A 72,089-nucleotide genomic window follows, 5' to 3' on the forward strand; every position below is an offset into this window, starting at 1 on the left:
ATTGATTTAAAGATACAAAAGAACAAACTATCAGTCCATCTATACGTAACAACTAGCAAACCAATATTCATTAATTGATTTGAGGGTGAGACAAAAAAAGAGGCGCTACTATGAAGTAAATTTGCTACCAACTGTAATTCCACTCTTATTAGGTAGAAGCTTCTTCATGTAATACTTAGACTTGCGGGATAGATTAATTGTTTTCCTTTTCTTCTCAGGAATAGAATCAATTGAACATTTGGAAAATCCACGCCTCACAAACCTGTCAATAAATTGGGAATCCATGTCTTTAGAAAAGCATTCATAGAGTTAACAAACCATATGAAACATCCAAGAATATATAGAGAGTATGCAGTAAGTAACAATCCACTGAAAGCACAAAATGCCATTGATTCTGGATAAATATATTGACATATGTTTGATTTGCAAAGAGGAAGGTACTTACCAATCTGCCGTACGAGTTGTGAGCAAGAAAAGCATTTCAAATCCAAGAGATGAAGCCTTCTTCTCTATGTAATCTGTTACATTTGATCATAAAATTAAATAGATATCAGCCAACATGCGAAAAGCACCACCGTAGAGCAACAGTACCAAAGATTATAATCAAACAGCTCCTCAAAAATGTGTTTTCACCATGCATGACCTCACACTACACTATAAAACTAGTTTCTGGATGAAATTAGAAACAATTCACCATTAAAATTATTCATGCTTTGATTTGCAATATTTGCAAACAGTTTCTAGTACAATCAGAACTGCTCAAAGAACTAGTCAAGAACAGTAGGAATAGTATAATACTTAAAAAAAATGCCTAGTAGGATTCCTACTTTTCAAAGCCAACAAGCAAAAAAAAAAGAAGGAAAGAAAGAAAGAGACGTCATTGGTTTTAAGCCTTCAAATTAAATACCCTTGTAAGGCATTATCAAGAAAATGAATGTAATATGATTATAAGTTGACATTTTCTATTCTTACAAATGAACTTCCCAAAACTTACCTACTTAACCCTAAACAATGTTTTCAAAATTGGATTGGAAAAGTGAGAAATTTAAGGCTACACCAGGGTTTCATTTGCGTACATATATTATATGACATGTATATAGCAATATGTTAGAAAAATATATCACACATAAGTGTATAAATAAAATAAAGAAACTGTATTATATTACATAAATTAACCATGTACTATATAATTTGTTATAAAATGAAAGTATTAATAACTTGAGATAAATTCATAATACGTAACTACTAATTTGAATCCACGGTAAGCATGAATCCAAGCCAATTTGTTTTATAGTTTTAACTCAAAAACTATACATAAATGTGCATCAAAAGAAAATGCCAAACTTGAGATAGTGTTGGAGAGGATTTGAAGTTTAAATCCTCATTCCTCTCTAATAGCTTAACACAATATTAGACTTGGACAGGTTGAAACTGTTTACCCGTGAACAGCTTGGACAGTTCAATACCAATTCATGTGGTCAGTAGCCCGTTATCAGAAAGATGGTTTCAGGGACCCTAACTAATGACAGGTCTGAAGTTTGAATCTTCATTTCCTTTCTTTTGGTTTCAGCACAATAATATTAACCTTGGACTGGATGAACCTGTTAAACCATGTGCAGTCTCATGGTCTTGACAGTTCAGTACAGGTTCATCTGATCTATAGGGCTCAATATGAATTTAGAATAAACTATGAAAAATCAGTTTCAAAATATTCCACAAATTATTAATCACTGATTCACCATCAATTAAGCAGAAGAATTGTCAACTCACAAAAGCAAAAATATAGCATTACCATACCAAGTAATTTGTCCCCCTGTCCTTGACCTCTACAATCGGGAGATACTGCAATTGCAGCAACCTCTCCACACTTCTCCTCAAAGAAAGGAAAAAGTGCAGCGCAAGCAATTATTTGACCTTCTCTTTCCACAACAACGAAGGAGCTTAACGATTGGAGAAGCTATAAACAAAGAACGGTCAAATGTATGAGACTACTTGAGAAAATCACCAGTTAAGGAAACAATATGGCCTCTACAATAGCTATGAAGATATCAAGCAAAGTTAAGCAAACCTCTTCATTAGTCCGCTTAACTAATATGCCAGACTCCTCCAATGGCTGGATAAGTTGTTTTATTCCAGAAATATCTGTTACTTGAGCCATCCGGGTGCCTTCATAAAGGTCACTGCAAAATTAATTGAAGGCAAGCATATAAAGATTAAAGGTTTTCAGAAATGGAAAATCAAAACTAGATAAAAAATAGAAAAAGACATCAATAATGTATAACACCAACAACAATTTGCCACACATAGTTTATTGTTAGTAGGCAGAAGCATTGCAAACCCTATGAACATCATTTTGGTTCTAATTTTTGGGTTTTGAAAATAAAAGCACGCAAAAAATTTCTTCATGGATATGACAATTGTGGCATGTTAGAATTCAATAAGCTTGTGCTCTTTAACACTCGGCTAGTTATTTTAACTAAATCCTCTATCGTTATATAATCATCTATCTTTATATAATCAATGGTTTCATTAAAAAGCATAAAATAAAAATAAAAAAGGAATGCTCACAAATGGTATTGAGATCCAAATCATATATTTACAACCTTCAAAATTATCAAACTTCCATGCAACCATCAGCTTATCATAGTAATAGAACCCCCAAATAACTAGAATCTATGAAAGAAGGAAAATGAAGGGCGTGCAAGGATAAAAATTTGGAGAGAGAAATAGGAGTATCTCTGGGAGAAATATTAAGGGAATGAGTAGGTAGAGAAGTGATAGGCAGGAGATTAGTTGGAACTTTGGGAGGGACTAGACCTCTGGAATTTCCCATTGTAATTCTGATATCCACTATCCAGGTTGTCGTATCATTTTAATACAAGCCTGGGAATTCCATTTCAGTTCAATAAAATAAGTATTGTTCAGTATTTCTTTTCTCTAGCACCTAAAATTACAAACGGGTGAATCTCACTGGTATAACCAATATGATGACTCCAAAAGGAAATCCACAGGTATAACAACTAAAATTATGGTTTATTAACATTATGAACTGAAATAAAATAAAAAAACAGAACAATTGGATGAACAGATGAAGGATACAACTTACGCCACATATTGCTCTTACTCTCCCCAATTAGTTACCAATGAGTACACAATATTTCATAGTAATAAGAAAAAAAAATTCCAGATATAGAGCACAAAGTTTGCATACCTAGCTACCATTGTTCCCATCCCATCTCTCTTAAACAATTCCAACAATAGAACTCCACTAATAGTTCCATCCAACAAATGAACTCTTTGAACACCACCCTGTCAAACGATAGAGTTATATTATTAGCAACATATAACTGGAATTTCAAGCAATGTCATCTTATTTCAAAAAGCAATTTCTCAAGGAATTTCAGTTTAAGCATGCAGTGATATAGGACAAATGATTAGCAAAAGCAGATAATTTCTCAAAAAAATCTTACATTGATGCCATTATATTTATAGAAATCAATCACTTGACAAATCTTTAAGGACTATTATTTATTTTTTTTAATTTAATATAATGATATGGTCCATATGGACTTGTCTGTCATGATTGAACATAACAAAAGATAACAAAAATAAAACTCAGACTTTTAGTGACTTGAGGTGCTAAGGCAATATACACCTAAATAACCAATGACATTAAGGAAAAGTTGAATCATCAACTCACTCTACAAACGAAGGCTGCAGCAGCCAGTTCTGACAGGTAACCATTCATTCGACTTAGCCACTCCTGACCTCCAATAGCAAAACCTTGCTCCCCAGACCACAGGCCATTACCATTGTCAAAACCAACACCATTATGAAAGGTAGCCTGATGAGATTCTGAAAATGGTTTTCCATTCTGTGTTGAATGGACTGCCCCATTAAAATTGTTAAGAGAGTTGAAACTTTCTTCATCAACAGCTTTCACATAGTTAGCAGCTGTTTCACTTTGCTCAACCCGTTTACGAATTAGCATGTCTGCCTCTTGAAGGGTCAAGAAACGAATAAGGTGGCCACTCTCATCAAGTATCGGACCATCTATAACACATATAAGCTTGTCTGCTCCTATAGCCAAGGCACAAGCTGTTGCAACTTCATAAGTACTGTAGAAAACAAAATTCATCAATATCCATTGATAAGCTATTTTTCCTCTGTTGGATCACATTCAATTACTATATACCAACATGCAAGAGAAAAATAAATTAAACACATTGACACAGGTGTATATCTGATTCACATAAGTAAATGGTTATTTAAAAACTTATATCAGTATTTTGTATTCCACAAGATATCAAGTTCTAGAATAAACTATTTTATGAGCTAAAATTACAGCGTAAAACCTTATAAAAACTCTCTTTTTATTGTTTCGCTGGGAACCAACTTTCTATGCTTTTATTATATAAACACAAATTCTCCATGGAGCTGCTTCTTTCGATCTATGCCTGACTCCAATCCTTAAAAGCTAGCCTTGAAAAAAATATTACTTTTCCCCAAGATATCGATATATATATATATATATATATAAAAACATAATTGATATTGAAGATAGATAGTAGGCTTCTACCATTACAGGGTTTGAGGACGGTCAAATGTAGACAGCCATACTCCCTTGGGAGGAGAGGCTGAACCATGACTACAACATGTGACCTAGTTACAATGCAATGACCTTATCGTTGGGCCATACCTGACCACCCCCCCCCCCCCCTCCCAAATAAAAGATATGAAAGGCATAAAATATTGAGGCTTTCTATGATAGACAATAATAGAGCATTAAACTAGCAGATTAAAAAATCAAAAAGTACAAACATGTTATAACAACAGAATATATGTTAGAAAGGACACAAGAAGTATTAAGTTGTAAAAAGTAATCATCAGGGATTCTAAAACATACTTGCAATTTAATACTTCTCCAGAGCTGGAGTAGCCCAAGTTGCTTAAAATAACAATACAATCGCCATCAAGCCTCTCTCGCATGCGAGAAACATCTACTTTTTTAACCTCCCCAGTTGATCCATAATCAATTCCTTTGACAACTCCTCTTCTCTGCCAAACAAAAAATTTCAAAAGACTTGCTCTAACACAATAACAGAAGCAGAAAACAGAAAAAAAACAGAGGGAAACCATCAGAATGTCATCATTACTGCAACAAGAGAACAAGGGAAATGAAAGAAACCAAGTTCTCCATATTGTATGAAAAAACAGAATCACAAAATTCAAACCTTGGCTGCAAGAAAGTTCCCACTGGCAACACTAACACTAACTTCATGCAAACGGCTATTATCACCATGTCGTCGGACATTGCAAATGGAGGGCCCAGGAGAAAGTTTTGCTTCAATCATCAACCTTATTCTCCCAGCTGCTTCCATTGCAGCTGCTAGAGACTCATCATCAGTTATCCTATATGTACCATTATACTTAGGCTGGCACCCTACAAAATAACATCACTAGTCAATGCCCATGCACACTAGCTTAAATTTCATTTCTCTCTAGCAGGTTTGGCAAGTAACAGCACAAGATCACAAAAATCTGTCACTTTCACTACATTGAGTAAATTAGCCACTAGCACCCATACAAATTCAAACCATGATGATTTCATTTCCTTGTGATGCAAGTACGACTCACCTCTCTCACGCAAAAGGTTGTCAATTTGCACATGGGTCCCCGGAACAATAACAAACCGGATTCCCAAGTGATGAAGGAAGGCTATATCCTGCACGCACATTACATATCTAAATATGGGATTAATCCAACAATGCCAGTAAATAGAAAATATTTATTTTTCTCTATTGAAAAAATAAATAATAATTTTATATATGATTAAATTATTGAAAAAAGAATTTTGTCGCCCACAATAGTCATGTCCAGTCTGAGTAAGATTGTTTCCTCGGAGAAATTATTATATGATCTGAGACTATGATGATACTAACTAATCTCTCCATCACATATAATCGAACTTTATTAATTCATTATCTCAAATCCTTTCGTGCAGGCTAGATACCTCGTACTAAAACAAATAATAATTTTTTTTTATATATATTTATTCATGTCTGAAAGAGGCAATTAGAAGAAGCTGAAAATTTCGGAGGTGCCTTTAAAATGGGATCCAGGAATGGACTAGCGACAATTTCACCGGAAACGATGACGACGAAGGTGGCGCCACGGTGGGCCCACAGGTAAGGCCAGGTCTCACGAAACCAACGGACGAAGAGCTTATCGTCCATGGAGCTGTAACCCTCGTCCTCCGCCACGCCTCCGATGAACTCTTCGCTGAACACGTTGCAGCGTTTGCAGGTTGAGGTTAATGATGATAAGGGATTGTTTGGCATTGATTTAGGGGTTACATTGATTTGGTGTGGATGGGAATGGAATCGGCGGTAGGAGAATTTGGGAAGGCTCGGAAGGGATGCGCGAGAGCTCCATGAGAAAGCCGCCATGGGACTGCTCTGCTTCACCACAGCTCAAAGAAGCCGCCAATACTGTTAGTGTGCCTCTTTCTTTATTTTTTTTTCTTTCGATTTTGTGGGATTCATGATTCATTGGTTAACATCAACACATTCACTTGCAGTGTACTACCTCCTTGTATTAAAGCTTTATATACTCAAGTAAAACTTATGATATGAGAATAATACTTAAAGCACCTAAGAAAATGAACTATTTTCTCTCCACACATTGATTAATTAAGTAAAAATAATTAAATAAAAAAAGTAAAATGATGGATCCAATGATTATACCCCTTAGTCCCTTACTTAGTGAGTTGTGTGGGTTGTTTTTTTTTTAAGTGCCCTTGCAAGGCGAGTTGAAAAAAAAAAAAAAAAAACGAGGCTAATTTACTGTGATTAAAATAAATTGGAACTAGCTTAGGATTAAATTGACATCTTTAGTTTTACTTATTTGTTTTGATGGATATAGAGCCAAAAAAATTGGGAATAGAAAACTATAACAGAAATACTAATTTTTCACCATTTATTTGAGAGAGAAATTGGAATAAATGAAGTTATTTCAATGAGATTCACTATAAAATTGGAATGAAATCAATAGAGAAATTATTTCTCTTCCTTCTTAATTTTGTCAATCCAAACAACATATATTTTATTTTTTATTTTTCCCCTTTATTTTATCATTTATATTTCTTTCTTTATATTTTATTTTTAACGCAAACAAAGCCCAAGGAAGGTAAATATATTTTCTCTAATATTTTACTAAAATATTTTCTTAAAAAAACTAAGCGTATGTTTGTCTAATTTTTTTTCAAAAATAGTTTTCTAATTTTAGAAACAAATTTTATTTATTTATAGGTTTTTTACAATCATTTTTTATAAACAAAATAAATAAAACATTTGTATTCACAACTCATTATAAACATTTGTATTCACATGCATATGAAGTATCACGAACAACTTTGAATATTACTTGAGATGATCATGTAACTATTTAATGAACACATAATAGTAAGAACACAAACAATAATTTCAAATTTTAGAAGAAAAAAAACAAAAAAAAATTATAAGAAGCAAAATCAAAACATGCTCATTTTACTGAAACTAAAATCATATTCTAGCCTTAGCAACTATATTTGTGCATGTGCCACTTTAAATTTAACATTTACTTAAATTTTATAACATAATAAAAAAGAGGAGAAATCTATTTACTCTAGGTGTAAGTCTACACAAACCGACTCTATTTAATAACTCATATTCTACATCAAATTTCAATAATCCAACCATTGAATTTAAAGTTCTTAATGTATAGATCATGTCTGTAAATATTTAAAATATTTAAAAATCATTTGATACTTTGTTTCATTAATTTAAATCAACGTATAAAGTGATTTTATGATTATCCATCCATTGAATTAATGAAATAAAATATTAAATAATTTTAATTTTTAAAAAAAATTACAGATTTGATTTATGCATTAAGAACTTTAAATTCAACGGTTGCATCATTGAGATTTGATGTAGAATGTGAATTATTGAACGGAATAAGACTAAATATGTTTACTCCTGAAATAAACGAATCCCTCCTTAATAAAAAAAAAATATATTGTAAAAACAAACTCATCTCGATTTTTTGGGTCGTCCCTGGAGTATCTACTGCCGATAGCAATGACTAATCTCTTCGCTAGGTTGGAGGCACCTCAAAGGGTGGGATAGCTTATCCCGATTTAAAAGTTAAAGTAATATAAAAACAATTAATAATTATATAAAAATCTAATTTTTACCCTTTTCCTATTTCTCAAACACAACATTCAAGACATGTTTGGTAAAACTTTAGCTTATAAGCTTATTAAAACTTTATAAACTAGTTAAATTTTTTTATTAAATTATAAGTTACGAGTTGAAAAATATTTTTTTTTATGAATTAATTGATTAAATTGAACATGTTTAATAAAATTAATTGATAAACTAATTAATTAATATAAAATAACATATTTATCAATAATGAGAGTAAAAAATGATATGTAAGTAAATGAATTTATAAATTATAAGTTATTTAATTATCTCATGAAAATAAAATATAAACGTTTAAAATAAATTTAAATCCCAAACAAATTTATTTTGAGCAAGTTAATAAACCGGTTAAATAAACTTATAAACTCACCATATACTATGAAAGAGACACTTTTAATCGGAAATTATGTCCTAGAGGCTAGAGATTGGCTTGTAGCCACCAGAAATGCATATAGAATGACGCAAAATCCTTGTTCCCAACACCCTTAAAAAATATCTCTCCGGAATACAAGGAATGTAACGCTGCAAAAAGCTCCTTCACGAGCAAGTTGGATTTTGGATACCAATATTCAAAGTTCAAACTTTAACTTTTGCAATTATTTTGATTCTGAACTCAACACGTCGAATCAAATTTACAGGACCAAACAATTCGGAGGTAGGCATCAATTTACTAATGTAATCAATGCATTAGGCTTTTCACATTTAAAAAAGTAAATATAAATTGATTTTGATCTCTATTAATTAAGTCAGGGCCTGTTTGGTCGGGTGAGTGAGTGAATAAAACACAAGAAAATAGGAAGAAAAAAAAAAAGTTTTCTGCTGACTACTAATTGACTAATTCTAATAATTAATTAAGAATTAATAATGAATTTAACCCTTAAATTTTGGCATGCACATCATTGAATTGAGGGGGGAGAAGTGTACCTCGAGAATGACATCCAAACAAGGACTAGCAACAATTTCTGCAGACAGAAGAACAAGAAAAACACTGTTGTTATGCACAGACATGTAAGGTTGGACTTGCCGCATAACCTTCACAAACTCTTCATCTGATTCCACCTCCCCGCACGCCCACCAGCATTTGGCCGCAAACTCTTTCTTTTTTCTGATCTTCAGCAACTTGGACCCAGAAACGCAACCAAACCTCACACTATGATGAGAACATAGTGTGGAAAGGCAATCTTCTCCACGGCTTTTGAGAGACATCAAAGGTGGCTTCCAATAACAGCGCGCACCCATGTGGTTGTCTTGTACACGGGCCAAGATTTTTTGTTTCAGCAAAGAGTGCAGATGCATTTCCGGGAGATGATCAGGAGGGGAAACTATACTAGTATTACCTCAGCAGCTGGTGACGCCACTCAAATCAATGCCTTTGGGGAACTGAAGAAAGAAGGACAAAAATAAGAGTTAATTATTTGGTCCAGAGTTGTAAGGTATAAATATATCACAATAGAAATAAACATAATATCCTGAGCCCAGTTTCTATGTCAATAGACATATGATGTTCTTAACAGTGATTATTGTAAGAGTTAATCGTGCATACATATTTATACCGACAACTAATTATATTTTTAAATTATTTTATTTTATTTTTATTTGATTAAATGAGCAAATGACATAACACTTTTAAAATATATGATTGGTTGTCAGTGTAAAAAAATTTTATATTGATAATGTATAGGTAATTAACACTTATTATAATTTATAATTAATATATATATATATATATATATATATATATATTAGTCAAATTTAATATACATATTCTTTAGATAATTATTTTTATAAATGTAAGATTCAAACTCGGATAAAATATAATTAATTAATCTAACAAATATTATCAATTTAAAAAAAAATTATTGAATAAAATATAAAAACATAAAGTATCTCGATTTTATTAATATTAAAATAATATTTTTACTATCATGTTTTTCTAAATTGTAACCATTCAAATTTTTAATTTCAAATCTTAAAAATATTGTTCAGATGTAAAAAAATATATTTGTTTTTAAAATATCATATAAAATTAAAATGTTTATATTTATTTTAAAAATTTATTTTCTCTTTTAAGATTAAGATGTTAAGTTGATAAATAAAATATTATCTTCTATTTCTATAAACTAGATCACATTTATAAAATTTTATACACAAAACTAATTGATACTTGGTTGTATTATTTTAATTTTGGCAAGGTTGATATGTTATTTAAAGTATAAGTATATGTGTATAAAGATAATATTCTAACAAATATTTAATTTATGTGCATAATAATAAAATAAATAATATCAAATAATTTGATGGTTATATTGACTAATTTCACATATTTTGTAATAAATAAAAAAAAGTTGTTACAGTTAAATGATTTATCCAGTTACATGATATAGTTATATTCTACGATTAAACATTGAATTTGGTCTAAAAATGATAATAGAGGTAGTTGATAGGTCTTGAAAGATCTTTTGTAGCATCTAGATTTCTAAATATTAATTTCGTTATATAAGTTGGTCATTTTGTTATATTAAATTACTAACTTTGTTAGTCTCTTAAATAATGAATAGTTAAGTGTTATGTTAGTACCTACTCTCACTCTTAATTGGCATGCAACAATTACAAATTAAGTAAATTTAGACATATGATAAAGTAAAATTTAATTTTTAATTTAATTTTAAAAAATTAGAGTGACTTTTGAATGACTTATTTCTTCCTATCCATTACCATTCTTGTATTTCATTTCACTTGCAAAATTAATCTATGTGAGACAAGTGAAAACTCAATGAAAAAAAAAACAACCCAAATGTCAAACCATTAAGAGGAAAGAAAACCTAAAACAAAAACATCAATAACATAACTATCATACTCAGTGTTTTAAAACCCGGACCGGCCGGTCCGAATCTGAAGTTGGATCGGTTATGCAGTCGACCCGTTTCAAACCGGATTGAACCGGTCAATTTTCCGGTTCAACCGGTGAACCGGTGGGTCAAACCGGTTCAACCACTTTTTTTTCTTTTTTTTTTAAAATTTTTTTTAAGGGACCATAAATCACAAAAATAATAATGAAAAAAATTGAATCTCTTAATGAAAAAGCAAGGAGTCTTATTAAATATAACAATGACTACTTGTTCTAATATATTTGTTTGCAATATATACAACTTAAATAACTTTTATAGTATATTATTAATTTTAAATTATATATTTAATAATGCAATATCTATGTAAATATTACATATATTATTTTGTGATATTAATTGCAAGTATATTATATATGTACATATTATTTATATTTTTAATTTGTATTAATATACCGTTTAACATGTAATTTTTTTATGTATTTTTTTACAAAATAAAAATAAAAATAATTTTAAATAAGATAGAAAAATTGAAATTTAAAATAAGATATGAATTTATTAAAATTTATAAGTATAAAATATATTTAATATGAATATTTTTTTAATAAAAATAAATAAAAATCGAGTCATGTGGTTCAACTAGTGACCCACCGGTTCAACCTTTGACCCACTGACCCAGTACCTTAACCGGTTCGATGACCGGTCCGGTTTTTAAAACTATGATCATACTCTTAGAAAAGGACAAATTAAAAAAAATTCCCTGGATTTTTGGTTGTTCGTGAAACTCTCAATAGAGCTCTATTTTTGCACTGATAATAAAGAGGACCATTACCACTAAGCTCTTCACCACTATCGTAGGAGTTTTACAATTTATTAAACATTTATAGTAAAAACATTCATATTCAATTAACATATTCTTGCTTGAGATCTTTTAGAAAGGTCACTTATTTCGCTAAACTCCAAATTTAATAATTTATTTTTTGCAATCTTAAATCGGTAACCAAAACATACATAGAAATTAAGGATTGTGGAGACAAAAAAAAATATAACAATAGGAAACTCTACGAAACTCAACTACAACCTTTCATTTTAATTAGAATATTCATGGCTAGAATATTTAAACATGATAAAATGTCAATTTTTGATTGAAAAGTATCAAAACCTTGTATTATAGTCTATAATAGGTGATTATGAGAGAGAATATGTATCAACTTTGCACTTAACTATTGACTGATTAAGAAATTAATAGATTTATTAAATGAATATAATAGGAGGATTAACTTGCATAATAAAATTAAAATTTAGGGATCCATATACCAAAAAAATCTTTCATAGACCAATCAACCAACTTTACCATCTTTCAAGGATCAAATTAGATATTATTCTATATTTTGTATTATCTTTAGGCCCAACCTATAGACTTGATGCAAATTATGTGAACAATGTGATGACCTTGAATGGAAGTTATTTTCTCCCAAGCTAGAAAATAGTTTGTGTGGTATATAATATTGAAGGAACACCATTTATTTTAAGTTAAATTATATTTTTAGTCTCTCTATTTATTTTTAAGATTTATTTTAATCTCATTATTTTTAAAAAGTTCAATTCGATTCTTTAATTTTTAAAAAATATTTAATATTATGCTTTATACTAAATATTATGTAAAAATATAACATTAAGTATTTTTTTTAAAATTAAAGAGTCAAGTTAAACTATTTAAAAATTGTAAAATTTAATTAAAATTTAAAAATAAATAAAGTAATAAAAGTACAATTTAAACTTTATTTTATCTCTTATACCTATGGAGACAAGCATGAGAGCTATAAGGGAAGACAAAGGACGTCCCATCAGTCTCTCCTACCTAATCCATTTCACTCCTCACCAACATAATGAAAGTCTCTCTACATAGTTTCACATCTGATAAATTTACCACTCATTACAGTTTCAGCATATTAGTAGTGCTTGCTTACATCACTAGATTCACTACTATGCATCCACAGTCGGAAACCATCAACCAACGTGGAATATTCCAACTCACTTCTCCCGATTCACAATAAACAAGTTTTATTAATTAGTCATAATAATATTTTATATATATATATATATATATATATATATATGATGAATTATAATTACACGTTCAATAATTTTATAATATTAATTGTAAATTTTATAAATCTAATTTTTATTTCTTTTCTTCGTTAACACTCTTTGGTATGATAGATTATTGAAGGAATGATGGAGAAAGGAAAAAAAAAAGCAATTACTTCCATTGTTTGGAGTCTCTAATAAGAGGGGAAGATAAAAGTTTTCATTCCCATTTGAACAAAAGAGAAAAGAGAGAAACACTCTTATTTAATATATAAATAAAAATTGTCATATAATAATAAATATCTTATAAGAATATAATATTTATTATTAAAAATTATTTTTATTTATATTATAGATATAATGATATATTATTAAAGGGTATAAATATATATTATATTGACACGTAATATATATTATTGAATTTTATTTAAAATTAACACTAAAATTATATATACTTATATATTAATTATATTTATATATATTGTACTTATAATGATACTTATTGTATATTATTGTATATAACATTTCTTGTAATATAAAAAAAATAATGAAATTTTTCATTGTTTAACTTCTTCCATTCATTTGTATTGCATGTTGTTACGGTATGTTTATGAAAGAAAGTAGAAATGAAAAAGGAAAGAAAACAAAAGGAAAGGAACACAAGTACAAGAAAGTGAGATATTTTTATGTTGTTTCACAAAAGAGAAAAAAAAAGGGAAAAAAAAGTTAAAACAAATGACATAAATATCATTAATAAAAAAAATAAAGATTATACGGTCATTGTATAATAAAGTTGTTTCTTCTTCATTTTGTATCCATATTAGAAAGATTATTCTTTTAAGATGAACTCCGGTCAAATTTACTTCTTTCCCCGGTGGTTTACATGTTTCACACAAAGGAAGAAATGTAAGTTTCGAAGTTTGGCTTAAATTATATTTTTGTTATTTATCTTATTTTTAAAGATATATTTAAATTTTTTAATTTTTTAAAATATTTATTTTGGTCATTTATCTCCTAAATTTATGTTGATTTTATCATTTTCGGTTTAAGACTTGAAATTCGTTTCAATACATTCATTTATATAAAAACTATTGAATATAATTAAAATTTAAGCTAAAAGTATTATATACATTGTAAAAATAAAATTTTTTAACAAATTTTATTTTCTATTATTTTTTAATTATTCATGAGATATATATTTTACATGATTTTTACTATGTTTATAATCTTTTGAATTCAAACGTCAATTGATTTTCATATGGATGAATTTAATATTACAAGTTTTACATCTTGAATCAGTTAAAAATTGATTCAAAATTATGTTGAAAAATTGAAAATGATCATTATTTTAAAACAACTAAATTAATCAAAATATATATATAAAAAGAACCAAAATAACTATTTTAATAGATAAAAGACCAAAATAAATATAAAAAATAAGATAAAGGAAAAAAATAATTTAATCTAATTTTTTTTCCACAACTAACTATTCCTTCTTAAATTTGTCATTCTAAATGTGCTATTATGTCTTCATTTGCAAATGTTTATTGTTATTTTGTTATATATTTTATGAGAAAATTCGTAAAAATAACTTCCGTATAGAAAAAAAAAAGTATTTGAAATGAAATAGGTGAAAAACTGAGATGTGAGAATGAAAATTGAGGATAGATTTGAAAAATTGGAGTTGTTCAGTTGAAATAAATGAGTTAGGAAAGAATCTTAAAAAAGTGACGAGTCTTGTTACAAAATAAACTTATATGGTGCGTTAAATTTTGGGGCCATTTATCTCACCATTTGAGGTGCCTCTAATATAGCGAGGAGATTAGTCACTACTATTAGCGGTGGATACTTTAGGGACGAAAAAAAAAAATTTATATACTGAAATAGTGAGAAATAGTTAGGAAATATTGAACCATTAAATATTAGTTATTGGTTATTTAAAATAACTATGCCTTTCTTTATATATTTTTTTCTTCTAATAATCGATTATTCCCTTAGACACAGTTGATTGTTCTTTGTTTTTTATGTCCCCACTATAGTGCTTGACAATAAATGGTTTTGCAACACAATTGATTGTCCATTTTTTTCATCACCAACAAAATTGTTTGTCACCATTGGTAATCAATTGTTGTTTATTCGTCCATTGCCTAGCAACCATCACTTGTTTGGATTGTTAATACATGTGTTAAAGGTATTATAGGGATAAAAATATTTTTTCTTTTGAATTATTGCTCTCATCTCCTTCCATCCAAAACCAATCAAGCTCACAAATAATATTTCTTTTCAATTTTACTTTTATTTAACAACGCAAAAACTTACTATGTTTTGTCCTCCTTATTTCTACTTATTATATACTCAAAAACTCACTGTATTTTCTCCTCCATATTTCTACTTTTCACATACTAAAAAACTCACTATATATATATATATATATATTTTTTTTTTTTTCTCTTCCTTATTTCTACTTATTATATCTTATTTTTTGTTGTCAAAATTATTAGATTTTTTACTTCCTTCCTATGTGGAGAATAAGTCTAAATATGTGAGTTCATTACATCTTACTTAATCAAGTGGAGTGAGGTCAGGTTAGGATAGAGGGAATGACTTAATTTAAGAGAAAACAATAATGAAATACAAAGAAAAGATAAGAGAAAAAGTTTTGTTGTTCAATTCATATATCCACTAGACAACATTTGTTAAATTGTAACGGGAGATTTGTTTACTGTTGAATTAGGCTGATTTTTGGACAACAAGTTTGTATGACATAATATTTCATGTTCAATGGTTGGATCATTGAAAGAAAGTTTGAAATGAGAAAAAAGTGTCTCACGGTAACAATTATGTTTTTGAGAATTTTCTTTTTATTTATCATTTGTAAGTAATTGTACTTGATTTGCTTTGACTGATTGTAAACACTATTTGGTATGTTTATTAGAGATTCTCTTGTACCTTTTGTTGATCATAATGAATTTTTTTTTAGTCTAGACAACTTGTGATTTTTATCCTTACATTGAGAAATTTTTTATGTTAAAAATATTTGTGTCTCTTGAGTGTTTGATTTATTTGTTTTTACTCTATTTTATTAGTGTTCCTCCCTGATTCTTGCAATTAGGAAAATTTAATTTCCATTGGGTTATTTTTTTTTCATTGAGTTGTTATTGTGTTGGACTTTCCAATCAGAGTGACATTAGAGCTCTTTGGTTAAGGGGCTATTTGACTTGCGTGATGATGGAGACACATACCAAGATGATTTCTTTGAATGAAACAAATTATCACTTGCGAGAGGATAAGATGAAGGACTTGCTAATTGTGAAAAATTTGCATATTCCTGTCTTTGCTTCTAATAAACCAAAATCAAAGTTTGATGAAGAATGAGATTTTGACCATCAAAAAAAGTGTGTAGATTTATTAAACAATTTGTTGATGATAATGTGCACAATTTTATTGCCAATGAGGCATATGCAAGAACTCCAATGAGATTAGCTTAGGTCCTAATATGCCTCTAAATCAAAGACTAATAAATTGTACTTGCTAAAGAAATTCAAAATTTAAGTAGATCAACTATAACATAATGAAAAATATATTAAAATTGATTTTAATGTTGTTGCCAATTGATCCAATTGTTATGAATGAATACTCTTCATTTCAAATATTTTATAACTTTTCAAAGTCACATTCCTAGAAAGTATGAATAATATTATTAAAAATGATGATAAAAAATAATAAATAAATAATATATTAACACTTACTTATAGTCAAAATACATGTTCAAATATTTTCTCTTAATCTTTTTATATACTTCGAACATTTTCTTTAATCTTAATTTGACCGTAAAAAAAAAATATATGAAATAAATTTTAATTTTTATATATAATTAAATAAAAAGGTTACAAAAAAATAAACTTCAATTTGAGATAACAAAATTTCTTTGAAAATAATGAGGAAAAAAATTAAGCTAAAAATATGCCAACAATTGAAAAAAAATAATGAAGCTGAAAATTAAGAGAAAAGAGCCACAGATTAGTGACTAGATAACATTAATTCCTTTTGAATTTACCTCAAATGTGTCGAGAAGATTGATATAAAACTAAGTGTTGTTCTATCAATAGCCAAATACTTGAATTTTTTTTAAAAAAATATTAAACTATACTTGAAATGCAACAAATTAAGTAAAATAGGTGAAAAAATACTTTTTATAATCGAATATGATAACAAACATACATAATCCACTTATAATTAAAGAGGATAAGCAAGTTAAGAAAGTTCTAATTAGTCATAATCACTCACTTTACATTTAAATACAGTTGATTGGGTTGAAAAGATTATATATTACAAGCAAATACGTCGAATCCTATATTACATGTTTGAGTTAATAATTTATTAGTACCAGAGACTTGTTTTAAGTAATTATCTTCTCAATTTCTTTTTTTAAAAATCTATATTATCTTTAGATTTCTATTATATATATATATATATATATATATTTTTTTTTTTTTTTATTTTTTTTTTTTGCACAAGTAAACACCCAATTTGCCACGTAAGTTTCCTATAATTTTTTCTTATGAAGATCAGAAAGGTTTACATAAGCCATTGAATATTTTACCCAATCTAATTAGTAGGCTGATCCAATAGTTCTGGTCACAATTAATTTAGAACATAAGAAAATCACAGAGAGTAAAATTGTAATTAAACAAAAACTTAACATAGAATGATGAAATTTCAGAAAAGAAATAAAAATGCAAGCCTGTCATTCACTACTGGCATCCCCCGGACTTCCCAGTCATTATAAACTTTATACACAATGATTCATCGGATTAACATGTTAATTCAACCTCAGTCACCAATGTCTTTCATCCATGTTTATGTTGTTGGCAGTTCAACTATATATAAATATAACTTTCAACTAAAACTTTAGTAATTAATAATTACAATATAATTCGGTATCAAGCAAAAACTTATCATTTAACTTCAAAATTAAAATTTAAAACCCAATTCATGAATTAACAAGTTTAAACACAGAATTCATAGACACTCCACGAATTTTTACTAAGTCATTTTTCACATCCTCGCAGAGGACATATCTAAATAAAAACCTAAACAAATGTTAATATTCAAGAATTGAATTAACAGAACAGATAGACAAGACAAGACCCTAATGGTTCCTCCTATAATGGCTCTGATTCAGTCACCGCAGACCACGTTTCTTCAGAACTTAAAAGCAAGCATCGAGTAGGCAACAGCAGCATAGTGCAGCCAAACTACAAAACAAGACAATAAGATCAGCTTCTGTCAGTTTTTTTTGCAAATCACGGGTAGTATCAACATTAAACAAAACAAAACATTAACGAAAGATCGAAACTAACAGACTCATAATAATTTATTAGATCAGTTGATTCCTATATCTTAATTTAAAAAAAACTGATGCAAAACGATTTCAGAAATTGGTAGCTAAAATTCAAGGAAAAGAAATTCTCTATTCTTCATATTTGGTGTTCTTTTTTCATTTTAATTTCTTTTTTCTATCAGTCAATTAGATCATTAACATTAAAAACAAATCATTAGAGCTATTTGTATAATTTATACAAAGTTATAAGTCAAAATTTCATTGTTGATGTGGTAAGCAAACAAAACAAAGCAAAAACATTTCAAAAATTAAATTGATTTCAGTCCAACTAACCTGGCTAAAAACTGAAACTAATTTCAGTCCAACATTAAATCCTCTGATTAAAAAAAAAAAAAAAAAAAAAAAGCTAGAAAGAGAAAAGAGAAACATACCATCCTTCAAGAAAACCAGTCTCTTGTCTAGGAGGAGGCTGTTGTTGAACGTACTGAGGAGCATAGCCTTGCGGAGCATAGCCCTGCGGAGGGTACCCTTGTGGAGGGTAACCTTGTGCAGGGTACCCTGGTGGAGGATAAGGGTCCTTTGATGGATACCCTGTTTAGTTAAATAATTCAAAATCAGATCGCATACCCATAAAATAAAAAATGAAAGCTTTAAAATAACAAGCATTAAAATAGATACCTTGTGGAGGAGGAACACCAACCGGAGGCTGTTGCTGATGATCGTAGTAGCTCATGGTGATGATGCTTCCACAACGACCAAAGGAAAAGAAAATGTGATGCGGAGAGAAGCAGTGGTTTGTATACAAAGAGAAAGAGAGTTCGAGAGAAAGAGGAACTTTCCTGTTTTCTTCCGTTAACTGAACCGACTAAATATAAACAACGATTCTCATAAATTTTGAATATTGAACAAGATGCTTTCTTTTAATATAATAATAATGATAATAATAATAATAACCACATTCTCCGTGCCCTGATTTTCCACTGGCTCTCCCACCTTTTTCAAAGGGACTTTCAAAATTTTCTTCTTTCACTTTTTTGAACTTTTTCTTCTCTCGTTACCGCTTTACGCGTGACAATTATTCAAATCGAGCACGACTATAGGCTATAACTATTATTTCAAAACATTTCTTTATTTTTTAATGTTTATTAATATTTAATGAAAATATATGTATAATTATGAATTTGCATGCGTCGTTGTCAATGACTATAAATATTTTAACTCGTTTATTCAAAATATTTGTTAAATATATAAAGTTTGTGCAACTAGATTATAAAGGCGTGATCATTGGTCAAGATATGAATATAGATTTTATCTTATTTTAATCTATATTTTATAACAAGATCAATTTATATTATTGACATAATTTAATAGATCAAATTTTATCTTATAAGAAATTTTCATTATTAAATTAAAATGATTTAATTTCTTTTATCCATTAAAATATTATAAGAATGTAAAAAAAAATCAAATTTAAGTCTTCCCGTTTTGACTTTAATTTTATCGTTCAACCATAATGATTCAAATAAAGTACAACTATATAACTATCATGTTAATAAAAAAAATATAACTATTATAAATGTATTTCTAAATATCTTTTTTATTTTCAAAACTTTATAGATATTTACTCAAATACATGTATAATTATGACGTTTACATGCGTAATTGATCGTGAACAAGATTATAAATAATCTATCTTATTTATTCAAAATATTTATTGAATATATAAAATATAAATTAATGTAACTATATTATAAGGGTGTGGTCAAGATAAAACTATAGGTAAATAATTTATTTTATTTTAATTTATATAGATAAATTAATTTATAATTTATGCTTTAATAGGATAAATTTACAAAGTTAACTTAATTTCATAGTTTAAATTTTATCTTATCTTATAAAGATTTTGATTAAAAAGAAGATAAGAAAAATAAATTTTTCTTATCATTTTCCATAGATATTATGTTTTTATTTTTTTTTATATTAGCTTAATTGTATATTTTACCATCTATATATTTAAGAATTTTTAAAGCATTAGGTTTCACTATAAATCTTTTTACTTATAAGTTAATGGTTACATTTTTATTTAATATTAATTCAATACAAATATTAACTCGGTGTGAAAAAGTATTTATATACATATATATAATATTTAATCATTTAGATAAAAGATTATAAAAAATTATAATTTTATTTAATCTTTATTTTTTAATAATTAATTTTTTTCTTAAATACTAAGCAAAATTTAATAAGGAAACAGGTAACTCATGACTTGATAGGGTTAGCCTGTCCTAAACCCACTTATTACATGATGTTTATTGAACATGGCCAAAAAGTCCTGTATTTAATCCAAACTAGAAATTTAAAATCCAAACTCTATAATCCAAGCACACTTATAGAGTTTAAGCACAACTATATCAACTCCTTTTAGCATGGCTATATTGAGGGTGTGCTTCCTACCATCATTTGACAACATGTGTTTAGCATGGTCATGCTTCTTTCTCAAATGTGAAAGTTACCTTTTTAGGCAAAAGAGTGCATAATTCTACACGATCATGCTTTAATTTGTTGTGTTTCTATAGTTTAGTCTTTTATACATGATTGTGCTTCTTCAAAATGCTAATTATTCTAATGTTTCATCGATTTTTTCTAAATTTGTTTTAACCTAGTATTTTGCACCAACACAACTCAAAACTAGGTTAAATTGCTCTCAATTTAATCAATAAACAATGCAAATTTTAACCAAACACTACTACATAAAACTAACATAATTATGACACTTATTTGTCATTAGTTATTTTTTTAAAGGATTATGCTATTTTTAGAGAATTATTTATGTACTTTCCAGCTTAAACTTTTCTACTATTATTTTCAACTAAGAGGGTGTTTGGTATGTGAAGTGTTTTTACTTTCTCGAGAATCTTAAATCGAAAATTTTAGTTTTTCATATTTGGTAGTTATTTAAAAGAAATTCCCATAAATATAATTTAATGGCAGCCATAAATATAGTTTAATAAAGAGTATTTTTTTGTAAAAAAATTATATATACATAAATATATTATTGTAACCAAACATGAAAACTTTTAATTCTTGAAAATTCTGTATGAATATTTTAAGAATTTTTTTTATGAATAATTACACATATTTTAGTTATTTTCAGTAATCATAATTTTCAGAAATCATGATTCCTATATATGAAAAAATTTATCCCCTACTAAATGTCTCCTAATAACAATGGTATTTTAAAGGCTCGATCCGAAAATTACCTCTAATCTCTAATATTTATCATTTTTAAGTGTTTCATAATTTTATGCATTTACTGTAGCCCACACGTGACTTCATATATATATATATATATATATATATATATATATATATATATATATATATATATATATATTACATTCTTTCATTTACTTATTAATTTTTCTCCTATTAATAGTAATCTATAACGATATATAAAAATTGATATCTTCTTTTTGTATACGCATTTTATACAACTAATTTACTTTTGCACAAGATTCGTCTTTCACTCACGAACTTTCTTCTCTCATCTCATGATATAAAGTAACATAACAATAAGCCACGATTACACAAACTGTTATTTTAATCTTTTATTTTATTTAAAAACTACACAAGTTTGTGTCTTTTTATACCGATAATAAAAATATATTTTGTTTTCATTAGTAGATTAAATACACTATTTAAACTTGCCCCTTTTTTCTTTAAACTAAGATGCCTAATTGTCAAATGTTAAGGAGTAGTTTTTCAAGATATTTGAATATATTTAAGAGATTCAACTCCCACCAATGTTTTAAATCCAAAAATGTTATATCCTATAACGAAATTCACATACGATGTAGTAATTTTAATGCTTATTGCTTAATGAGTTTTTATGTGTCTAGATTTTTTGTTTCAGCCCAGGCAGTGCAAAGCCCTCATGATTCATCTCAAATACTTTCAAAAAATAAATAAATTATATAAGTCTTTTTCTTGATAAATATATCCCTCTCAAATAATGATGAAAAATTACCTTAACAGAAATATACGATCATATATCCTTTCATCACTCATTTCATGTAGCATTGATTAACTTTTATGGAACTAAAACACCTTCTATTGGATTGTCTAGACAACACAAAGTTTTATCCAAATTAGTTCCTTCAATATGATATTTGAATTCTTCCATGGTTACTATTATGATAAAGTATATTTGTCTTTAAGCGTGTTCAAAAACTGCTTCAATATTTTTCAAAGTGAATTATATTTTTTTCAACAAAGTCTTCACTATATCCATATTTAGGAATTGAACCTTTGACAACATACTAAAAGAACATAGATATTAACAAAACGTGTTAGATCTTGTTGGTTTGGTTAAACATGTTTATTTACAAACACTTCCTAAATCGCACGAGTTTTGAATTGGCGTCAAGTTGAGCTACACGCTTATAGCCTAGTGGGCTGCTTAGCTTGATTAATTTCTTGGATCAGTCCAAGTGTAAGGCCCAATTTTTTTCGGCCGAACGTGAACACAAATTTTGAATGCAGAAGTTTAATTAGGAAGAAATGCGCGTGCTCACACACACTAAGATAGGATTAATGGAACAGAAATGTTGGACCCAAAACACACACACACAAAGGATTAGGAAGAGCAACGAACAAAACCAAAGATAGTAACGGTAAATAATGATAAAAGAATGTAAAAAAGTACCCTTGACACAAATTAAAAAAGTTTTCATAGGACGTTAGGGACAGTCACCGTGGCAAAAAAGACAAAGGGAAACAATTCTTCACTAGTGTCACAACAACCCTCCTAGTGCTAGAAAAAGAAATAAAAATGTAAGCACTTAATTTATTCCTCTTAATTTGCCACAACGTTACTATTCTAATTTTTTATTGAAATCATTTTCTAAAATAAAAAATATTAGACATCAGTCATTTAATATTTTTTTATCATCAAATTAATTATTCAAATATTTAATTGATCAGGAAATTTATCTTCTTTGTTTCACTAAATTAGTCCTTGTGTCACTATTTTAGTCTATAAAAATAACTACGGTCACATTTTAAATTTTTAAGAGAATAATTTGGTGATTTTTTTTTTAAGATTTTAATGTGATAATTTAAATTTTTGAAAACTAAATCAAATTTTTTTAGAAACACCAACATCATTTAGTTATACTAAGTTATTAATCAATTCATTACTATTTTTATTTATCTATTTTCTCTTTCATTTGTTAATATCAATAATACACAATCTCACATGTAAATTGTTGCTATTTTTTTTCTCCTGTTCATTTCATGTTATTTATCATCAATTTCATAATTTTATATGTATATTGAAGAGTATTTGCAGATAACATTACCTCTCAAACAAAAAAAAAGCAACAATTTACAGAAAAAATTATTTTATTTTTTAATTGAAATAATACTCTTAAATTTCATTTGCTTTGTTTGTGGTTCTCCAAGCAATTTTTTGTTTTCTATACCACATGTATTCTTTAGTGGAGGTTCAAGTAAAGTAAAACTACTATGAATGATAAAATTTTTCTTTCCTGTTAATACAATTGCATATTTATGACTCAAACTTTAAATCATTGATTAAGTTGGAATAAATTGTACTAATTGATTCATGCACTCAAAGATTTCAAGTTTTCTAATATGTTTGTTTATAGTAACGAGGTTCCCTCACTTGGAGTATAAAAAGGGTTTCCATTGCTATTTCAATAATATGATAATATATAGAATAAATTATCAATTTAATTTTTAAAGTATTACTGTTTCTTAAATAATCCTTTAACTAATAAAATTATATTAATATTTCCTAAAGTATTAAATATTCATCAATTTATGTCCCTGAGATGATATATTTTTATGAATATTAAGGGACTAATTGAAGAAATTTTTTATACTTGGAAGGACTATGTAACATGCTTTTATTTAGGAACTATTTATATAATTTCAATAGTTTAACTGTTCAAGGACTATTTATTCAGGAAAGAGTGATACTTCTAATACCAAATTTAACCAAATTGAATTTTTATTTGATAATTTTTTTTATAATGTTTCTAGTTACTTATAAATTTGCAATAACATGCCTCAACTATTATTTCATTAAACAAGTACATTATGGTGTGGAAAACTAACATAATGGGAAATCCAGGCACTTTTCTTACAGCTGGAGGTCATATCTTCCCTATAAACAAGTAACAAATCATTAAGTAGTGAAATTGGCTTGAATCTCTTAAACAAGATATCTGGTTTGAATCTTTTATATGAAAAAAATAATTAAAAAATAAAATCTGACTAGAATGATGACCAATCAAGAAAGTTTGTGGATAATTACTCTAGTGACATGGTGACTCGCCCAAAAAAAGAAACAAACAACAAATTGAAGTGTACAAACATGTTGATAAAAAAATATAGTCAATATATAGAATAAATACCCTGTCTATTGAATTAAAGGCATAATTGAATGAGAAGGAAGGGAGAAAGTGATTGCACCATTGACCGATGATCCCGTCCAAACAAAGCAACCAAGCTACATACAAACATTAATCTGTAAATGGTGCATAGTGGAGGAAGCACTAGCAGGGGGCATGTCGGATCTTAAGATTTGAGTGCATGACTTTTGTTTTTATATGTACCCTAGATTATCTGATCTGCTATGGACAGTGGAGTATGTGGATTGCATTATTTTCTCGTGGAGTTTAACTCATCCCAGACTCTGCTCGTGCCACAACGTGTTTATACATCCACATATAATATAATTAAATTTAAATCAATACCCGAAAAGGAACCAATTAAGCTGAAAAGGATACATATACACACAGGACCACTACATCAACATATAGTATGTTTGGATTAGCCTTCCATACTCAAGCTAAAACAACAAATATTAATTGTTTCTACTTTTTTTATAGTATCGCGATGATTTTCTGGAATAAAATCAATTCTCACTAATATCCAAACACAACAAATTTCATGGACAGTGAGTTTGACAAAGCTGAAAAGCAGTGGAACATTATTATCGAAATCCATACACTAGTCCACTACTAAAATTTCAATTAGGCAAAGCTACACAGAAACTACCATAGTACCATACCAATCTAAGTGATTTAGAAAATGGTTTGATTATGTTCAAGAAATTAAACAAGCGACCATGATGTTCTATAACAAGTGGCTAATGTCTCTAATTGTACGAACAATATGTATACATGTCCTTCTACAGAGAGAGCTACGTTTAACACAAACCCTACGTATAATAGTAGACACTGATTAAAGAGGAGGGTGATGTGAATGTATCGAAAAGAGTGAAATGAAAGGAAGGGTTGAACTGCATGCATACGGGAGTGGGGGCTCTAATGGTGCATTCAAGTTCCAATTTCTGCAATGCTCTGTAAGGCTGGCCTCCATTGCCCACCAGAACCAACTAAATGCCTTCCAACACCTTTGTTATTGCTGCTACCATTGGTCCCCATTCGTTGAATCTCCTGTTCCACCTGACAATAAACAGAAAAAAGAGATAACAAAGGCATTGCATTGGATAGGCACACACGCCATGAGGTAAAGGGAAAATGACAAATCGTATTGATTCAAATAGTACAGATTACACAAGTCATGCATGGTTGCCTCCAACAGCTATTAATCCTTGTCTGGGAAACATTAATATAACTAATAGTACTACTTTAGTAATGTTGTCTTTATCTGATACCTTTATAGTTTGGTTGTTTTGCTTTAACCTTGTGATTTTCAATTTGTTCTTTTTAATGTGCCAATGAATTGGCCTAACATAATAAATTAATTGTCTGCCAGTAATAGCAATCAGACTAGTAAAATTCGATGTTAGACAGGAAATTAAGAAATACTCTTCCAAATGGACTCCAACTTGATCACTTTATAATGCACTTAGACCTAATGCAAATTGGTAAAATAACAGAGTGGCTCTTCTAAGATAATTCCAACTTGACCACTTCACTTAACGCAAATGGTAAAGTTAGGTGTTGTTTGAATAAATATTTAAGTTCCGTCTCTACTCTTCTTTACTCTTTTCTTTTTGTTCAAATAAAAATCCCTTGAAAGTTGAAAAGATCATATCTTTAATAAAAAGCATCCATGCATGCTATCCTATGATTTGCCCCCCAGCGGTCCTGACATGCCTTTTGTAATTTGTTAGTGCTTTCATTAAGTGGAAACGTGAAGAAACTTAGAAAGTGATAAAAGTAACAGAACAAAGGCACGTATAATTATTTGGATGGTGGAGCATGCATTGTTTGACGTACTTTCCTAATTTACCACTGCATGGTCGACTATAAGGACTCTTTTGTTTTATACTCAAAATCAATTTCTTTCACTATACACATGTCGAAGATGTAAAATTTGTGGTTGTGATTCATTTAGACACATTTTTATTATGTTTAATGGATAAACTAATTCTAGCTACTTTATTTTAAGCCAAACTTCTAACCATAACATACACATATAAAATTTATAGACGAAATTAATTTGAATACATATTTAAGTTATATTTAATGGTTTAAAATTAATTTTCCCAAAATTATTTCTATTTGATACAAACGTGTTGTCAGATATACTATGATAACTGAGTAAGTCATTAGTGTGCTACTTATGTAAAAACCTATACTTCCATAGGGGTTACCTGTAGTTCAAAAAAGGTTTTACCCTTTTCTATGACCCTCCTACACGACCAAATTAGGTAATACTAGTAGTAGAATAAAATTGGTCACTGGAATAGCACGCAACAACAAATTAGTAGTTGAGTTTACTTAGAACTTCCTTATTAATATAAATTCTGTGGGAGCGTTGGATTGATTGTAGATGACTGTAGGTACCAAATATCGTAGCAGAAACTTGTAATTAAAACAAATAAGCAATCATTACATGCACTCACCACTCCAGTGTCTCTGTCCCAACTAATTCGTACTTAATTAAATAATGATAAAATTCTGCCGACGTACAGAAGATAAGATTATGCAAACAGAATCAAGATAAAGATGCCTTTATTCATTTCATGCCTGATTCAGAAAAAAGAAGAAAAACAAAAATGCTACACCTCAACAATCCAATTAGACCATGCCTTAAAGCCAAGGAAATAAAAAAGAAAAAAAGTAGTACTATTCTTCCACCATGATACCACAATCAAAACGCAACATGCCAGCATGGTATATTCATAATCATAATCATCATATCCCACCCCCAAACCAGACATTAGTTTAATAATTTATCAAACCAATTTAATTAGTTGCACGCGAGGAGGCCAACCAAAAAAAAAAAAAAAGAATTGAAACAGAGAGGTAGCTAGAATTGATTAACATGAAACTTGTTTACCTTAACAGAACCGATTTCAGATTTGGAACATGGGCTAGGATTTGGTGCTCTAGAGTCTTTGTGTTTCATCTGAACCCCATGTCCACCTGTCTCCTTGAGCAATTTCCCGAGTTTACCACATTTCTTGGAAGCAAACTCCTTCAACACATCTATGGCCCACCAAAACAAACACAATCAAATTCTTATTTTAGTTTTTACAAAACAAAACAAAGACAATATAGTTGCAAATGATAGGAGGTATATATATTATTATTATTATTATTATTATACCTTCAAAACTGATCAAGCGATAAACCTGACCAATAAGCAAAGTATCATCGGGTCGGAGAAGCTTAAGTTGTTTCATAGGCGTGGCATTGTCGGACGACTTAAGCGTGGGCGAGGACACGACAAGAGCAACGTAGTGACCAGGATTTGAGTTCATAACCTGGTGCGCGCTGAGCGACCAATAAACCCTCTCGATCTTGTTCCCGGGGTGCTGAATCACAACCGTAGCCGCTTCCGCAGCTTGGCAATTCCCCATAATCTTAATAACAACCTCAGCTACCTTGTTGCAATGCTAGTAGTATGATGGTGGGTGGTGATTTTAGTAGCAATAATAACAGTAGTTATAATAAATAATACGTGTGTAACGTTGAATTGGGTGACGTTTGAAAGACACGTACAACACGGTAACTGTGTACCTGACGGTGTTCCAGGTTAGTTGACTGACGCACGCCAAGAATCAAGTGTTGTGACAGTGCGGAGTGGAATGTGGCCAAAGTTGTGAACAGGGAAAGGCGTGGTTGAACACTTGAACTTGAATTTGAATGGATATAAATAGAGTTTTGGGTTGGATCTGCATGCCAAACTCACCTGGACCTGAGGGAGTTTAGTTCAACGTAGCTTTGCCGTCTCTGCACTCTGCACTCTTTTATAATTGGAAAACTCGGTTTTGCTAATGGGTTCGGTACCTTGTAAACCATGTCTCATGTCTCATGTCTCATGTGTCATGTCTCATTCTCACTCTAGCCACAAATTCAACGCCTTGTGTTTTTGTGTAACACATGATAATATACAATTAATTTAATATTATTAGCGAGAAGCTGTTGTCAGTAATTTTAATATTATTCTGTAATTGAAACTACAATTTCATCTCAAAACCTACATATTAAATATCAATATTGAAAATTCGCGATGACCATTATAATAAAAAAAAAATTTAGTTGAAAGCACATAAAAAAAAATGTTAAATTATCTCACCAAAATGTGATTGATTGTTTGCTTTTACATTTTTTTTTCCACAAATTTTTATATTGTTGAATTTTCATTTTTTTCTATATATTTTAGATTGTATCTCAAAATTGATAATAATATATATATATATATATATATATATATATATATATTTGTGAGACATAACTTTTATTAATTAAATATCATTTTAATATGAATAAAAATCGAACTTGATAACATTTCATATTTTAGGTTAAATTTTTATATCATCACAACACATAAATAGTCATATTACAAATAAATTTTAATTTTCTAGTTCTACTTATGGAGAATTTTTTTTTGTTAATTAACTTCAATAATATCTATTCCTTAAATAAAAATTAGTTTTTAATTATTAGTCGGAAAATATTATTGGTATAAACAATAAAGAAAAGCACTTGAATTTTTCCATGTTATCGCATGGGATGTTTCAATTGAATTTATACATTACTTTAGTGTTTAGGATTGCATAAAAATTCTCTTAACTAAAACTGCAACTTGGGGACAAGTAAATTAGGAGTTGAATTTTACTATGTTTATATTGTTATACTTTTATAATTGAACTCGTTTTAATTCTTTTTAAGAAGGTGATCCAACTCTTTAATTTGAGTAGGCCAAAGACAAAAGTAGAGTCGCTTGTAATATTATTGATAATGGGTGGGTTGAGTGTGATAGATTGATACGCAATGTAATATTCCCTAAACGGGACGGTTCCGGAATTTGGTAATAATCCACGGGCCAGGGAGCAGGATGAGTTCTGGGAAATGGTTATCATTATCAACTGTGGGATGTTTCGTTCTGATAACCTTTGTTATGTATTTATTTTTTATTCATAAAATAATAGATAGATAAAAGATGATAACAATCGAACAAGAAATAAATTACATACCGAAAATACTAATAAGATAAAATAGCGATAACTCACTACAATAAATTAAGTTTTTAGTGACATTTAATATAGTTTTTAATGATAATAAAAATTGCTACAAAATCTTTTACCGGCATTTTCACATTAGTTATTGTATGGGGTATCGTTAAATATTTAGCAGTAATTATTCTGGATGCTGGTAAAATTTTTTATAATGATCAGAAAAAATGTATAACTTTTTATTGTATTTTTTTATTTTCTAGTTGATGTGGGACTTTGTAAGATGAGTACAATGTGGGATTTGTAAGAGGAAGGTTGTCTTCTAGTTATATATTCTTTAATTTTCTTATTTTTTTAATTGTCTTATTTTCTATTGAGTTTGGTAATGGTGAGTAATCTAATACAAATTAGAATAGTAAGTTATAAGTTTAATTCAACCATACAAAACAAACTTGTAAGGTAAGAATTATCATTCATTTTTATACTCTTTAATTATTTTATTTCTAGTCGACGTGAGACTTAAGTTTTTTTCAATAATTAATTATCGTTATTAGTAAAGTTTGATGTGATGTAAATACATTTTTAGTAACCATTATATATTAGTCATTAATATTTGTATTAAATAATAAAATAAAAATAATTAATTTATTATTGTTAAATAATTGTCGATAATAATAAATTTTGTTATAATGAGTACTTAGTGTTTCTAAATTCTTCTTCCAAAGAAATATCTATTTCACTTATTTGGACTTTAGAAGTGAAATAAAGTAGTGGTAAAGGAAAAAAAAATCTATTGTTTAAATAAATAAAAGAATGGTGTAAAATCAATTATTATTATTTTTATTCTAATACCAATTTAAAAAATTTAATTTAACCTTAAAAATTTACTAGCTAGTTCGTCTTAACATAAAAAGTATTTATTATTTTAATTATGAACCAATAGTTTCAATTTTTTTAATCCTTTTTTTTAATATCACCCAAAAAAAAAACTGTCTATTTTTCTCTACTACATAAAATGAAAATTTTGCATTTTCATCACACTTTCTTCCCATTAACTTACCCAAACAAAAGGGTAATTTCATCTTCTTTTTTTTTTCTTCATAAATTATTAGGTTTTAGATATATAATAGCATATTTGAAAGAAAGAAAAGAATAAAAAGTGTATTTTGAGGTCTATCATAGTAATACTAAAAGGATAATTTGTTATGAAACAACTTTAATATGTAATGTATATATACATTGTTTTTAGTAATATACTTGGAACTATCATAAATATGTAAGTAGAAAGATGAAAAACAAATTAGAGAAAACAAGGTTACATATAAGTAAGTTCGGTGCACGAAGGAATTTAAAGTTGGTCAAAGGCAATAATTAAAAGTGGTTAAAATTGAATATCAATTGCACACTAACTTTAGAAGAAGAAGTAAGTGTTTTTAATTATAAGCATTTTTAGGACACAAAAATGAAGATAATTAAAATAAAAATAGAACAAGTTTCTAAGTTAAAAATTATGTGTGCATAAGTTAAAAATATTTTTTTTACAGAGGCTAATAACCTTCTCCTTTTATTTTTATTAAATAAAATAAATATAATTCGTAAAATAACACATATACTATATAATTAATATTTTTACAAATCTTTTTTAATTTTAATAAAACACATTTAATTACTCTAAAAACATTATTATTTTATTTAGAAAACTTAGAATGTTATACACCATCATCCCTCAATTATCATCAACAACCACCTTGACTCTGATCTGATTGTCAGAATAGGAAGACACTTAAACATTGGTTGGTTCCTCTTGATACACTTCTTACTCTACAATGTTGATTAGTTGTTTTCTGGCATCTTGAGGATTTTTCTTCCAATGGCAAAGGCCTCCAATAAAATTTATCTATCAATTTTATCAATATATATTTTTTTTATTTAAATATTTTGGTGACAAAAAATATTAAATCACTAGTGGAAAATTAGCATATTACGTCATCCCTTTTACGTTAGAAATACGAAAATTCGACGTAAAAAAAATGCGGTGGCATTTTTGTAATTTTTGCGATCTTTTTTACGTCAGACCTGGTAGGGTCCGACATAAAAAAGGACGCAAATTTGAATAAGAGAGCGCGAGACACACCGCGCGTATTCACTCTTCATCACTTTTCATTTTTTCTCTCTAAACCCTCTCCCTCTCCTTTGTTACTGAATCGTTTTTTTGTCTTTTGCAGAGGGATGAACTCTTTGCTACTCATTTGCACATTGTTGCTGCTCCTCAGGTATGAATCAAGGTTTCGTTAGCACTTTTCTACTTCGCATTGCTACTATGGCTATCTATTTTATTTGATTTTTTGGTTGTTCTATTTGTATAGGTAGTGAGCGTTTTCTTTTGGGTTGTTATATGAAGCTGAATGGCTTGTTCTGCAAGCAGAACGGCCCGTTCTGCAAGCAGAATGGCCCGTTCTCCAAGCAGAACGGCCTGTTCTGAAAACAGAACGGCCTGTTCTGAAAACAGAACGGGCCGTTCTGCTGGCATTTTTATGTTTTTATTTATTTATTTTTTTCCCTACTTTTTTACGTCGGATGTCGTAATGTCCGACGTAAATTTACGTCGGTTTTTCAGGTCCGACGTAAAATTTACATATCCCGCTTCTACGTCGGTATATTTTCTGACGTAAAAAGCTAAAAATATCCGACGTAGTACACCTTTTTTGTACTAGTGAATATTTAATTTTTAAAACTACTAAATTTAAAAAATTTAACAAATAATTATTTTTAATAAAATTTAATATTGAAATATCAAATTTTAAAAATATATTAAAAAAATATTTTTGACAATTCTATCAATTAATGAACATTATAAATTTAAACATATTATTAAATTTCAATAGTATGAATGAGAAATAATAAATGCAGAAAGGACTATATATAAAAAAATGTTATTTAAGAAGTCATCAAACTAGAATCAATTGTTTATTAAAAGATTGAAAATAATTGATTTTATTTTTTTTTATTCAAGTCTTATCATTTATATTATTTTTTTTATTAATTATATCATTTTTTAAAACTCTATAATATTTTTGTAATTTAATAAAATCTTTTCAATTCTTATAATATATAAGTCATTAAAATATAGAACCTTGATTATAAAAGTCTTTTAGATAAAATTTTAAAAGTCATTAAATTTTTACAAAATCTTTTAAAATTTATAAAAAAAATTAAAGTTAAAATAATTTTATAAAATCTCAACCTAGGATACTTCTAATATTAGAGGATATTTGAAAATTAGAATAAAATATACCAATCATTCTGATAAAATAAGATATTTGTGGATTTTATATTTCGGGGGAAAAGTTGAATGATAGATTCGATATATGTTGCTATTTAATTTTATTTTACCTTATACATGTATAGATTTTTTTATTAGTAAAATTTGTACATGTATGCATAGGTTTATGGACAAATTGAAGAAGGTTACATTAATTAATAGAAGGCTCAATGTGTGGATCACATTTGCATTGTGAAATAACATATTTTTATTTTTATTTAGAAGGATTCATGGTGTCCTCGTGTTATAATAGGAATACTAGCTAGGTTAAAATTGAAAATGAGACAACTTTGTGGTCATTTCAATCTTTAACCAGTCAAGTTTCCCTGCTAGCTAGGCAGGTATCAACTCATTGGTTGACAGGTGCAGAATAGAAGAATTCAATTAATATATGTTCTTATTGATGTTGTCATAATTATTTTTTATTATAAATGATGAGATTGGAACTCCTCTGAATCTCTAGTAGTAGGATGGGATCACCCCTGAAGAATGTGAGTGGATGTTATATATCAATTAAAATTCAAAGAATTATATATATGATGTTGCCTTGGAATCTCCCACCCCCACCTTAGAGTCTTTTGCTTCTTCTAGTTTTAGATATAGACAAACGAGTCTTCAAAAATCACAGAATTAGAGGCTCTTGTAGAATCAACCGAGTAGATGAAGCATCAACTAATGTAGTTGTAGAGATGCACCAATTATAGTAACCGTCACCACCATCACCAATAATGCACTTTATTTGTGTACATAAGGCTTCTAACAATTAAAAATATGTTGTTTAGGTATAATCGCACGTGCTAATTACATTGGAACACGTTTTTATATTGTTGAATTATCCATATAGCAAGCGTTAACTATCAATCTTTTGCATTATCAAACAACTATTCTTCTAATTCTTCGTGTTGATAATGGAATCCTAACTCCTAGGCCATGTCAAATTTCGACTCTCTGACTCATGAGTAGTCACAACCCAATAGTCAATAGGTAAAGGTGCCCCTCCACGTACGAAAATTAGGCCAAGGTGGTATAATAATAACAATAACAACAATCTCTGCCGACCCCAAGTTACAATTTTAGTAAAAAAAATTATAGAACTTGCAATTTTTTTTTTTAATTCTGGAATTATTATTATGGTGATGGAAGATTACTTTGTTTGTGACTTTGTGAGTGAGCAAACGACTGAACGTGTAGGAAACGCTGTTATATTAATTGAATTATTAGTTTGTCTTGATGATCTACTTTGTCTTGCTAATTAAGGAAGATGATAAAGTTGAAGAGGCATAGTTGGCAGGCGAAAGGCCACGATGGCATGAAAGAAAATAGTAACAGATACCTTTCATTTTTAGCCCAATTAGTAGATCCTAACTAATTTCTTACGTCAATTTAGCAATCAGTTCAATTTGCACGACAGTTTATCAAGCATTCTTGTGGTCCATGCTTAATAATAGTCCCTACTTCCCTACCAGTTTATTTCTCATCATTTCTTTTCTTTTTTGCTGCGTATACATGAAGATGCATGCTCATCATTAATGATTTGAGATTTTTTGAGTCACTGATTTGAGTGTTATTTCAAGTGAATTACACATGATTTTGCGCTTTGACATTTCATATGTCATCATTTCCTTATTTTTTAAAAAAATATCTTTTTAGTTTTTATAATTTCATTCACTTTATCTTTAGTCTTTATATTTTTTACTTTTTAGTTTTTATAGTTTAAGATAAACTTTTTTAGTCCTTCTATATTTATAATTTTTAATTCTTTACATTTTTATGTTATCTTTTTGTAACATTTTTTTTTGATATAATAGAGATATTAATTTAATTTTATATATTTGATATCAAATTAATTTGTTGGATTACTCTAATTAGGTACATCAACACTTTATTATTTGTTTTAGTATCTTCACTTGCAAGTACTATTGTTTTGAGATATATTCATACCCATTAATAAACGAGGACGAGAATGAATATCAAGATATCGTCCTGCAAATACCTATTAAATACCCGTTATGATGTAATTATTTAAATTTCTTTGTTAATATATATATTATGTGTTAAGTAAAAATGTGATATTACTAAAATTTCTTTTATTTAGACTTGGGACATTGAAATATTATAATTTTTTAATTTTTATTTTGAATGTGTGGAATTAAATTATTTTAATTTATTAAATTTGTTTAAATTTGAGGGAATGAAGTACTTTAACAGTTAAATTTAGTTTTTAAATTAAATATTTTTATTAATAAAATTATGTATAATATTTGAATAATTTAAATTTAAATTTTAGAATTATTATTTAAAAAAAATTATTTTAAAAAATATATTTTTAACATTATTTATGTTTTTTTAAATAAATATTTATAAATATATGTAAAAATTAAAAAAAAAATACACGAATACATAAATATCTGCACAAATATAAATATGAATGCAAAACAAATATTTATTCATCCCACCCATTGAGATCATATGCATGAGGATAGTCATGATTAATGAATTGAGATCCAAATCGAGTGAATATCATGATGTTGTGGGCTTTGACATTTTCAGCTTATCGACTAGGAATTACATAAACAGAATATTGACTGGGCTTTCAAACTTTTGTGCTACACCAAACTTCCTGCCATTCATGTTTTAACGGTCCCCGACAAAGAAGAAAGCCTTTACTGTCCAATGGGGGAGGCTTGACATGTCTGTCTCCCATGGTGACAATCTTATATTGAACCATTAAATTAGTTTACTTTTATGTACCTCAACAATTTCTTTGTCCTCCACTTGCTTATCGTCCTCAACTTCAAAATTTAGACTAAATTTAAATGACAGATTTTGCTAAATTTATTTTAGCTTAAATTTATTTTTAATTTATATAATTTTGTAAGTGTGCAAGTTTGGACTTCAAAATATTGTTATTGCAAATTTAGTTATTTAGTTTTCAAAATTAAGTAATGTTGATTCATTCATTGATATATTATCTAAACTTAAACAAAAATGCTAATGTGCGTCTAAATGACACTATTTATTAGTTAATTAGTCATGTTGACTTTCATGTAAAGAATAACATTGTATCTTTCTTTTTTACTATATATATATTATGTTTCTTTTTATTTCAATTATAATTTATAATCTATTAATATAATTTTAAAAAATTTTAATACTATTATTTTCTTATGTGACTAATTAGCTATTAGACGGTATCATTCGCAAACACATAAATATTTTTTTGTGTAACTTTAAATGACACGTAAATGGATTGACCAACATAGTTTAATTTTGAGAACTATGAAGATTAAATTTGCGATAAAAATTTATGAGGGACAAAATTTGCACATTCTCAAACATATAGAAACCAAAAGTGAATTTAAGCCAATTATTTTCAAAGTTCTTTTTTTTTATTTGTCGACCTTTACCTATATATGCATTTATTTATTTTAGTTAACTAAATAATAATTTTTTTAGTAGAGGTCACAAATATTATTTACTGGAGTTGAAAGACACTCCTAATTTAAATCAAGAAAAACTCTTATATGGATCACAATAATTAAATTTGAGATAATTGATTAAATTAAGATATACTTGTGTAAGTTCATCTACGCACATATTAATAACTACAAAACAATTTATTTACACTATGAACTATTAATCTAGAAAAGTAGTGTGAAAATTTAGATAACAATTTTTTCAAAATAAAGATAGGTCTAACATGTATCATTATAGACACTAGACATTCCAACAACATTGACACTTGTAAACCTAATAATCATTTGCCGCAAACCCAATAATATTAAAAAGAAGAAAAAAGAACAAAGATGTAGAAGAACTAAACCAAAACCTACTGAGAAAGTTAAGCAAAACAAAAAAAGGCAAACCATTACGACTACAAAAAAAGGCATCACTAGTGTAACGTAGCAAGTTATTCTAGAAGGCCCAAAAGCCTATATAGGTAATTCAGTAGCCCAGAACGGGCCGTTCCCAAACTGGAACGGGCTGTTCCAAATTACTGAATTGACCTATAAAATGTAGTTGAGAACGAGCCGTTCTGGATGGAGTACGGGGCATTCTGGAGGGAGTACGAGACGTTCTAGATGGAGAACGGGCCGTTCTGGATGAATCCCAGAACGAGCCGTTCTGCATGTGATTTTTGCACATGATGAAGGGGTGCAGAACGGGCCGTTCCGGATTTGGAATAGGCCATTTTGGTCACTCCTGAACTTCTATAAATAGGGGCTGTGTGGTTGAGGAGAAAATGAGGTTTTTAGAGAGAAGTTTTAGAGAGAAGGACTCTGGGTCTGTGAGCTCCTTTCTCTCTCAAATTTCTCTGTATGATTCCTTTCCTCCTCTAGATCACTAATGCCTTCTGTCTTTTCTAGAAATTCAGTTTAGGAAGCTTACTTTGGGAGGATTGAAGTTCCGGGTTGAGCTTTGGAAGGAAATTCTACTTCTTCTCAGTTATTGGCTATTTTGAGCCAATCTTCAGGTGAAGGAAGCTAGAATGTAGGTTGTTTAATTTCAGGAGAGTTAGGGAAGCTTTATGCATGGTGTTCTTTTGTTGAAATAGTTGAGATGTTGGGTGCTTAAGTTGATTTATGATGTTTATATTGTGTAAGTTGACATGATATATAAATTTTAAATATGTTGTATATTGTTGAAGTTGTTTATAAAGTTGTTAAGTTGCATTAAGTTGATATTGTAATGACTATAGTTGTTTAATTAAGTTGTTTGTATGTTGTTAAAATTATTAAAGTTGCATAGTTGTATAATTGAATAAGAAGTTGTATAATTACATTGAGATGTATGATGAGTAGAAAGTGAAATGAAGAGATGCATGTTGAGTATAAAGTTGAGCTAATATTGTGTTGTTTAAAGTTGAAATGAGTTGTTGAGTTGTTTAGATGTGTTGTTACACAATGTTGATGAGTTGTTGTGCTGATAAACTATGTTGATCAAGTTGAATGTTGATTGAAATGATGAGTTGAAAAGTTGTATGTTGTTTAAGTTGTTAAACTGATTAAGCTATGATGATGAGTTGTTGATCACTAGGACTAGGGGAGATGTTTTCAAAGTTTCTCATCCCATTGTGTGGATTGAGATAGTTGTGGTGCTCTGAGAGCCCAATTTGTTGAAAAACCCTCCTTGGGAAGTTGTCCCTTGGAGTGGATGTTGTGTTGTTCTCCTCTATAGGACTTAGTTGATCCCGTGTGTGGGCAAGGTCGAGGCACACGTGTACAAAGCGACCACGGTATAGGGGCCAGGCTGAGGTATATCGATTACAAGCGGCCAGATATTTATTGTTGTAAAGTTGTTATGGTGTCTATTATTGTAAATTTGAAAAGTTGGGGACATATGGTGAAGATATATGTCCTATGTTGAAATACATAGTACTAAGGTGATAAGTTGAAAGTTGTTTTAAAGTTGAATCCCTTAGTACTGTGTGGGCGACATGGAAATAGTCGATCCATTTCATGGTTGAATGACCAATTTGAGTAAGGTATCTAGTTAGAGATGTAGTCTTTGACTAGGTACTAGAGGGTGCGTGGTACTTGGAGGACAGTGGATGGGCTAACTCCACATGTGGATTGGTGATGCTAGCCAAGGCCGTGGTAGGCTCATACCCAAACCCTTCTGTCCTGACAGTAGTACTAGACCTCCGAGTCTAAGTGGCACACCTGAGCAATCGCCTATTATTGTCTATACCTGGTTCTCTTCAGAGTTCCTAACGTTGTTCTATACCTGACTTGGTTGAGATAGGTCAAACAATGGATTCAGTTGGGTTTATGCCACCTAGACTGCTCAACCTCAATTGTTGGAGGTCTCCCAGTTGTACATGCGTGACGACGCATTAAATATTAAGTTGTATATTGTTGTTGTTGTTGTTGTTGTATTAAAGTTGCTTCTAAGTTGTATGAATGAGTTGGGTTTTTATGTTGAACTGTATGTTCGTTTGTGATGATGACTGATATGCATTAATATCTGTCATGAGATGCATTTATTACATGATTGTTAATATGATGAAGTGTTTGGCTTCATGATTAATGGATTGTATTTTATGCATGAGTAGTATTGGATAGAGTATGGTGTGACTCTATGAACGTGATTGACAGTTGGATGATTATGTGGTATAGACTATTGTCTGTACTTGTATGATTGATTTTTAAACTCTAACTTACCCTTCTGTTTCCATGTGGTGGAACTGCGATGATCATACTTGGTATGAGAGCAGGTCAGGGCTAGCTTGGAATTGAGGTGACCGCTACGAGACGAGGAGTTTTGATCCTCGTGTTAGAGTTACTATTTTGGGTAACGTTTTGTCTGTGCTTGACCGACACTAGGGAATATTATTTTTGGGATGACTGTACATATATGGTGTTCTATTTTATAACCAGAAACTTAGTTATTGTCATTCTTATTTATACCTATATGTATGAGTTATCCAGCATAATATTTCTCTTAGTTCACTAGTAGTAATGCGATTCTACTAAATGTAGAGACCATGGCGGGTCGTTACAACTAGAACCAAGGAAGATGATCCCATTAAGTAAATGACATTTTATTAGACAAACCATAAGAGGACAACCTATCTTCACAAACATTTTCTTCCTAAAAAATATGAGGCAAAAAAACACATTTTAGACACAATGTTTAATGTATGTCTCTAGCTACTTTGAATATCCCAAGGTACAACATGGTCACTAGATAATGCCAAAATCACCAAACAAGAATCACATTCAATCCATAAGTTGCACCATCTGGAGATATATGCTGTAAAATTGCTATCACGGCTGCAATGAGTTTTGCATGAAGAGTAGTCCTAATACTAACATAAAAAGAAAAACTGTTAAGGAAGGCACCTTGATGATCACGAAAGATCCCCCACTAAATGCATGACTTGGACAACCACGAGTTACACCATCAATATTATATTTGATAAATCCCAGTGCACATGAATGCCAATCAACCTATATAATGTGTCTCACCTTTGGTGGTTGAACAAAACTTCACATGACTTGAAGGATGAGTCTATCTAACCAATCATGTAAATGACTTAGTGAATTTTAGCTTGAGATGGTTGTGGAAGAAATAAATAATGAAATGGCCTATGTAATTGTGATACCCTTTTCCCGGAATTGCAGTTTGTTATGAAAAAAAAAACGATCCAAATAACATGTATGAAAACTGCTAAGAGAGCCTCCTTCATCGGGCTACTCCACTATTTTTGAAGGACCTTGAGAAGACTCGCAAGAGATGAAAGATCAAAAGATGTATGAAAAACATATTACAACTAGGAGTACATGTCTAGGACAAAAGGGCATTGAAGAAAAATATGCTCAGATGACTCAACTACAGTGCCATAAAGCCTACACATAAAGACCACCATGATTTCACATAAATGAAGATTATCATTAATAGGGAGCTTCTGATGTAGAAACCTTTAGTATATAAATGATCGAGATGGTGGTATTAAACCAGACCAAATTGCAACCACCCAAGTAGGAGAACAACCCTGCGATTTATAGAAGGAATAAGCCACCTTGAATGTTAGCTTACCATGAATTGTAAGGGCCCATATTGGTTTTTCCTCTCATGGAAGAAGTGCACAAACCTCTAATGCTTGTTTCAACTTTAGAATGCTCCACAATAGACAGGATGGGATGCACCAAGAATTGTTTACCATAAGGTAGTAGACCTTTGTTTGTAACGCACGACTATGCTCTTTCTTTAAACCAAATCAACTCCCAATAGAGACCTTCATGCACAAAATATTAACCAAAAAATTCACAGATGTTCCATCACCAAGCACCTAACCTTTATATCAATGAATTGTTTGCCAATGAAATTTAATAGAAGGCCAAACAAAAGACAATTTAAAAGAGTGCAATTATTGACCATGTCAGAGAAACTTGGCACGCATAAAACTCACCCATTCTTATGATCCATGTAGAGAAGTCCATGCAAGCTTAATTGTGCTAGCCTCATTTAACGTTGTGACAAAACAAAGATCCAACCCGCCCTCCTTGAGTGGTGCACACACTTTTTTCCATGAAACAATTACATGATTATAAGTAAATGGGTCCCTCGACCAAATAAAATTACAAAGCTTAGAGTCCACCAATTTAACCACTTGTTTCAGTCAGGTATGAACATGAAAGTTATAAAGAAAACTACCATGAATGGTGAAATTAGCCAATTGGATTCTCCCCATACCAAAAAGCAAAAAGACCTTCCAAAAAGCCAATTTCATTTTAAGTTTATCAACCAAACCTTGCAAATATCTTGCCTGAAGCTAGCCCTTAAATATAGGAAACCCTAGATAATTGAATGGCACTATATCATTGCAAACCTAAGGGATCAATGAAGAGTAGTGCATCTTGACATTGGCCCACCAAAAAAGTTGCATTTGTTTGCATTAATAATGTGACCAGAGGCTTCCCTATATAATTTAAAAAGTTCCAGAAGATGTTTAACATTTCTAGAAGTCCCATGACAAAAATTATGATATCATTCGCGTATAAAGCATGTGTGGACGTAGAAAAATTTCTAAGACTAGCCATAAGAAGAATAAGATTACACTCAATGAGTTTAAACAACCCTTTACTGAGCACATCTTCTGCAAGGCAAAACAAAGGGGGGGGGGTGGACAAGGGATCCCTCTACCGAAAAACTCGCTTACATGTGAAAAAATCGATTGATTTACCATTAATATTAAAAATAGAATCCATTCGAGTTAAAAATAGTAGTAATCCAGTTGCAAAATACTTAACCAAACCCAAAGCACCAAAGCACTTGAAGGATAAAGTTCCAATCCAATGTATCAAAAGCTTTTCGGATGTTAATTTTCATAGCTATGTTGCTACCAAACACTTTTTTGTCAAGAAAATTAAATGCTTCTCACATAACACAAATGCAATGAATGATTTGTCTTCCTCTTAAGAAAATCGCACTACTATGATGGAACAATTCGTGATGCAATGGAAACAAATGTATCTGCTAAGACTTAAGTAATTTTTTTAAATTGAAAGTTAGTCAATGCAACGGGATGGAAGTCTTCAATCCTATTTGCACAAGAAAATTTCAGAATAAGAGTAACAAGGTTGATGTTTAGACAAGGCAACACCCAATGATTAATCATTTAAAAATAACATTTTTATTAATTGGTGCCCTAAAGATAGTAATTGAAGAATAAAATGAATAAAAATTAAAAACTATTATTAATACATTTAAGACATGATTTTTAATTAAAAATATTTATTAATAATTATTTAACAATAGCATAAAGATAATGTTTTGCAAAATAAAGATATAAAAAATAAAAAGGACAAAAATAAGAGAAAATAATCTATGCATGATAGTGTAAAAGATTCTTTTATACTTTTATCTAATTATCGAGGAGCACATATGGATCGACTAGTATATGAGTTATTTTAGTTTAATTAGTGATTTAAATTTGAATATTGGATATGCAACTATGTTAAATACTTTAAGGGAGAGCTTCGTTTCCTATAATTTTCCTATTCAAATCAAACAAGATTATCTCTCATGGAGGATGCTTGTGGTCTATAAAAAATACTTTTATCCAGTCATGACTTGATATGTATGATAAGTTTGTTGATTTTTATAAGGTTAATATACCTTTTTGGTTTGTATAGGTTTACTTTACATTTTGGCTCTTATAGTTTGAAACAAACTTTTTTCCCCCTTATATTTACCTTTTTTAATCCCTTTTAAGTTCCTACCATTAATTTGTATGTAATGTTGTCTATTTAGTGGTGATGCGGCAGATATATCATTTTGTAGTTAAAATACATTTTCAGTCCTTATCTTTGTTATTTCTTTTAAGCCCCTACATTAATTTGTGTGAAACGTCATTTCTATGTAATTGACATGAGTTTATAAAATTTACTTAACGGTGATTTATTTGATTTGGTAGACGGTGATGTGTCACTTAATTGTTTGGGAGAAAAAATGAAGAGTTTTTAATCAATAGAAAGTTTATTTTTATCTTTATCAACATACTCATGAAGCAAGCGAGGAAAAAATTCATTCTGGTCTTTCCTTTATTGTGGTGGAGTGTAGTGGTGGTGTTGTTTTCTTCCAACGTTGGGTGTTTGTGCAAAAACATTTGGTAGACTTCTATGGTGGACCGTCTTGTTCTTTGATGAACTTTTAAGGAGAAACACATTGTACCTACCTTCACTAATGAGTTTTGCCTTGAAAGTTCACCAAAAAACATGGTCTGCCATAACAGTCTACCAAACCCTCTTGTACAAAACACCTAACACCACCACCACACTACACCAAAAACAACAACATCATCGCTCCACCAAAAATAGCAACACCATCTTGTTCCACCAAAAATAATAATGCAACACCATGATACATATAAGACCATGACAAGTAGGGTGGATCCACCTTGGTGGCTGTGGGGGCAACTATACCACTTACCATGTTAAAATACACTAAGTTTTTTATGTCATTTTTTTTATATACATATTATTATAAAATATACCACTTACCATGTTAAAAACTAAGTGCTCCCATTGCCTTTTGTGTTTTTATGTTGTAAAAAAAGTCAAAATCAATATGTTATTTTTGAAGTGTATATATATATATATATATATATATATATATATATATATATATATATATTTAAATGTAATTGAATGTAGCTTGCTAACTTACTCTTTCTTAAAAAATAAGTGGGTGTAATTTATCAAATATTTGTGAAATTTGTTAACATACATCCACTTCTTTTTTAGAAGGAGTATATTAACAAGTTATAACTATAATATTTTTTAAAGTGCACCTAAGTGTATCTTGTTAACTTACTTCTTAAAAAACAAGTGGGTGTAAATTAGCAAACTCACATATGTGTGTGTGTGTGATGTTAATTATAGTCAAGTTAAGTAAACTTAGTTAAGAGATGATGACTTACCCAAGTCCATGTTATATATATATATATATATATATATATATATATATATATATATATTTTAAAAGATAAAATTTTAGTGTGAGAAATGAATGGTTAAATGATTGTTTAGTTACTTATATAAAGAAAAATAATTTTGAAGATTATAAAAATGAGAAAATCATTCAATATTTTTAAAATATGAAATCTTGTAGAGAACAATTGTAATATATATTATATTTTAAAAAATATGGAATTATATGTTTATTATTACAAGTTTGGATATGAGTATTATGCCACTACCTAAAATTCTTAGATCTATCACGGATGACAACAACACACCTTTCCTAACACAAAAACCCCAACATCTTCGCATTCCACTACAATAAAATAAAGAATAGAATGAGATATTTCTTGCTCGCTTCATGAAAAAATCAATGAGGATAGAAATAAATTTTATCTTGATTGATTTTTTTTCCTTCTAAATTATTAAGAGTCACATCATCATCTACCAAATTAAACAAATTATTGTCACATGAATTTATTAAACCTACATCATTCACACAGAAATGATGTTACACATAAATTAATAATAAATACTTAAAGAAATTAAAAAAAGATAAATATAACATTAAAAATGTCTATTTTAAAATATAAGAGTAAAAAGGTTGAGTAAAGAAAAATATATATAAAATAAAAATGTTTTTTAACCTTTCTATTATAATAACTACGGTATAAGTTATACTGTTTTGCTGTGTAAAATCTGACAGTATAAAAATTATATAGAAATTAAACTCTGAAACTTATATGTAATATATTTATTTTTGGTATTGTTCTTTAATAATAAATAGAGCTATACTTTGATAAGTAACACAGGCTTCTAATATTAACTTTTATTGTGTAAATTAACAAAATAAAATTATTATTTTTATCAGAAAGTAATATCAAAAAACACTTTAAGCTTTATGCTAATAATAATAGATGTGGAAGTGAACTCTGACAGGGACGAACTTGCTTGAATTTTGCATAGAAGATAATCTCTTAAACAATTACGTAGAAATTCAACGTGTTTACATATCTTTGAACATACTCAAACATCATTGATAAGAATAAGCTGCGCAGTACTCAATCAATAAATAATCTCCTTACTTTCTTTTATAAAATTGAACAATCCTGTGAAAGAGGCATCAATACTCTTAGGATCGGTCCTACTAAATTTGTCTGCTCTTGATGACGAAACTTCTTGTGAAGTTCTACAAGGCCCCTTAGATTCTGCTTTATTAAACTCTTTAACTCGAGTGTGTACATAGCGGATAATCCCTGTCCCACGCGAAATAAATATTAAAACAAAAATGTGGGTGGTTGCGTAACTCATGTATGATGTCACGTTTTCGCATATAAATATAACTAAATATAGTATGGTGTAACAATTTGGCCTAATTATTTTCCTACAATGGTATATATGCTAGACAATTCTTGTATTCACCACTAATACATTCTTAAACACCATGTCTATCGACTCCTCGAACCACCCAACTCCTGACTTGTACTGCAGTGAAGTAACTAGCGAGGTGATTCACTTGGATTCCGATGAGTCTCTGAAGTTTCATTTTCTATGGGAAGACTCTGATTCTGATAGTGAAGGAAGTTGTCTATTGAGCTTATTAGAATCTGAACATGATCAAGTACCGGAACAAAGAAAGTCACTAAGACAACTTCGCAAAAAAACGTGGCTGATTAATGCTCGAGAAGAGGCCATACATTGGATCCTAAAGGTGCATGATTGCTTGCTTCCTATGTACAAAGCACCCAAACATGGCTTTCCATTGTAACCAGTTTTTGAAAGTGATGTTTTTCTCACTTTGCAGGTGCATTCTTACTACAATTTTAGACCCGAGACAGCATATCTTTCTGTAAATTACCTCGATCGTTTTCTTTTGTCACACTCCTTGACGGTATTACTTCCATTCAAATTGGTTTATTTGATGAAATGTAACATGCAATTTTTGTTTTAACAAAGTGGCATGCTTGTGTAGGAAGATTCAGCATGGCCTATGCAGCTGTTGTCAGTTGCTTGTCTTTCACTTGCAGCAAAAATGGAAGAAACCAAAGTGCCACTTCTTTTGGACCTTCAGGTGATCGAGTCCAAGTTTCTTTTTAAGCCCAAAACAGTTCAGAGGATGGAGCTTTTGGTTATGGCCAGTCTCAAGTGGAGATTGCGTACTATAACCCCTTTTGATTTTATCCACCTTTTCATTGCCAAGCTTTCATGCTCTGCTTCCAGATGGCGAGATTTAAGTTACATTGTTTCTCGTGTCTCAGATGTTATTATCAGAACATGTCTAGGTATCAGAACCTTCTCTATTCTCTTGCAATAAAAGTTAGATACAAATCCTTAAATATTGTTGTTACTATTCTTTAATCATTTTACTTCCTTAACCAGCATAATATGTTTGATTGGAAAATATAGGATAAAGAGTAAAACTCTAATTTTGATCGGAAAATAACTTTATAAGTAATTAAGATACTGCATCTAAGTTTTTTCTGAATATTTATGCCTGACAAGTGATAATGTGAATGAACAAATTTACTAGTCATGGATTTCTCGGAGTTTTCACCATCCACAATAGCAGCAGCTGCACTGTTATGGGTAACCAACCAACGTATAGATGACAAGAAACCGGATTGCTTCCACAAGCATATAAGCATTGTAAGTGAGCAAAATGTGATAAAGAAATTGATAGTGAGGGGTAGTTTTCTAATTTTCACGTTTTTGATGTTTCTGTCGTTAATCTTAAAATACAGGAGATGGTGCATACATGTTACAAACTAATGAAGCAGAAACTGATCATTCGCCGATCAGAATTTTTTTGGTCAAAGACTTCACAATTATTGCCCCGAAGTCCCACCTGTGTGCTTGATCATGCAGCTATGCAAGAAAGCAGCGATGCTCTCAAGCCCTGACTTGAAGCCTTGCCACGTGTGTCACTAGCCAAGGAATCTAAAACATTACTTTCAAATTTTCCAGTTCTGATTCATTACGGTTTCTTTGATTTGGTGTGATTGTGTGTGCATCTTCCATCAGGTTCATCATGGAACATTTAATTGTGTGTGCATTTTGAATAAGGTTCATCATGGAAAACTCTGACTGTAAACGGAAGTAGTTATATTGAAAAAATTCTACGACGTTGTTGATTTTCCTTTTTGAACATAAATAGCGAGTTGTACCTTTATTTGTTGTGTGGAGTGGACCACATTTTTCTCAGAAGCAAATGAAATTCCTCGTACTTGCGATATGCTCGCTTCCAAATTACAGAGTTAACTCACTGATTAAACAATCATGGCAAACTCTAGTTTTTGAAGAAATAAGATAATGATCATGTGATACTATGTAGTATGTACACAAGTAACACAACCCACGTGGAAAGAGAGAAATAAAAAAGAAAAAGAAAAAGATGATAAGATGCAAAAAGAAAGTAAAAATAAACAATATAAGACGGTGTATGAATTGAAGTGTCAAAATATTAGAGTTGAACGACTAAACGGCGTCATGTTTATCCACTCAAACATGATTCAAACAATAAAGGGGAATTGAACTATCTGATGTACTGCAAATACCTATTAAGCTATAAAGAAAAGAAAAGAAAAAGGTACCGAGTAATAAGGAACCTCGAAAACAAATTGTATGACTTGAGTTGAATCCAAAACTTGTACAGCAGTACAATTTATGCTAGATATTTCTAGGTTACAAACTAAGTACTATATGCAATTACAGAATCTTATTATGTGTAACAGACAATACATTAAGCAGTACTACTAAACATTGTCTAATCCATATTTAAACAAGCTAATAAAGACTAATTTTTTGGATTTAGCCTTCACGAGTTCAACTACAAGGTTTCTTCCACTATTAAATCTAAGGGCTTTGGTCAATTGATGCTATACAGGAAAATTTGTGTTTTCTTGCTGTTGTCGACAGTTTCAGTTTGCAATATACTTTTTATAATATGATTAAACGGAAAGAAAGCATAAAGAAAACGAGGTCTATACTTATATCCTCAGAGACAAAGGACATGTGAAGAAGTCTGACCATCCATTTTCATTGGCCTTTGCCCAATATGAACACTGAATTTATCAATTTTCCATTATTCTTTTGATCTCTGTTTCAAAGTCAAAAATTCACGCACATGATTCATGAACGCTACTTTCTGCAATACAAAAAACTATTCTGAATTTGATTGTGTTTAACTATAATGCTTTGTATGTGAGAGGAGGTGCTATCAAATGGAATAAGTGAGAATTAATTTGATAGAAAATAGAGTAAAATTTGTAGTTATTTTAAAGAGTGAAATTAGGTGAGAAATAGAAGGAATTATATATTTAAATTTTCATATAAAAATAACATTTAGATATTTATATTTTTACCTTTTATTAACTTTTTGCAAACATGCATTTAGACAATGGTGTAGGATAGTTTTATTTAAATATTTATTTTGTGAAAATTATCTCACAAATCTAGTCATAAGAGACTGGAATTAAATCTACTTGGACTTCCATCATAATATCCTCTCAAATCCACTTAAATTATCTCCTCTAAACATAAATATTTTCTTTTAATTCTTTGATAATCCTTCCCCCTTTTTTTTTTCATTTTTTACTAAATCATTTCTCCCAAACACAACATAAAAGATATAAACGAAGAGATTTGATAGATAGACCAATCTTAAATTAATAACATAATGCACCCATAAGAAAATAGATTTGGACTAACTTAATCAACTTTACAATTAAGATGAAAATTATTTTTACTTATATACTTTATTTTAGTCATACAATAAGTGAAATAATCTCTAACGTAAAATTCACATAACCAATGAATAATAAACTTTTATATTATCTTAAAAAAATGAGTTTGAGCTTAACTTACAAAATTGATTAATAAAGTAAAAATTATTTTAATTATATATTTTAGTTTGGCTATATTACTACATGGATATCTAACCTAAAATAAATCAAATGAAAATTTCACATAAATGAACCGGATATGAATAAGTTTGAGAATTGTTCAGTTGAGGTTGAAAAAATTTATATTCACAAATTTTTCCTTCTTGTATTATAAGACATTTTTTTTTGTTGAATGCAATTTTAAATCGATATGCAATTAGAGGATGCACTATGCTATCTACCAAATCAAGGCCGGAAACAAATTTGTGTAGTTTAAAGTCATTTTTTTTCATGCGACAAGTACGTATTTAATGCATTTTCTTAACTGTTAAGAGCTACTTATCAGGACTAATATCTTACCAATTATTCTCTCATTATTATGATGTAATTTCCTGTTTTACATTATAATCTTTTTCCTTTAAAATCATATTGATTGTCACACACAAATTGTGGTGAAATTTATCACATCTTACATTAACCATTGTGAAAGTTTGTAGGGGCCAGGGAGATGTCATCCAGTGAGAGTTTGCTACGAATGGTAGGCAAATGATTAAAACAAAATCTGGAGCCTTTATGAAAGCAAGACGCGAACAACCGAACAAGAAAGATCAGAGGGTTGCAATAAGACAATTAGTGAGGACAAGACACACGCTCCTCCTACATACTTGAACTAGACTTCAATTATTATTCTTTTCAGTAATGTTTGTACAATTAAAAACATGGCCCAATGCCCCATCGCTATTCACTGATGAATGATTTAAAAGACGAAGTTTCTCATGCCTACCAATCTGAAGATCATGATTCATGACTCATTAGTCAATGTAACACTCATGTAGACGTAGTTACTTTGTCACTTTGTCTTACTAAAACTGCGGCAGCTTCCTACCTAATGCAACTATTCAAGAAACAGAACCTCATTAATAAAAGAAGGTTAAAATATATTTTTTCATAAATTATATTTTTTCTCTTATACTTTTTTATTATTATTGATTTTAGTCTTTTATCTTTTATATTTTAAATTAATTTGATCCTTTAAAATAATTATATTTTCAATTTTGTGACATGATTTTGAATCACATTTTGATTAATTCAAGATGTAAAATTTGTAACATTAAATTCACTTTTATGAAAAATATGAAATACAATTAACTTTTGTACTATTCGTACCGCGAAGCCGAGCTCTAGCTCGGCATCACAACGCAGAGCGACCTCGGACATACGCTAGGCGACATCAGCCAAGACAAGGCCCGCTATCCAAACATATTATAACCGATCCCATGCCCAAGGTCCAGTAAAACCCTAATTTACACAAAGGTACGTGCATTACTTATACGAGACTCATACACCCACAAACACTAATTTTAGCACCGGAGTCTCTTTTGCAGGTACCACTCCCACTTTAGAGCAGCAAGCGTACCCAGCGAAGGGGACTCGCCAATCTTGCCCAGAAGATCGTCCTACGACCAATCTCCGATAAGAATATTTGGCGCCCACCGTGGGGCCGATCAAGACAGCTCTTATCGGCCACGCTTATGGTTTTCACCCGAAGCCATAGTAGACAAGCAACGGACGACCTAGATCGCACAACTAGAATGGACAATGAAGCAGCACTGAGAAAATTGATCGAACAGGTCAACCAAATGCAGCAGCAACACGCCATCGACCTGGACAACATTCGCGCCAAGCACGAAACCGACCTAGCGGCGCTGCGCGTTGAGAATGAGCGCATTCGCGCCTAGCTACCTCGGCACCCTTCTGATCAACCCTCCAACCGAGTAATCCACATGAGGAAGAGAGGCACTTTGTTTCTCAACCACCGAATGCACCCAAGGTGGCAACCCACAGGTTTACTGTTCATCGGTCACACGTGCTGACAAATAGGTCAGACCACGAGGTCAGCAATGCTCCCGCCCAGGCTCCTAGAAATCGGGCGAGCATCTGCCACCACCCTTTTGTTGACGGCATCATGGAGACGCCCCTCCTTTTCGAATGGAAGCCTCTCAACATCGACCGCTATGATGGCACGACTGACCCAGACGAGCACGTCGACCTATACATTACACAGGTAAACTTATACACTAATGAAGATGCTATTCTGTGTAGGGTTTTTCTGACCTCGCTCAAGGGAGCAGCACTTGCCTGGTATACTCAATTGCCTGTGGGGTCGATCGACAACTTCGACACCCTGGTAAGGCGATTCACGGCGCAGTACGCCACGAGTCGACCTCACCATGTCACATCAGCCGCCTTGGCCAGTCTCAAACAGGACGATGACGAACCACTGAGGACATTCATTGTGCGCTTTGCCAACACCTCGGTCAAAATCCAAAACTTGAACCCCGAGGTCGCCCTACACGCCATGCTCATGGCACTAAAGCCAGGACCTTTCATTGACAGCTTGTGTCGACGATTTTCCCTTGACATGGACGAACTCCGTGCCTAAGCTGCAGGGTACATTCAGATGGAAGAACACTCTGCTTTTCGTGACCAGGTTCGCGAAAAATCACAGGCAAAGCCAGACCACGATCACAAAGACAAGGTGCAGGTCACCAATGACAGTCAGTTCAAGAAGGCTGCTAGGACAAATAAAGGGGGGAGATACGACTTCTACACCCCCTGAACGCGCCCCGAGTGCACATCCTGAAGGAAGCCAGCAACAACAATCTGCTCACTTTGCCACCACCTGGACACAGTCCCAATAGTGCGAAAAAATCTAAACATTGCCGGTACCATAGAAACTATGGTCACACAACTGACGAGTGCTGCACACTCAGAGATCGCATGGAGGAACTCGTCCAGAGGGGACACCTCGGACAATACGTCCAACGACAGCAAGGTCACCGAGGAGGTTACAACGGACGAGGACGAGGGCGAGGTCGCGGTTCAGGCACTCGCACAGACCAACCCTCCGGATCTCAACAAAACACTAGTGGCGCGGTGCAGGCCGAGGTAAGTCAGGAAACAGGATCAGCTCCCTTGCGAGGAGTTATCAACACAATTGCAGGTGGTTTCGCAGGGGGCGACTCTAGCATCTCGGTGCAAAAAAGACACTTGCGCAGCATCAACAATGTTCACTCCGCTACCTCGGCCCCGCACCATGGCACACCACCAATCACCTTCACCGACGACGACTACACTAGCATCTGTCCAACCAGGATGATCCGATGGTCATCACCGTGGAGGTCGCCAATTGGGAGGTCCACAACACGCTGATCGACCAAGGAAGCTCGACTGACGTTCTATACTGGCCGACGTTCCTAAGGTTAGACATTCCCCACTCCCTTATCCAACCTCACACAGAACCTCTGGTCAGTTTTGCAAGAGAACGAGTCCATACTCGTGGGTACGTGGATCTGCTAACAACCTTCGGGACCCCTTTTGACTCGAAGAGGATCATGGTCAAATACCTCCTCGTGGAGGCCAATACATCCTACAACATCATCATCGACATGCCTACACTGAACCAACTCGGAGTTGTGGTGTCCACCCCGCACCTAACGATGAAGTTCCCAGGGAGCAGTGGCAAAATCATCTCGGTCCGAGCAAACCAGAAGACAACTCGGTAGTGCTACGCTGAAAGCCTAAAGGTCTCGCCAACTGAGGAACGCCACAAAGGTGACCCGCCTACCGTGGCTCACATAACCTAGGTTGACATCGCTGACCTAGATCCTAGGTTGGAATCCCATGACGAGCAGCCAAGTCCCATCGACGAGCTTGATGACCTTCAGATTGGAAAACTCCCTGAATAGTGTACAAAGATAAGCCGATAGCTCAACCTAGAGCTACGACAACAAATTGAAGCCGAAATCGCTAAGAATGTCGATCTCTTTGCATGGTCCAGCACCGACATGCCATGAATAGATGCTAACTTTATCTGTCATAGATTGACAATCCACAGAGAGGCAAAACTAGTGGCCTAGAGGAAGCGGAAGGTCGATGGTGAGTGACGAGAAGCTATCATCACCGAGACACAAAAGCTATTGAACGCGGGCTTCATTCGCGAAGTCAGATACACCACGTGGCTGGCAAACGTGGTACTGGTGAAGAAGAGCTCGAGAAAGTGGCGCATGTGCGTCGACTACACCGACCTGAATAAAGCATGTCCCAAGGACTCATTCCCCTTACCAAGCATTGATAGGCTGGTTGACGGAACATCCGGGCACGCCCCAGAAAACACAATATGCGCCTCAACCCAGAGAAGTGAGTCTTCGGTGTCTAGGGAGGTAAATTTCTTGGCTTAATGATCACCAACAGGGGCATAAAAGCCAACCCGGAGAAGTGCAAGGCCATTATACAGATGCAGAGCCCGCAAACTGTTAAGGACGTCCAACGTTTGGCAAGAAGGTTAGTCTCCCTTTCTCGCTTCATCCCCAGGTTGGCAGAGAAAGCAGGACCCATCTTCACCCTACTGCGGAAGCCGAAGAACTTCAAGTGGACAGAGCAATGCGAAGAGGCTTTCAAAAGCTTCAAATTTTTCCTCACCACCCCACCAATCCCGCAGAGGCCAGATCATCATGCCAACCTACTCCTTTACTTGGCAGTGGTAGAAGGCGCAATCAGCGCAGTCATAGTGCAAGAACACCAAAAAGTGCAAACACCCGTTTACTTCATCATCTGAGTCCTTCAAGACACGAAAAAACGGTATCAAAAAATTGAGAAACTTGCACTAGCACTCGTCACTGCAGCTCGACACTTCCGACCCTATTTTAAAAGTCACCAGGTAATCGTCAAAATCGACTACCCGATCAAACAGCTCCTGAGAAAATCGGAGCTCGCAGGGCGCATGATCGCATGGTCTGTAGAACTATCCGAGTTCGGCATCCAGTATGAAAGCCGCGGACCTTTGAAAGCTCAGTGCCTGGCAGATTTCGTGGCCGAACTCACCCCAACCTCGACTGTAGAACCACAGGTATGGACTTTGCACGTTGATGGGTCCTCCAATTCTAAAGGTGGTGGTGCAGGTATTATATTGGAAGGACCGAATAAGGTCACCGTAGAGCAATCTCTCAAGTTTGGCTTCAAGGTGACCAATAACCAGGCGAAATATGAAGCGCTTCTAGCAGGGCTAAGGTTGGCTCACAACCTCAGAGCGCAGAAACTGAGTTGCAATAGCGACTCAAAGCTCATGGTAGAACAACTCAGCGGAGCATATCAGACCAAAGATACCCTTCAACAGAGGTACTTTCATGTCGCCTCCCAACAAATCTCCTCCTTCGACGAGTTCACCATACACCATGTCCCGCGTTAGCAAAACGCAAAAGCCGATCTCCTATCCAAACTTGCTAGTACAAAACGTCCCGAGCAACATCGGACCATCATACAGGAGACCTTGAACTCGCCCAGCCTTGACGATAAGGTCGTCAACGCCAGTGACAGTGTAGAACGAGGATGGATGGCAAGCATTTGGAACTAGCTGAAGGAAGGTATTCTGCCCGACGACAGAGATGAAGCACGCAAGATGAGGATAAGGTCGGCTAAGTTCGTCATCATCGGAGAAGAACTGTTCAAACGTGGTACCTCCACTCCTCTGCTGAAATGCCTAGCGGAATCCCAGGCCACCTACGTTATCGAGGAGATCCACCGAGGGATATGTGGGATGCATTCTGGAGCACGTTCAATGGCGACTAGGATACTCCGAGCTGGGTACTACTGGCCTACATTGAAGTCGGACTGTCAAGCCTATGTACAAAAATGCAAGGAATGTCAACAGTTCGACAATTCACATCGGCAACCGCCCGACGTTCTCCACCAGATGATGTCCTCGTGACCTTTTTCCCAGTGGGGAATGAACATCCTCAGGCTATTTTCCCCCGCAAATAGTCAACTCAAATTCCTCCTAGTGGCAATTGACTACTTCACCAAGTGGATCGAGGCATGCCCACTCGCCAAGATCACCACCGAGAACGTACAGAAAATCACCTAGAAGAGCATCATATGCAGGTTTGGCATTCCACATTCCCTTGTTACCGACAACGGCAGACAGTTCATTGTGCAGAGTTTCGAGGACTTCCTCCGCAAAGTCGAAGTCAAGCACCTCCCGACCTCGGTGGAACACCCACAAACCAATGGCCAAGCTGAAGTTGCAAACAAGGTGATACTCTGAGAGCTCAAGAAGCGGCTAGGAAGCGCTAAAGGACAATGGGTCGACGAGCTCCCCAGCATCCTCTGGGCGTACCATTGTACACCCCAATCATCAACGCAGGAAATGCCTTACAGGCTAACCTATGGAGCCGATGCCATGATCCTAGTGGAGGTTGGCGAGACGTCTCATTGACATCATGTTTTCGACTGTGAGCAACCTTGACCTGATTGACGAGCTCAGAGAAGAAGCTCAAATTCATGAAGAGGCTTACAAGCTTCGAGCCTCTAGAAGGTACAACACGTGAGTCCGACCTTGCTCCTTATGGGTTGGCGACTTGGTGTGGCGACTACTAGGCAACGCCCGCAGAGATTCGTCAAAAGGGAAGCTCGCGCCTAACTGGGATGGCCCATTCCGAGTCATAGAAAACTTACAAAATGGGGCATATCGACTAGAAGAGCTTAGCGGCAAAGCCATCCCACGAACCTGGAATGTCACGCATCTCAAGTTCTACTTCACTTGAAATTGTATGAATGAGTCGTGCACTCTTTTCCCGACTCAGTCTTTTGTCTCAAAAAATAGAAAAATGGGTTTTGGCCGAGAGGGTTTTTAACGAGGCACACCTATGACATTAATAAAATGACTCATTCCACTCATAGCTTATCAATTTTACACTGCTTTAGCGCAAATTATACCCTGTTAAGCCAAGATCGAGTTCGAACCTCAACACGAATTGCTTTATGTTAAGCCAAGGTCGAATTTGAACCTTGGTACGAATCACTTTCTGATTATGCCAAGGTCGAATTCGAACCTTGGCACGAATTACTTTTTGATTAAGCCAAGGTCGAATTCGAACCTTGGTACGAATCACTTTCTGTTAAGCCAAGGTCGAATTCGAACTTTGGTACGAATCACTTTCTGTTAAGCCAAGGTCGAATTCGAACCTTTGTATGAATTACTTTCTGATTAAGCCAAGGTCGAATTCGAACCTTGACATAAATCACTTTACGTTGAGCCAAGTTTGAGCCCCAAAGCACAAAACATAGAACAAGTTTCGAACGTGTTTTCAAACCTCAAAAACAGGCTAAAATTAAGCCTAAAATCGAATTCAATTTTAAGCACAAAAACAAAAGGTCAAAATAGAACCATTGAAAGCGCAAGATGAAAACCGCAAATAAACAAAGCAAATTATGTACATAACCGAGTTCATCAATACAAAACACAAGTTCAGAAAGTGAGAAAAATAGAAAAACTAAGCAAGCGACTTAAGCTGTGGTATTCTCGCTCGAGCTATCAGGGAGGTCGTCTTCCTTCACTAGCCGCCCAGCTCGTACCTCTTTCTCCACATGCATAGCGGAGAGGTCGACCCCGGGTGCAAGCAACCTCACCTGACGAGCTGCCTTGACAAAGCCTTTCTTATGCTCAAACAAGACAGCTCGCTCAGTCTTGATGAGCTTCCTCTCCAACTCCGCCTTATCCGCGGCCAGCTTGTCAAGGTCCGCCCTCAGAGCGACAACCTCCTCTTCCTTGCCACTGAGAAGCACCTCGTCACAGAGATGCCTCTCAGCGACTTCCCCCAGTTCGGCCTTCAGTGTTGAGACCTTGTCTTCAAGGGAGCGCACTCGACCCCGAGAGAAAGTGGAGAGCTCTTGAAGCTCGCCTACCTGGGCAACATAGACTTCATTAGCCCTCAAGGTGATCTCCAAAGACTTCTGAGCCCTCGCGAGATCCCTCCTCGTAGCCTGCAGCTCGGCTTCATTCTGCCTCTTGGCCTCGCCTAGAGCCGCCCCCAACGCCCGGTTCTGCTCCTCCAAAGGCTGCACACGGCTTTTCGCTTTCTCGAGCTTCCCCTGCAACTTCGACCATTTGTGTTTCCAGTGATCCACAATAGTGATTGACCTTTGCATAAATACCTCCACAGAGTCTAGGCTCTCCACTGGCCCGACCTTCTCGATCATCGCTTTATCAGCCGAGCGAATCGACCCCCTCGAGTAGAAGGTCTCAACGGTCACCTTTGAACTCCACAATGAGTCCACATTCGGTGACGCGCTCACATGGTCCAGTCTCGTCAAAGTGCGATCCTTGTCGAAACGTTGAGCAAGGAATTTTCCCTTGGGAGCCTCCTTTAGAGGACGAGACGGCGGCGCAGTGGCTGTAGGATCTGCATTGGGGCCTCCAAGCTCGGCCCCTCTTCGCGAACCTCAACAGGAGTTGGGGCAGGCGCTGCATGCGCGGCAGCGGAGGCGTTCAGCCCTGGCGTTTCCGAGGTCGGTTCCACTCGGGCCTCGACGGTAGTTGGCTCAGGCCCCGCCTACACACAACACAAAACAAAATTTTCCCTAAGTTAAAAGGCAAGGAAACTACGCAACAGGGAAAAGAAACAATAAGCAACAAGAAAGATACCAACCTTGCCTCATGAGCGACCTCCTCCACGGCAGCTCAAGATGATCCCTTAGGAGGAGGACTTCTAGTTAGGTCAACGGCGTCGGCATCAACAGCCTTCGACGTCACCTCTTCAGCATCTTGAGGAGCAGAGGTCCCCCTGACCTCCTTCTCTCCCCTCTTTCTTTTTCTGCGGGTTTGCAAGGGGGAAACCTCCTCCTCGAGGAGCTAGGGGACCTCGATCTCAATGACATTATAGTGGGCTTTCAACTCGCGCCACTTGCTTTTCCCCTTGATGCCTGCAAACACAAAAATCCAACACATAAGAAAAAGAAGAAAAAGTAAGAAAGCCCAACAACCAAGGGTGCCGAGGTACTCACTCTCTAAGCCCTTCTCCTTGTACGCAGAATTAGCAAGCGACAGGACGAGCTTGCAATCCAAAGGACGAGGAAGCGCGGCTAAAGCATTAATGGCAGCAATATCCGAGGCCGTCAGTTGAAGATTGGCCGACCCGTTGAACTTAATCGGATCCTATTGCCAGTAAAGGAGAAACCTCGACAACCCGCCGAAGTGGAACACCTCATCTTTCAACGGGTCGACCTGTTTAGGCAAAACCCGGAAAAACTCATTCTTGAAGCTTTTGTATGACTGGGAGTAAAGCGAAAACACCCCCCAACCTTACTCCCATTCAGGGACGCCCAACCATAGGGACGCTCACCCAATTTAAGTTGATAAAAATGAAGAAAAATAGGCAGAGACAACCTTATCCCTAGGGTCGAGCACAGGACTTGAAAAGCCCTCAAAAAACTCCAGCTGTTAGGGTGAAGTTGGCAAGCAGCCACATTGACGAAGGTCAAAAAATCGCATTTGAACTGCGTAAAGGGAAGGCATACGCCCAAATCCCTAAAAAAACATTGGTACATATAGAAAAATGGGGGATTAGAGATACCCCCCATATATATACGCTCATCGGGCTGACAAGGTTCAAGCCGGATGAGCTTAGAAATGGACGATTGGAAGATCCTATGCGATCTCCAAATCGCATTGATCTCCATAAAGGACTTGAAGACGCTATGGAACTCCCCGACGTCACCTCTGACCCATTCGTAGCCAGTGATGATGGGGAAGGATCCCTAGGGTGATTCCCACCCTTTTTCTTTTCAGCAGCGGTCGTCTCGGCGGCCACCGCCTTGCCTTTACCTTTGGTCGGTGCGAAAGGTGGGACACCACTGTTACCAGCCATCGAGAACAGGAAGGATTTGAGAAAGGGGAAAGACGAAGAAGACTGGTAGGGAGAAAGAGCGGGAAGAGAAGACAGAGAAAATGAAGTACCTGGTACTCCTTTGATAATGACAGAACAGTGATGAAATACGGAGACCTGATTGCCGTCGGAGACCCAATTGCCGGAAACGGTGACGACAAAGGCAAACAGAGACGATGAAAGGAAGAATGCAAAGTTCAGCGTGCACAAGAAGCCAAGAAAGAAAAGGAACGAAAGAGTAAAGTGAAGGGGAGAAGGCGTGAGCAAGAGAAAAAAGGGGTTTCCCAAAATTCAAACGGACACGACACGTGGAGAGACGGGGAACATAACTGACGACACGTGGAGAGAGGGGGAACATAACTGACGACACATTAATGGGGCCCCATCATGGCAAAACGTGCCCATCGTTACATAACCGTCACCTCCCATTAACACCCTGCCCACGCGTTATGGGAACGAGGTGACGGTTATGACACATGGCATCACGACAGAGAAGCGTACGCGAAGAGCCACGATCCCCTGTCGAGCTCGGCATTAACTCCTCGACCCGCGGTCTTCGGAGCTCGGGAGGCTAGTGTACTATCCGTACCGCGAAGCCGAGCTCTAGCTCGGCATCACAGCGCAGAGAGACCTCGGATATACGCTAGGCGACATCGACCAAGACAAGGCCCGCTATCCAAACAGATTATAACCGATCTCAGGCCCAAGGCCCAGTAAAACCCTAATTTACACAAAGGTACGTGCATTACTTATACGAGACCCATACATCCACAAACACTAATTTTAGCATCGAAGTCTCTTTTGCAGGTACCACCCCCACTTTGGAGCAGCAAGCATACGCAGCGAAGGGGGCTCACCAATCTTGCCCAGAAGATCGTCCTACGACCGATCTCCGGTAAGAACAACTTTTAAATCCAAAAGGGCTAAAAACGTAGTAAAAATTATGAAAAAATATATATCTTATAAACAATTAGAAAATAATATGAAAATTCTTATTTTCACCATATTTATATCTCGTTTGGTTTGAATTTCAATTGCATTCAATATTTTTCATATAAATGAATTTTATGAAACATGTTTCAAGTTTTAATGAGTCAAAAAATTATTTAAAAGAGTCAAATTGATCTAAATTTAGGAGATAAAAGAGCAAAATGAATATTTTTAAAAAATAAAGGATCAAAATGAATCTAAAAACTAACATAAAGGACCAAAAGTATAATTTAACTTATAAAAATAAGTATATTTAATATCTTTAAAAAATTAATATTTATCATATAAAACATAAAATATTAATAGAATGATGCTGTGAGAAGATTTACATTTTTCCTTATATTTAGGTTTTTTACAAAGTACTGTTTTGCTGCATATTCCTTGTTCACTTCAAAGAAGTGTTCTCCTTCACAAGAGAAAAGGGTCCCAACTCAAAATTGGCCCATAAATATTCTCCAACAAGTTGTAGTTACGCAGGGCGAGTAATAATGGATGACTTAGCTTGCAAAATAATATCTTCTGTGGGACATTGTGGGGATGCTGATTATAAAATATATAGTAATTAAAATGGTAAAAATGTTTTTTCATTCTCAAAAAAAAAAAAATCAGTTTTAGTCTTCCATTAAAATGTTCTTGTATTTCCGTCTCTCTAATTTGAAAATACTTTCTCAAAATAGTTATAATTATTATTTAATGACAAATATAAATCATCACAAAATACACTTTGAGAATCAAACTTTAGATATTTCTAAATCAGCGGAAAAAAATAAGATATTTTTTTTGGAAGACATAATTAAATTGAAAATTAAAAATTTTAGAAACTAAAAACATATTTTACTTTAAATAAAATAATGAAACAACGTTCATTTTATTTTATTTTACTTTTTTAAAATAAAATTGAACATAATACTATTACTTTATTTAGCTCCTTAATAAATATTTTATTATTTGTTTAATTTATAATGTATACTCCTTCATTCCATAATTTAAACGTCATTATAAGTTTTTTTTTTATCGACAAAGAAATGTTTGTAAATATATAAAAGAGTATAGCAATTTTATTCAATTATTTTTTTAAAAATTCTATAAATCTATTTCTTGGTCATACATCAAAGATTCATTTTCAAGGAAATTGATTTTCTTTATTGAAAACAGTGCAACAAAACAATAATATTTATTTGTGGTATAAATAAAAAAATTAATATTATATTGAAAACTTAATAAATTGACACTTATTTGAAATTTTCTTTTTTCTTTCAAGACATTTCTTATGTGACAGGAAAATTATATGTACTTTATAAGACGTGACACTTATTATTTTAAAAAAATTTAAATATGCTTTTAGTTCGTGTGTAAGTAAATTTTGATGTTAATTTTTATAAATTTTTTTTTGTATTTTATTCTTTTAAAATTTATAAATATTATTTTTAGTCCTTGTAAAATAAGTAAATTTCAAAATTTGATCTCAGTAAAATATTTTTTTTTACATTCTTCTAAAATTTAAAATTTTTTTATTTTTATTTTTAATGATCATTTTAAGGTATATATAATCCTTATTTTAAGGATCTGTAAAAAAAAAAAGTAAAAGTGTCACATACAAAGAAAGTATCATAAACAATTGGAAGTATTACTTGAGGTGATCACATAAATTTCTAATGAACACGTTAGTAGTTAAAAATGGGTCACATAGTAGTAGAGACTAAAACAAATAATTTCAAATTTTAGAGGGATGAAAACTAAATATTTTTTTTACAAAGATAAAAATAGAAATATGCTCATTTTATAGGAACTAATTAAAAATATATTTAAGCTTTTTGGAAATGGTTTGACGTTCACATCCTTGTTATGAAGAAAACATTTTTTTAAGATAAAAAGAAGTGAGTTGTCTCTCTCACGAGATATGAATTTGAATTGTGGATAGTGAAATTGGTCTTATACTTATAGGAATTTAATATAACTATTTTATTTTCTTTTGACGTTTTGTGAATATTGGTTGTCTTGATTTTGTGTTTAGCAAAATATTTTAAGAAAATTATTTATTTCTTTTTTATGAATTTTAAATGTTTTGGAGTTAAAATGTTATGTTTAGATAGAAAATTTATATAAAAAATGAAATTCAAAATATTTGTAAAATTATTTAATATTGTAGAATTTTCAAAATCCCTCAAAAAATTAAGAATTTAAAATTCTTCATACTTTTCTCATCTTTTCTAACTTATATATCTTTTATCTCTCCATTCTCTCTCCCCTCTTGTTTTTATCTCTCTCTCCTCTCTCTCTCTCTCTTAATTTTGTCCTCTTTCCATTCTCTCTCCCTCTCTCTCCCTCTCTCTCTCTCTCTCTCTCTCTCTCTATATATATATATATATATATATATATATATATATATATTTCTTTTCTCTCTAACTTTTATCTCTTGTCTCCTCTTTTTTCTTTTCTCTCCACCTTTCCCTCTTTCTTTTCTCTCTCCTCTCTTCTCTTTGTTTCTTCTCTTTATTGCTTCTCTCTTTCTCATATTTTCTCCTTCTTCTTTCTCATACCTCCCTTTTCTCTCTTTCAATGTTGACATAAAAAATATCAATAATTTTCTTTAATTATCGAATATTGAAAACTATTTATAAAAAGTCAAGATCCATTGACATAATATGTAAGATTGAACACATATATCAAATCTTATATCTTTAACTTTTTCTATAATGTAAATTTAATTGATCCAACTATTGAATAAAATGATATTATGCTTAAGATCAAGTATATCAAATTTTACATGATTCCAAAATTATTTAGTAGTTCATCACATTGTTTTATTTTTAATGTATAACATGGTATATAAAATAAGTGTAAATTTTCAATTTTAGATAACATATGTAGAAAAGTTCAAATGATGTGAAATTTCATATACATGATTTTGAGTAAAATATCACATGATTCAACAGTTGGATTGGTTAAATTTGTAATATACAAAAAATTATTAAAAGTATAAGATTTGATGTAAATGTTAAGACTTACACCTGGTATTAATCGATTTTGATTCACTGTTAAATATTTAAAATTTGACTAACTTTTACTTTTATAAAGTATATATATATATATATATATGTGTGTGTGTGTGTGTGTGTGTGTGTGTGTGTATGTGTGTGTGTGTGTGTGTGTGTGTGTGTGTGACGGGGGGGGGGGGATTGCTAACATATTCTTATGCGGAGTGGATAAATATCCATTTATATGTGGATGAATACGAAATAGGTATCGATCTACAACATTTAGTGAGTGTGGATGCAAATATAGATGCGAGTACTATAGTACCAGTCCTGTCTCGCAATTATATATATATATATATATATAATACAATATAATATAATTATTTGATAATAATTTATTTATATTATATATATATATATTAATTAATATAATAATATTTCTATTATTTTAGATCTAAGATACAAGTTGAAGTTGTTAAAGTACATTTTTTTTTGAAGTTTTATGATAACTCATCTTTAATAAAAATTAATAATATCAAGAAATTATACTATTCATTGTTTGAACAGTATCAAACTAAAGAAAGGAATAGTGAAAAGTTCAACTTCACGAGCAAATGTCAATGAATCAAATTTAGATAATCTAAATATTAATAATTTTCTTAGTAATTAAGACTCATTTGTGAATGATACAATTAAAACACAAACCAAGTTTGAAATAGAGTTTTACTTGGAAAAAAAAAGGTTTTGCCTAGAAGTACTACTTTTGACATTCTTGGATGGTGGAAAACAAATGGGATCAAGTATCCAATTTTACAAAAATATTGCTAAGGATGTTTTGGTAATCCCAATTTCAACTATAGCTTTAGAATTTACATATAACACAAAAGGTAGATTTTTGAGTCCTTGTCGTTTTAGGCTCTATGAACTTACTCTAGAGACACTTATATGTGCATAAAGTTGATTGAAACACAAGAAATAAGGTAATAAATAATTAAAAAATTTGTTTATTTAATAATAGTTGTTTTATTTATTTATTGATTTTAATTATTAATTTAAATTATCTAATCATTCATTTTCTTGTCATGTAGTTTCTATTGGTATTACTAGACAAAAATAATATATAGACTTGGAAGACAAGCATTTGCAAAAATATAGAGAAGTTCATTCCAATGATAAGGTCAAATGTCTACATTTTTTTTTTTTTTGAAATCTATAGTATATAATTTAATCTATAATTTTAATCTAATTAATTTATGTAAAATTTTTTTTCTCACAATTCTTGGAGAATTAATATTGTTAACATATTATCATGATATCGGAAGTTTAATTACAACTTTTATTATGTTAATTTCGAAAGTGGGTCGGGTCATATTTTTTGACCCATCATAAATTTTTCCATTTTTTTGGCCTGGCCCGGCCCGTTTTCAAGGTGGGCCGGGTTGACCCACGGGCTGGAGCCCACTTTGACAGCTCTACTAGCAGGTATGGGAATGTATATTAAAATGCGGGTTTGAAACTGAATACAAGTATTATTTTTAAACGTGGGTATGAGACGGGTACTATAAGACCTTACCCATTGTCATCCCTATTTGGGTAAATTGAGATGTTTGGGAAAATCCTATTTTTCAAAATTGAGTTGACATTAGGGGGACATTTAGTACACATTTATTTTTTTTAACCTTTTTAGGAATTTGATGCTAATAATATTAGTTTCTCGTGTTTGGTTTGCTATGTAAAAAATAACATTTTCATGAAACATTATTTCTCGAAAATAGTTTTTGTATAGGTTTTCATGAAATTATTCCCATGAAGGAAGTAAGAAACTAGCTTTTCCAAGATAAAAAAATAAAGTTTTAATACCTTAATAACATCATGTTACCTTTATTTACTTATTTAATGCAATAAAAAAAACCTTAATTTTCATGTAATATTTAAAAACATTCTTAAAAGCAATTATGACCCCAATTTTTTTTTAATGATTCCTCGAAATCATAAATTTTGTGATTTATGATTCTCATAATGATTTTTAAGTATGAAAACATTTTCGTGTAACAAACGCATCCTAAGTGTGGGAAACCACTTATTGTGAGACCTTGAGCATGAAAAATCTCATACTTAACATAATACTTCTAGCGGGAAGTCTTGTTTTGAACCCCTTGACACCAAGGGTGAGAGAGGTAGAGAGCATCCCCAACTCTCTAGCTCTTTGCAATTGATGCTAAGTACAGGGTAAGCATGTTGAACCAATGGTCTTTGAAATATTCAACTCCTAAAATATATATCATAGTTTTAATGATGACAAAAGTTATTATAATATGATAATCTAACAAGTTATTTGAGATGTGTAGAATGGTGATCATCCAACAATAAAGTACGATATAAATGTTTCATCCTTAAGACATGTGAAGAATTATGATTTTATAAAACATCTTCAATTTTTTTTACTAATGATCCTTTTATTTTTGTTAATTCACAAGTTTGGTCCTCCTATTTTAAAATAGAGATATTTAATCTCTTTAATTTTAAAAATACAAAATTTTGGTCCTACTTTTATTAAAATTATTGCATAATAACATATTATTCACGGTTACTTTTTCCTATTTTAATGATAATTCTTTGGCAATACTCCCCTATTTTATCTAAGTGTGCAAAAAAAGGAAAAATTCAAATTTAAGTGAAATATGCACAATTATGTAGCAATTGGACCACAACAGTGTGGACAACTAGCTCCTATTAAGAAGCACGATTATGCTTACTCTCATGCATGGCTATGCTTGGCCAATAAAAGCACGCCTTTCTTTTGAAGCACACTTGTGTCTCTCGTATCATACAATGAAGCACCACCATACTTACTAACATTCACAATCGTGCTTAACCAAATGAGCACACCCTGATTGTCAAGCAAGCATGCTAGTCATCAGTAAAGCACGTCATATATGCATGGCTATGCTTCTCATGTGCATGATTGTGTTAGGAGTCTGTCTCAAATTTTGTTGATTATAAATAAGAATGTCATGAAACATTGTAATCATCCAATTTTTAATCCATTCTTTTAGTTTTAGTTTTATAATTTCTCTTTTTCTTTCATTCTAGGGTTGTGATAATGATAAATTCATGAATTTCATCTTGTTAAATTGTCATATCATTTTAACGTTTCCAATTCTTATTTTAGTTAATTGAAAGTTGCATGATCAAACTCTTTTAATTAACAGAATCTTAAAATAATTGAATTATTTAAAAATTGATACAATCAAGTTGTTTTCTTAATTTTCAATTGAATTCATTTATTAATTCGCTTATGTGTGCATATATTTTGTTTTTAGAATAAAACTCTTACAATCAATTTAGATTTTTCTTAAGACTGCTAGCTTCTTGGAATCATAGTGTTGTTAACAATTTCAGAAGTATAATTGGTGACATGTCTCATCAATTCATGAATTTTATCTTGGGAGGGAAACAATAAGTCACAACTCTAAAGTTTTAATCTCTGAATTTTTAACAAAAGCTTTATAGTCTTGTTTTCAATTTATAAATTTACTTTTTCAACTTCTCAATTTATTCAAATTCTTAAAAGTCATGCTTAAGTTGGTAATTGCTTGAACCTAGTTCTTTGAGTTCTATATCTAGTATTTATCCATTGTTACTTGTAACGACCCGGCTGGTCACTACACGCACACCCCTGTACACCTGAAACGCCAGACAAAAAGGACAAGTATATAAATATAGGATCTAGAATATAAATATATACAAAGTCCCTATCCGACTAGAGTTAGAGTGTACAAAAACAAAATACATCATCAACGACTACACCAAGTAGCTGAAAACAACAAAACATCAACAAAGATCCAGCTCCGCCTGTCAGTTGCAGACTCACCACTAGCCACTTGCCTATCCCTGCTCTGCTCCCATACATAGTATGATCATCGCAGTCCAAACCACATGGAAACAACAAAGGGTAAGCTAGTGTAAAGAAATCGACATACATATATAAATATGTAAATAAAAGCATCTACAACTATCAGCACACCCGTACAGCTTATACTACACCACAACAAATTCAGCAATATCAGCACCGCTCAGCGGCTATAACAGCACCACAATAGTGGCTAACAGCACAACATACAGCTCAACAATAAACAGCACAGCAAAACAGCTCACAGCACAACATGACAAAGTCAGCATACAACACAGCTAAGTAGTATTCAACACAGCTTACTACTCACAACTCAGCTCATTATTCTAGAGCACAACCATATTATAAATCAGCATTTAAAATCATCAATAACAGCCCAGCTCAGCATAGCGATATACACCTATTACAGCTTAACATCATTTTTTTAGCATTTACACCTAGTCAGCACAACATATTTATCAACTACATCTCAGCTCAGCAATTACATCATAATTCAGCAACTATCAGCATATCATTCAGCTCGACTCAAACAATAAGGTTCAGCATTAGCATCACACAGCACAACACAACTTTTCATCACACGACATTGGCAGCATTAATCAGCATAAAACCATATTATCAGCAAATTCAGCATATAACTTCACATCCTCATACGCGCCCGGCGCACTCATGGTCGCGCCCGGCGTGGCACAACCAGAGGGCTCCAGGGCCAGCGCGCCCGGCGCAAGCATGCCTGCGCCTGGCGAGACTCAGCCAGAGAGTCCAAAGCTCTCTCGCGCCTGGCGCAATACCCAATTGCACCCAGCGTAGGCCAGGCAGAGACTCCAAGGAGTCTCACACGCCCGGCGTGCCCCAACCCGCGCCCAGCGCAGGCAAGGCAGAGACCTCCCTTGGTCTCGCGCACAGTGCAAACCAAATTGCGCCCAGCGCCCTCGAGGCAGAGACTCCCAAGGAGTCTAACGCCCAGCGCGACAAGGGCCGCGCTCAGCGCAACACATCAATATCATCATTCAGCTCAATAACATTAATCATTAACAGCTTAAAACAGCATGATCAACAACTTCACAACGCACAACATGTTCAACACATAATACGACCCAACCATCTTGTTTACAACTCATCTATCTTGTCAACTTACTCACCCAAACAACACCAATACACCTAAGCACCTAAAACAACTTTCAACTTAACCAAATCACTAAAAGTGAAATGGCAACCTTCACGGAAAACAGCGCATCAGGAGTTATACTACTCCTACCATACTCATCCTTGTCTCATATGAAATATAAGAAGATTTCCTTCAACTCTCATGAAGACACCAAGTCCTAATTCCTTCATCTACCTTGTTAAAAATTCTAAAAACCGCAACAGCTATAAGTAATGCTGGCAGCTTGACCCCTCTTCACTAAAACGGCCATATCTGGAGTTCTAAAACTCCCTTTTGGGTGATTCCAGCGCCATTGGAAAGCTAACATCCAAGGCTACAACTTTTATGAAGACTATAAAGTCCAATTCTGAAAATCAAATTAAGGCCCGGCGCGTTAAAATCGAGCCCGGCGCAATTCTCAACCAGAGACCTACAGACTCTACAGAGGTCTATTGCGCCCAGCGTGGTTCTCCCCGAGCCCCGGCGCGATTCACCTCGGGATTCCCCATTTCAACTCAGGCCCAGTGCGAAGAACTGCGCCCGGTGCAAATTCAAACAGGAACCCTCCCTAGTTCGAAAATTTCACCTAAAACCTGCAAAATCAACACCCCAGGCACATGCAATCGGTCCAAAACATCACATTTTCATCATACAACCCAAAAATACCAACTTTTTCAACATGCAACCACAAACAAGGAAAGATCACCAAATTTTCATCAAACCCCGGAAAACCCCGAAACCCCATCTTCAGCAATTTCAGCCAAAAACCATCAATTATCCAACAGCAAATGAGTTCCTGGACTCAGTTACTGCCAAAAACAGCGAGAACCTAGCTTCCCTTACCTCGGTGAGACGATTACGAGCTCCAGGAAGAAGAAGAGAATCCGCACCCAGCTAGCTCCAAACGGTTTCAAGTTTGAGAGAATGAACCTCCTTGTTCACTCACGGCTTCAGCTAGAGAGGAAAGAAATTAGCCACAAAGGTCAGAGAATTTGTGAGGGAGAAGAGAGTTTGGGAGAAAATAAGTGAAAGAGAGTGAGAGTGAGAGTAAAGCCACGGGTCTCACATTACTACTACGATAAGGTACACTTGCTTTAAACGCATTTCACATGCAACAACTATCATTCATTGATCGTTAAATTTTAATGTTTCTAGTGACCTGTTATTACTTAAGTGATGTGATATTTAGTGATGTGACATATATAATTAAAAATTAAAAAAAAAATTATTTACATGTTTTTTTAGTTTGTTTTATCATTAAAAAAATGTCATGCTACTAAATGTCACATCATTTAAGTACGAGTAAACGTTAAAAATTTAACAATCAATAAACATTAAATTGATGGTAGGATATTTTTTTTGTATTTAAAAATAGAGGAACTAAGTGTCTCTATTTTAAAATGGAAAAACCAAAATTATGAGTTGACAAAAATACACAAACTAAAAGTACAATTTAGTAAAAAAAAAAATTGTACGTCCAAGAGTTTAGTTCAAATATACATCCAACATATACTTCCTCTGATCCGTAATAAGTGTCGATCTAGATTATATTATATATACCAAGAAAAACTAATAAATAGATGAAAGATAATAATAATTTTACAAGTATGACCTTATAATTAATCTTGTTTACTAGAAATGATGCAACACAATTACTTTTTACATAATACAAGGATGTATAAATAAAAAAAATTAGTAATTAGTACTACGTTAAAAAATTAACATGACATATTTTAAAATATTTTTTTTCTTCTAATATGACACTTATTATTATATAGTAAAAAATATAATTGCAAAAATATAAAATTATAAGAATAAAGGCATGTAAATGCATTGAATATACACAATTATGACAATAATTTATGAGAATTAATGATGCAATTATGACAATAATATATGACAATATAACACAATTATGACAATTAATGATGCAATGATGACAATCACGCAATAAAGAACACTCTCAATTCTAGGATATGAGCACTAGATACCACATTATATTAGATGATTCAATTGTCATTCATATTGTTTTTACGAATCTTTGAGTTGATTTTGTTTAAAGAAATAAAGATAAAATTAGAAGAAGATAAAATAGTACACAAACGTTAAACTAATAGCAATAGCACAAAAGTTGAAAGAGTATGGAACAAATACAAAAACAAAACATACAAGAGGAAAAATAAATAAAATGGAAAGAGATGCCACACTCTATAAAGAGTGATATATAACTTTAGTGAAGATTAGCCACAAAGGTATGATAATCTTTGATAACGAAAGAAGGTTCAATCTAAGAACCCAATGAAGACATAACTCTTAAACTCATAAAAGGAGTGAAAATATATTATTATTCATAATGGTGAAGAAAAGCAAAGGGAACATATCCCTTATTTAGGATAAAATAGCACCTCCTCCTAATATACTATAAATGGTTGACGAGGTTTAGCATAAGGAAGGCAACAACTAGCGCTTAACTCGGTGTAATTAAGCCCATGCCCAATAAGGAGGCAACACCTTTCCTAGTTTCTCTAAACTATGCATAGTTCAACCAAAAACAATAGGACCAGTTGCAAAATTACCAAAAAATATAATAAAAGAACCAAACTAAAAATAAGATGTGCATTTACATAATTAAATAAAAACGTTAATTTGAAAACTATTTAATATTTTATTATATTAATTTAAATTAATATATTTATAAAAAAATATATTAAATATTAATTTTAATATATAATATTATATAATTTTTAATCTATACAAAAATTTATAAAATTGATTTATTGTATTAATTGACGTTGATCAATTACTAAAGAAGTTATCATGATTTAGATTATTTAATGACAAACTTGTAATTAGTACTGATTTAGACGATTTTAATATTAAATGGAGATAAAAAAATAGATATTTTTTAAAATTTATTTAGTTATATATATATATATATATATATATATATATATATAATAAGTTCATTTTTTCAGAACTTAATAAGTCTAAATTATACATAAATAAATAAGTTGAAAGTTTTATAGATAAAGATAGATTTTTTTTTTTACCTAAAATAAACTTATTTAATTTGTTTTTATTAATAAATAAATAAGAATCTAACAAAAATAAATAGTTAAATTATTGAACATATGGATGATAATTAATGTCGTGCATAAGAAAGAATTTCAAAATTTGATATAGGGTAATTGTTATTCTTGCCATGAATCCATAAAATTTGTTAATTAAGGATAATAAAATATTTTATATTGAAATATATAATAATTTTTTTAGAAAAATATATTTTTGTGATTAAAAATTTAATATATCTATTTTTTTTATAAATTAACATTTCTTATAAATAGAGTGACAATATTTTTTTTCCAGATTATATTTAAGTGTTACTTTATAATTTTTATTAGCGATTTATTTAATATTAGAGAAACAAATGATATAAATTATTAAGATAATGATAATAAAATTATTATTTGTTTTCTTTTGTGTCTCCTCTAAATTTCTATATTCATCTAAAATAAAAATATTCTATGAAAATAATGTTTATTTTTCTTATAAGAGTAAATTTATTTTTTATTAAATATATTCAAGTAAAAAAATATAAAAAATTTGTGTGGTAATTAATCTCATTTCTCTTAATTTAGATTCTTTCCTAACAACACACAATGTACATATATAAGATCAAAACGGTTAAAATAAAAATAAAAATTAAAAAATAACCTATATTTGTAAACTAAATTATGACATCTTTAATGATTAAAAAAGTAATAAATCTTTCAGTAAAAAAAAAAGAGTATATTATAATAATAATAAAAAATTAAGATAATTTTGTCATAAAATAAAAGTAATTAGACAATAAAATAAAATAAAAATAAAATATTAATATATTTTAACATATTAGACATAAACAATCATTACAAGAAATGTTAAATACAATGATATACATAAGTATTATTATAGGATGTGTGTTACTACTTAATAAATTTTTTTCTGTAGTGAATTAAAATATAATATATATATATATATATATATATATATATATATATATATATTATAAAAAGAAAATGAAAAAGAGTAAAATTTTAGTGGGCACACTATCATGACCATGGATCTATCCTGATTCTTGCCTTTCTATTTTGTTTGACTTTTAATTTTTTTATGCAGAAAGAAATATAATTAATA

General features: G+C 31.9%; 6 protein-coding genes across 9 annotated transcripts in view; 3 read left to right on the forward strand and 3 right to left on the reverse strand.

The window, feature by feature from the left end:
* LOC109814912 (putative amino-acid acetyltransferase NAGS2, chloroplastic) overlaps positions 1-9,610 on the reverse strand; it is a 9,651-nt gene extending 41 nt beyond the window's left edge. Inside the window, exons 1-10 of one of the 3 annotated variants that reach the window (XM_083075337.1) lie at positions 9,171-9,601; positions 5,638-5,725; positions 5,235-5,443; positions 4,907-5,058; positions 3,701-4,118; positions 3,212-3,309; positions 2,069-2,180; positions 1,798-1,957; positions 446-518; positions 1-262 (exon numbers count right to left, since the gene is read on the reverse strand). The exon at positions 1-262 is cut by the window's left edge and continues 41 nt beyond it. In XM_083075337.1, the coding sequence (XP_082931463.1) occupies positions 109-262; positions 446-518; positions 1,798-1,957; positions 2,069-2,180; positions 3,212-3,309; positions 3,701-4,118; positions 4,907-5,058; positions 5,235-5,443; positions 5,638-5,725; positions 9,171-9,542 (1,836 nt within the window). In that variant the 5' untranslated portion in view covers positions 9,543-9,601 and the 3' untranslated portion in view covers positions 1-108. Of the gene's footprint in view, positions 263-445; positions 519-1,792; positions 1,958-2,068; positions 2,181-3,211; positions 3,310-3,700; positions 4,119-4,906; positions 5,059-5,234; positions 5,444-5,637; positions 5,726-6,104; positions 6,602-9,170 lie in introns of those variants that run through there. The other 2 variants (XM_020379443.3, XR_014434090.1) reach the window with 2 other exon arrangements.
* An 8,509-nt stretch (positions 9,611-18,119) lies between these two features.
* Positions 18,120-19,399, reverse strand: LOC109814916 (protein CYSTEINE-RICH TRANSMEMBRANE MODULE 13). The gene is made up of 3 exons (XM_020379449.3): positions 19,206-19,399; positions 18,959-19,118; positions 18,120-18,441 (listed from the first exon to the last, which is right to left on the reverse strand). The coding sequence occupies exons 1-3, from the start codon at positions 19,258-19,260 to the stop codon at positions 18,396-18,398; spliced, it is 261 nt and encodes an 86-aa protein (XP_020235038.1). The 5' UTR covers positions 19,261-19,399; the 3' UTR covers positions 18,120-18,395.
* A 6,235-nt stretch (positions 19,400-25,634) lies between these two features.
* Positions 25,635-28,866, reverse strand: LOC109814922 (uncharacterized). Of its 2 annotated transcripts, XM_020379455.3 has the most exons (4): positions 28,556-28,866; positions 28,143-28,431; positions 27,873-28,021; positions 25,635-26,026 (listed from the first exon to the last, which is right to left on the reverse strand). In XM_020379455.3, exons 2-4 carry the CDS (start codon positions 28,393-28,395, stop codon positions 25,898-25,900), a joined length of 531 nt encoding a protein of 176 aa, XP_020235044.2. In that variant the 5' UTR covers positions 28,396-28,431; positions 28,556-28,866; the 3' UTR covers positions 25,635-25,897. The 2 variants fall into 2 exon arrangements, with proteins under 2 accessions (XP_020235044.2, XP_029130510.2); XM_029274677.2 differs by having other exon boundaries at positions 28,143-28,866.
* Positions 28,867-45,639: 16,773 nt separating this feature from the next.
* LOC109810562 (cyclin-D1-1) lies at positions 45,640-47,513 on the forward strand. The gene is made up of 5 exons (XM_020374047.3): positions 45,640-45,994; positions 46,088-46,174; positions 46,256-46,565; positions 46,814-46,929; positions 47,025-47,513. The coding sequence occupies exons 1-5, from the start codon at positions 45,728-45,730 to the stop codon at positions 47,181-47,183; spliced, it is 939 nt and encodes a 312-aa protein (XP_020229636.1). The 5' UTR covers positions 45,640-45,727; the 3' UTR covers positions 47,184-47,513.
* Positions 47,514-51,129: 3,616 nt separating this feature from the next.
* On the forward strand, positions 51,130-51,606 carry LOC145958060 (uncharacterized). The gene has a single exon (XM_083074515.1). It carries the CDS (start codon positions 51,130-51,132, stop codon positions 51,604-51,606), a length of 477 nt encoding a protein of 158 aa, XP_082930641.1.
* Positions 51,607-53,946: 2,340 nt separating this feature from the next.
* Positions 53,947-54,411, forward strand: LOC145958061 (uncharacterized). Its single transcript, XM_083074516.1, has one exon. It carries the CDS (start codon positions 53,947-53,949, stop codon positions 54,409-54,411), a length of 465 nt encoding a protein of 154 aa, XP_082930642.1.
* The last annotated feature ends 17,678 nt before the right edge of the window (positions 54,412-72,089 follow it).

This window comes from Cajanus cajan, chromosome 5, assembly GCF_000230855.2.
Source record: "Cajanus cajan strain Asha chromosome 5, NIPB_CcT2T_4, whole genome shotgun sequence".
Classification (NCBI taxonomy): Eukaryota; Viridiplantae; Streptophyta; class Magnoliopsida; order Fabales; family Fabaceae; genus Cajanus; species Cajanus cajan.

Bases quoted from the DNA above. Each gene is read 5' to 3' on its own strand.
- LOC145958061 (XM_083074516.1), top strand. From the start codon at position 53,947: ATGATCGCATGGTCTGTAGAACTATCCGAGTTCGGCATCCAGTATGAA.
- LOC109814916 (XM_020379449.3), bottom strand. From the start codon at position 19,260: ATGAGCTACTACGATCATCAGCAACAGCCTCCGGTTGGTGTTCCTCCT. The intron at 19,119-19,205 runs GTATCTATTTTA...TTAACTAAACAG, and splicing joins TGGTGTTCCTCCTCCACAAG to GGTATCCATCAAAGGACCCT. The intron at 18,442-18,958 runs GTATGTTTCTCT...CTTGTTTTGTAG, and splicing joins ACTGGTTTTCTTGAAGGATG to TTTGGCTGCACTATGCTGCT.
- LOC109810562 (XM_020374047.3), top strand. From the start codon at position 45,728: ATGTCTATCGACTCCTCGAACCACCCAACTCCTGACTTGTACTGCAGT. The intron at 46,175-46,255 runs GTATTACTTCCA...ATGCTTGTGTAG, and splicing joins TTTTGTCACACTCCTTGACG to GAAGATTCAGCATGGCCTAT. The intron at 46,930-47,024 runs GTAAGTGAGCAA...CTTAAAATACAG, and splicing joins TCCACAAGCATATAAGCATT to GAGATGGTGCATACATGTTA.
- LOC145958060 (XM_083074515.1), top strand. From the start codon at position 51,130: ATGGAGACGCCCCTCCTTTTCGAATGGAAGCCTCTCAACATCGACCGC.
- LOC109814922 (XM_020379455.3), bottom strand. From the start codon at position 28,395: ATGGGGAATTGCCAAGCTGCGGAAGCGGCTACGGTTGTGATTCAGCAC. The intron at 28,022-28,142 runs GTATAATAATAA...GGTGGGCCATAG, and splicing joins TCGCTTGATCAGTTTTGAAG to ATGTGTTGAAGGAGTTTGCT. The intron at 26,027-27,872 runs GTAAACAAGTTT...GTTTATTGTCAG, and splicing joins CTGAAATCGGTTCTGTTAAG to GTGGAACAGGAGATTCAACG.